A 60,979-nucleotide genomic window follows, 5' to 3' on the forward strand; every position below is an offset into this window, starting at 1 on the left:
GCAAATATTAGCAGTCGGCAGGAATCAGTATCTCAGAGTATGATGCCTTCTTGGTTATCTTATTTCAAGACAAAACATAGGTCTGCTTGTATTTTAAATATATTTCCAGTCCAGAGTGAGACACTGCTGTCTTCTGACGCACCTTCATGGTCTTAGAGGGAAACTCCGTGCTACGATGGTTTTAGCTAGCAGCAGCAAGGGAGGGCGAGAAGTAAGAAGGGAAGTACTGCATGAAAGCTCTTCTGTCGTGGCAGGTGCTGGAAATATTTAGCGTGGGCATTAATTAGGCATTACAGTAACGCTTTCAAGTCTGGGATCTGATGGTGTTAAATACACAGTGAAAACCTGAGGCTTTGTATGAGACAGTATTACTCTGACTCCACACAAGTCGCGGTTCACAATCAAACAATCGAGTTACACCTGAAATAACAGACCCCGCGGTGCCATCACTCTACCACTTCATTCTGCCTCTGCAGCTTTTTCAAAGACATGGTAAGACAGGATGCTGTGATGGGAACGTATGTCAGCTTTTATGACAAAGTTCCTCCGTCATCTGATCCATGAATTATCGATATCAGAAACAGTCTTTTTTCCCAACTTGAACATTATCTGAGAGCCACTGCCTTACAGCAGATGGTGGGGGAGCAGGCTCTGAGCATTAATACGATTGTCTCACCGCACTTCTCTACTGAATATAGAGATTAGATGGTCTTTTAAGGTATCAGTTTATTTCATCTCCTGACACTCATGCATTGTAGGGGCAAGGCAGTACACTTTGTCACAGCAGTACCCTGTTCCCAAAGTACAGACATATTTACTTAGCCTATGAATCAGCTACAGATTTTACAAAGCCTGGCATGACTACGCCTACAACCTCACTGCTAAAAGGTGTCTTTTTACACACGGAAATAGCTAGCTGCTGCACTTATCCCAGCATAACTTCTCAGACAAGACCAGGGACGTTCATATGTCTCAGATTACGGTGTTTGATCCATTTAGGAAAGGCTTTTATGATGCGTTTCTCCTGAGAGAAAGAACCAGGATTTCCATCCCAACAAACAACAGCCTTCTAGAGGCTGTCAAGTCAGAGAGCAAGCAAGAAGGACGGGGCCACTGGTAAAGTTATCTGAAAATCTGTGCCTGCAGAGACAAAGAGGAGAGGAGCTGCCCACCAGACTGAGTACTTGGACATAGAGATACCAGCTTGTAGTGCCTTTACAGTGCCTTTTCCTTTCAGAGAATTAGTTCAAGGGTAGAAAGAATGAAGGGCAAACATGTATGTAAAAGTTTTCTTCCTCCTACTGGCATCACTAGGAATGCCGGGAGGAAATTTGGAAAAGCAAATGTTTATTGCTGAAGTCATACCAGAAATGAACTTTTTGTGTGTTGCTCTGGCCACCGAGCACATGCCGTAGGCATCTTCTATAGTCTGTGATAGTCTGTGCGAGACCTACAAATAAAAGAAATGGCATACGCTATCGGGAAGCAAGAACTTTATATAAATCACTTTACAAGCCAGCAGATAGATCTGAATGCACAGGTGGTGAGTGAGAAATGAACAAGCAGAAGGCCTGGGAACAGTGCCTAGTGAATTTTGGGAAGGCACTTGGAGGCCTCTCAAGCACATCTGAGTTTTCACTTGCATCTTCCGTGTAAAATACGGCATGGGGCTACAGCATGCTCTTATGTGAAATCCAGCATCTAAACGCCAGCCTCATACACAAGACCAGGCAGAGAGCTTTTGCTTTTTTTTTTTTCTTTTTTTGAAGATGAAGATGGTTGAAAACAGGGACAAAAAGCTTAGAGAGAACCTTAAGGCTCATCCTCACGCTCCTAGCAGGAAGGTAGCTGGTCTCATTATCTGCATCTTTAGCAAGTTTGTAAAGACACCAAATTGCAAAAAATAGCATCTAGGCTGGAGAATAGCACTTATCTAAGGGCCTTAGCAGTTTGGAGAAATGTTCAGCAAGGGCAAATGCAAAGTGCTGCATCTTAGATGGAGCAGCACCATGCAATAAGGCATGGACTGACCAGCCAGAGAGCAACTCCATAGAAAAGGACCTGGGTGTCCCAGAGGACAAGTGGAACAAAACCCAGCAGTTTGCCCTTGCAGCAAAATGAGGGCCAACCAAAAAACAAGATGCACAGCCAGCACATCAAGGAAAGTAACCCTGAAGATTCTCCTTTATTTCATACTCATTTGGAATCCTGTGTCCAGTTTTATGCCCAGTACAAAAGAAAGAAACTGGAGAGTTGAGGAGGGGGCAGCCATTTAGATAGTTAGGAGGCTGTACCATGAGTGGGCAATCTACTTGTTTTCCTCACCTATCCAAGGTTAGGGAAAAGATGGAGCCAGACTCTTCTCAGCAACAAACAGGCAAAAGGATGACATGCAACCCCTGCTAGGTCAAAAAAGGAAACTTCTGATTAGACAGAAGAAAATATTCCCCACCACAAGAATGGTTATGCACAGCAATGGGTACCCAGAGAAACTGAAATCTCTCTCCTCGGAGACTTTCAAAATGCAATTAGACAAGGACCTGATGCCTGCCCTGCTGTGAGCAAGGAGCTGGAACAGAGACTTCTATGACCCTCCTCCAAAATACATTCCTTTATGACCTATACCCACAACTCCAATTTTACTTTACATTGTCATAGCTATCTACCGTTAAGTGCTGGCTCCCATTTGAAACTCCAGTTCATGGAAAATGTTGGTATTTGGCAATTACTTTTCATTTTGGCCAAAAGCAAAATATTTTAAATTTACTTTTAATTGTTTTGAGATTACAGAAAGTTAAACATTGATTTTTAAATTTACTTCTAATGTTCAATTTAATGATTTTTGTTCACGGATTACTTTCTGAAAAGACCATGAATATAATAGCATCAGAGCCTCCTGAATGCTAACTTCGTTATTTATGAGGAAGATTGCTTTATTTTTCTGTAGGTGTAAGGGGAAGATGTGGCTTATTTTATTTCAATCTATCATGTACTGTAAGTCGTGGCAAACTGCCTTCTATCTTTTCCTACCTATTTATTGAGAATGTAGTAGAGACATGAAAAGCTAAGGCTGCTGAACATGAAAACATCTTTCATCAAGATGTTCATTAGCTATTGATTTAAAAAGCTGTTTCTAAGGAAGAAAACATCTTCTAGACATCCTTTTGGGCATAACTGCTCAATTTTCCCTGAACAATGATTTCATGATTCCTCTACTTCCTCAGCGAACAGGCCTGGCTAAAGAGGCCTTAGTTCCTTATGTGGAAAAAAAAAAGTTAAAAAGGAATGAAGGTTAAAAATAAATATATACACACACCTTTTGGTCTTTCTTTGTACCATCTGAACACAGAAAGGGACATCTACCCCGCTTTTCATGTGTTTGGGCAGAAGTCCACCCCACAGGCAAGCTACAGATAAACCCAAACAATATGGTCTGGTGCTTGTTCTTACTCTTTTTCTTCACAGACCAGAAATCCATCACACGACGTGTGAATAAAGGCTGTGAGAGGTTTGTCAAGGTTTCATCTTCAGCTCCCAGCACAGTCAAACTTCTGAAAATGTTCTGAAGTGATCAGGTACAAGTATCATCTAACATCTGAAGCTAACTTTTCTATCAGTCACGTGTGGCATGTTTCAAAAGTGTAGAATCATAATTTTGTCTCGGAATAGTTTGGATTGTGTTATAACATGAATCCTGACAGTGTGTGCAACTTCAACCAAATGTGTTCTTCTTCATGATCTTTGTAATGATCTAAACATGAAAAAAAATATAAATATATATTATATATATAAAAGGCAACCTTTTGGAAGAAGCACACTGTTATTATTTCACTTTAACATCAAGGCCCACAAGTGTGATTTCACTTGGTTAACGTTAAGACAAACATCTCTGTGCACGAGAAGTTTTGCTTAGTGCTGTTCATGAAACTACAGTGTAATTTCAAATAATTCTACTTCTAGTTGGTCAATTACTTGAAGGCAGGTGTGTTAAAAATCATTCGAAGTAAGAAACAAACAATTTTTTGCAACCTGAAGCGCAAAACATGACTAAGGGTATCAAATTTCTCAGCATTCAAGTGTGATCCACATCTGAACTTGGATATTGTTATAAGAAAAATTAGTCTTCTTTTCGCAGTTGTTATTGCCTGCCATGCCCCTGCATCACAACATTAGCCTACTCTGCAGCATAATTTGGTGTAATTAGCAGTCTCCAGAGGAAAAAAGACAACTGGAATACAGCAGTAAGACACTGAGGTCATAGTATAGGTCAGGAAATTAAGTATATTCAGCAACTTCACAGCTGTTCTTGCTTTGCCTATCTTTGTTTTCACCAACTTCTGAAATCACAGCAGAAGTTACAAATACTACACAATTTTCCCTCAATACAAAAAGCAAAAGGCAGACAGTCTCTTCTCACATCCCAAGTTAAGAATTATTAATACTCTTAATATATCACTAACAATGGTAAGTCTACAAAACATAGCCTTCTATAAAACACGTTACATAAACTGCTAATATAAGGTTCTCAGCGCAGCCTCACTATCAAAGCTGGAAGTATATAACAACTTAGTCCTTGAAGAACAAGACACGTGTCTTTTTCTAGATGAAAATAATGATAAAATTTTCTACAAAGACCCTCATGGAATCCATTAATATATTTATAAAATCATTTAGCCCTCACCACATGATCTCGATATAGCATCCACTCATCTCTTGCCAACACAGCTGAGGAACAGAACACAAGCTGTTCTATTTTCTTCTTGCACCGCTGCCACAGTGCAGCCTAATAGGGGTATAGTGTTTTACATTTTCAGACTTCATCTTTTCGCATTTCTAAACAGATAAAGTGACTATATGCATGTGCATGCATGCATCTTTACAAACATATATATATGCCTGTGGTAAAGGCATTGTAACTCACTGTGAACAGTTCCGAAGACAGCTTACGCTATGTTATGTTTGACAGCCTCAGAGATCCTAAGAAACAGCTGGAGATAGATGAAACACTGAAAAGAGCCGACAGCTTCTTCTTGGAGGGTAAATTCAGAGTCTGGTGTGGTAAAATAAATTTAAAAAGTCCTTCTGCAGCAAAAGAGCATTACATGCACGGGACAGTCTTTGTAAGATGTCACACATACTTGAGCAACTGCCCTTCCCCTTGGTCCCTTCAGGAACCAGAAACGTTACGAGTGATAAGAGGGAAGGCTTACGTGGTTCAGACATACTCATGTACAACAGGGTCACAGAAGACCTATTTCCTTATAAAACCCCATTACTTGGGCAGTAACAAAGCCCGAGGTTGCAAATATTGTTGTTAAAAGAATATAAGGTTTTAGTACTTTATCATATCTCCTACGGAAATACAAGTCCTCCCAGATTTCCTAACCCCTATCACTAAGGAGACAAACTAAAGATCTCAGTTGACTTAACTCTTTTTGCATCACTGTAGACTATATTTACAATTTCAAAGTCAGCTCAGACATGTTTGTGTTTCAATCATATAGGGATAAAAATCTGAAGTCTTATTAATTCCTTGCTGTCTGATATGAAGCTTTGCAAATGATTACCATTTCTTCTTTTTCCACCTATTACTAAGGATGCCCTGGCTTTATGCATTACAGATTAGCTACTGTTTATCAGCACAGCCACAATTTATTTACCCAGGCCAAACAGAATTTCACAGAAGCCGAAATTCTGGTAGATCTTTGCAATCTGTATTTCTTCATCTGCACTTCTATGAAGCTGAATGCTTGACAACCACTGATTGTAATAATCCACTACAGCTCACATATGTGATGTGCTCAAAATATAAGCATGAAGAGCTAATGCTTTCATGATAACCATTAAAAAGATTGTAAGTTGAAAAGATACAACAGAGAAAGTTGTCTCTATGATGTACAAGGAACATCAAGCAATGCTATGGACGTTTCAGATAAATGCATCTAAAGTTATCAATTTTTCCATGAATTAAGGCAGCAATTTTTTTAAGCCATAATAAAACTCACGATGGCACATGTAAAAATCTATGATACAGGCCACTCTAGGAAATAACACACTTAAGGACAGCACTGTTGAAGCACTCAATGGTTTTATACTCAGCTGAATAAAATGCAGGGTTGTACAGCAATGCCCTCCCCCCACAACCCTGTTCTTTTCCCGAGTTCACAGCTGATTTTGGTCTTTTCAGCAAGACACCAGAAAGCAAAAATATTGACAGATTTAAATGGAATTATCTGATGTGGCAAAACAGCCTTTGAGGACCACAATTGTTTAAAAGACAATTATATTGTCAAGAGCAGAGTGAAGCAGAGGTTACCTACTTAGATACTACTATTACCCATTATTCCTTTCCTTTGTGGTATCTCAGAGCCCATTATTACTTTCCTTTAAAGTACCGCAAAATAAGTCAGCCTGTCCACATGGTCAGTTAACAGCTGTCCTGTGTTTTCTGTCTTGCCTTACAATAAAGTCAGTGGCTGTACACACTTTACTTTCTTGCTGGGCAAAACATTTAAAGGTGTTCCCTACCTCTGCCTTTCAAAACAAGCTAATCCCCCTACTTTATTTATCTTGCGTTTTCACTTCCCTTCCATATGCACAGCAGTAAGTGGTTTATAGATCCCTTTCCCTTTGACACACATTGTATTGGACTGTTTCCACCACATTATTGTATTCTGCTACCGCTGCTTTTTAGTCACCAGAATTCCCTGCTCAACTCCCACTCCTCCCAAAACGTAACCTTCCTATCATTACATTTAATAAAGAAATTTTAGTTTCTGCTCTATCTTTACCTGTACATTTCCAGTGGGTATTATGGCATAAGCACAGTTCAAAAGTTATCCTTACAGACCTGAGATTGCACTCCTTTTTTTTTCAACCCAATTCTCTTCGGAATTGCTCCTACTTTAAGAAGTGCTTTACAGGAGAGTGGGTAGGGGTAAGAGAGACTGTTTCCACAACTTGTCAGCAGTCAACACTTGTATCGTAAGCAAGAATACTGTTTTTTCTAGTACAAGCTGATATCCAATGAGTCATCATAACATGAAAAATAGGCTAAAATAATTCCATCCAACTGCATAGAAGGGCCTTGCTTGGTTATCTGAATCTCATGACCACATCAGCAATGAGAAAAAAAATGTACTCTAATGCACCAATATGTATGCATGTTTAAAAGGTGAAGGAAGAGCCGTCTTGACCATCCAAAAGGAAAATAAACACACAAGGAAAACTGAATGGGTATGAAGAGCCACTTAACTGTACCTCGGAGTCTGTTTGTACATCCTCTTATTTAAAAAGCACCTGTTACTTTTCCAGTCCTCCCATTCCTTTCTGACCTGAATCTCCTCGTAAGAGCCTAGGCCTACGGAAAAAAAAGTCTTTGACAGTCATGCAGTTATTCTTTTTTAATCGTTTGGGTATCTATTCATGTCTTTCCTCAAGTGCAGTTTGAAAACAAGCATAATTGTATACTTTTAGTATAATGAATATTGAGTAGTTTAACTTGCATTTAGGAAATAAACAAATCCATCTCTTTTTCTGGAGTTAACACAAGAACTTGACCAGCACAGCTAACACACCTGAGTTTTGTTTTTAACAACGCCCTTGTTACCATCACATGTTTGTGCACCCTATTTTGCTTCTCCCATTCACAAAAACATCTTCTGTCATAAAAGTATATAGCAATGTGCAGTATAAAAGAAGCTGGTTTGAACTGTCAAATGGCATTTACTCAGAAATATGGTTATATATGGAAACCACAAGAATGATGCTTTAATTGTGCTGTGTTGGAATAGGAGGGGAAAGAAAAAGTTAAGACTGTTTCCATTTCCATATACAAATTTTATTTTAATACCTGTATTCTACGCGTACAGATACAATGACCCATGACAGACCTTAAGATCTGACCACATAGAAAATTGAGTTCATTCTGTATTAGAGACAAAGTTGAAAGGACTTCAACAGATGACAGGAAGCTTCCCCATTTTCTCTCCAAGAACAACCAGGATCCACCATATTTTTGGTCCAAGATGTCTGCTTTAAGTTGGCAGCTGACTCTATGAACGAGTATATTTACCCCAGATGTGCAGCATAAATACAGAAGCAATAAAAAGAAGACTCATGACCAAAACTGGAACAGGCCCACTAAAAATAAAGAAAAAAATGAATTAACATAAAAAGCAAAAAAAAAGTCTGCTTTGTCCAAAAGCCAGTCATTACCAGCCAAACAAATCATCAATTCATATGCAACTGTAAGAGAGAACTTATTCCATTCCCACAGAAATACCATAAAATACACAGAAATGAGACAGCCACCTTGATCAAAAAATTGCTGCTGCCATTATGCTTTTAATGATAGTTATGTAACAGGGTACATAAAACAATAAATCACAACAACCACCCCCCACTTACTTAGAACTTAACAGTTTGTTACTAGTCACCATTGCAGAAAATTATCATCTGTATTTACTGAACAGAGATGTAGTAAGATACAAGAAACAACAGAGTCCTCTAGCGGCTAGTCAAATTTTGGCCTAAAATTCACATTAGCATTTTTTTCCCCCACAGAGGTTTTACTTCATTCAAGGACAATGGCAGCAGTAAAAGCGATTGCGCCTGCTGGTTGTTTTTTGTTTTTTTGTTTTGCTTTTTTGAAAGAGATAATACAGAATGTCAAAAGTCAGTCATAAAATCATTACCTAAAGCGTACAATTTAACAGATTTCTCAAACTTTTTTTCCTTCTCACTTTACCTATTGTTTAGAAACTGCCTAGCGATGTTTTTCAAGAACAGTTTAATCTCAGGGTGCATGTTGAGAGACTAAATTAGCTGTCTCACACTGTTGTGACACAACAATTAACACACACTATGACAGGCACTCAGCACTGCTTCGTACCACTTACTTCATACAACCTTGCATCAGATTTATAATGTTACACCGGGTGAAACGCTGTGAATTCTCTCAACCAGCCTTCAAGCCACACCTTACAAATTACCCTTCAGGTTACCATCTACAAGGAGGTAAATGTTACTTGAACACAAAGTGAAACTCAAAATTGATTGAAACAATTTACTAACAATTTTCTACCAGATCAGAATTGTCATCTTCCCTTGCATTCTAGAACTCGTTAACAATTGATCATAATTATTCTTCTTTGAGCATGGAGAACTGTGAACGCAGATGTAAACCACTTAGAAAGTAAACCAACAACACAACGTGCAAAACAGAAACTCTGCACGCACAGTAACTACAAAAGCAGCCCTTATTAAGGGGCTTTCACTAAGCAACAGAACTTACTCTGCAGTTTTACACATACCTGAAGTTTAGGTCCTACAGAAACAAGCATAATACCAGTTGCACAAAAAAAAATAATTTGAGCCTTTAATGGTAGCAAGCTTTTAAGCTACTCCTTGCCTAAGGCACACAGACAAAGAGAAATCCGTTTGCCTGAAAGGAGCACTACCAACCAGAACAGAGTAAATAGAAATAAGCTGGGGGGTGGGGGGTTGTTTGTGTGTTTGGTTGGTTGGTTGGAGTATGCAGGTTACATTGCTCCCACTACAGAAAACTCAGGCTTCCAACACTGGCGTGGAACTCACTTCCTCCAGACAGCCTGCTCAAACCCTGGAATCCTCCTTCAAACACCTGGATCTTCTCATCTCACCATGCCCACACAGTTAAATAAATAATAAACCTGACTTAGGCACCTCTAAAAATTTGGTGTTGTGCCCTTTGTAAGGCTACATACCACTCATCCAATTTTATGTTATTATGGCTCCACAACAAACACTGCCTTAGCTCTTCAAGCAGTAAGGTTTAAGATAGAGGAACCACAGGTATCAAGTACCACAAGAAGTGAACTGAATTTGGTATTAGTCTTCTTTTCAAAGCACAAAATACTTATGGTAAGTATTAAACAGAAAAATAATCATATCTCACTCTTAACCAGATTTCCCACAGCTCCTTTTGCTAGCATTGTTTTTAAAGATGCAAAATATGCGCAACATCTTGTTGTTAGAGAGAAATGTACTTTCCTGAGACAAAACACAGAACATTTCATCTGCAGCAGAGTAGTCCTGATCGTGACTAGCATGAAATAACCTATTCTCAGATGTCTTATGTATTTTTCCTAATAATTAAGTGCTCTTATTTTAAGCACAGGGAAAAGAGCAACTCCCTTCCCCCAGAAAAAGAAATCTCAGGCTAAGCTTCTATAGTGCTTTATGCAGTAGCAATCACAGCTTCTGCTCAATCACTTAACTGAGGCAACCACAACCTATCTATAACCCATTTTCATTTTTAAGCCTACTGAAATAGGACAGAGATCATAGCAATGGGATGGATGATACAGCACACAAAAAGCTGTAAGCTAGGAAGAAAGACGCTCCCAATGGGAACAGGTTGCCCAGAGAGGTTGTGGATGCCCCAGCCCTGGAAGTGTTCAAGGCCAGGTTAGATGAGGCCCTGAGCAACCTGATCTAGTGGGAGGCGTCCCTGCCCATGGCAGGGGGTTGGAACTGGGTGGGCTTTGTGGTCCCTTCCAACCCAAGCCATTCTATCATATGATTCTATGATCATGGTTTAGAAAATGTTACAGCTAGCATTCAAGAGATCTGTAAAAGTGAGGTGGTTTTACAGATGTTTCATCCATTAAAACCCTGGCCATAGAGCCACCCATGGCAGCTTGCAAAAAGCACTCTTCCAAAACCTTAAAACTCGGAACCACGGGTTTGCAATGTAAGTAAGAGGGGAAAAATCTGCCTACTGACCTGCTTGTATTGACAGTTAGCACAATGCACCATATAGGGCTGACCACTCATCAGCAGAAGGAAAACCAAAAGGTTCAGAAGGAAACTTACTGCAGTAAAGCTGCACTGACAGCTTGCACCACTGTTTTGCTGAAAGAGTTCTACTGAACAGTAGAATGTTTCCTTTTTTTTTTACCTTCATTTTATTCATTTTTTTTAAATTAAGCTTTAGTAGACCGAACAATACAGAAAATATCTGCCTTGATTACTACACAGACATGCCCTAAAACACTACTCTCGCTCGTTTGCTTTTTATTGTCTTTGCCTCGCCTCCTCTCTGGATTCAGAATGGACAAACTAAGACTGCAGCAGCAGAACACCAGTACTTTTTAGGTTGTTTGCAGTAGCCTGTTTGTTAAAACTATTAAGCACACATGAAAATGAGAACAGAAGATAACTACAGAGAAAGGATGTTCTTGGAACAATCACTACCTAGACTACCCATGAGTCCTTCTCCAAACATTGTTCCTACAGGCAACCGCAGCCATCTTAAGGAACCCCAAAATAAAATCCTAATGGATTCTAGAAAAAAAATAAATAACTGGTGTACCTTTGGGTACCCCCAAGTATATTGGGGGATAAAAAAACCTACAGGCTGTGAAGTAGAACCCTACAAGAAGCACGAGCTCACACTGAGGGTATGACTTAGCATGCACCCCTACCAGCTGACACGCTTCCTCCACGTTTGCCACCCCAGTATTAGGCTTTTAAGCTAAGTTGGGAAACTGACCTGAATGACTCAAACTGTCCCGAGACTAAGAATGTAGGCTCTCTTTACGGCATAATGGATTGGAAGGTTATTTGTTTAGCAAGCTTAGCTAAAATAAACTTTTTTTTTTTAATAAAAACACATGAAATTTTGCAAACCTTTTGACACACACAAGAAAAAGTTTGTGTGGCAAATCTTTTATACCATGTTCTCAAAAGGGGGTGAGGTGTCACAACATGCATGTTAGAAGAGGGAAAAAATATATATATATTAATTAAGACAAACTAGCATAGATTGTAATTGTTCAACTATTTATGATGCCTAAATTCACCACAACAAGTAACTTTTCCCGATTTCAAAGAGAGTGCTTGGAATCTCAAAAGATCAGCTGAGTCTAGGCACTGACAAAACAAAATTTATATCTACTTTTACAAATGAATTATGATTTTAACCACTCTGTCTCTAAATCTACAGGTTAAATACCGGATTTCCTGCCAAATCCACCCAAGCAGCCCCCAATTCCGCTTTCCTCCGCAGGCTGAAGCGGCGATCCCTCACTTCGACCACTGCAGGCCCAAGAGCTGACGTGTCCAACCCCCACGCCCCACTCACACTTTGAGGCCCGGCGAGTCCTCGGTGTAGAAGCGCCACATCCCGCCGGTCCCCGTGGACGTGGCACGGCCTGCGCTCCTGGTCCCGCAGCTGGCATTCTTCCTGCGGGGCACACCGGGGCGAGACAGAAAACCAAGCCCGTTACCAGCCACCCCCACGCACCCCAAAACCCCTCAGGGCCGGGGCAGCAGGGTCCTGGCCGTTCCCCGAGCCCTCACCCCCCGTCAGCCGCCCCCTACCTCTGCCTGACGGTGGAGCCGGCGGCGCGGGGGGCCACGGCTTTGCTGGGCGAGCGGCCGGAGGTGCCCACGTTGGTGGCGCTGGGGCTGGGCCCGGGCTGCGGAGAGAAGACAGGGGAAGGGGTGAGAGGAGAAGGGAACGGGTGAAAGGAGAAAGGGGCGGCGGGGAGCGCGCCCCGGGCAGGGGCTGCCCGTGATGGCAGCGGGGCGGCCGCGACCCCTCACCATGATGGCGGCGGCGCTGCTCGGGCGCTGTGCGCGGCCCCGCCGCTGTGCGCGCCGCCGCCCTCCGGCCCCGCCCGCCGACGGGCGCGAGAGGCTGACGTGGCGCTGGGGAGGCGGCCGCCGGCAAAATGGCGGAGCGGGAGGGTGAGGAGGAAGAGGGGGGGGCTCCGTCCGTGCTCTTCCTGCACCCGGACCTGGGGCTGGGCGGCGCGGAGCGGCTGGTGGTGGACGCGGCGCTGGCGCTGCAGGCGCGGGGCTGCCGGGTGCAGGTGTGGACGGCTCGCTACGAGCCCGAGCGCTGCTTCGCCGAGACGCGGGGGCTGGCGGTGCGCCGCGCCGGGGGGTGGCTGCCGCGCAGCCTGTGGGGCCGCGGGCACGCCGTGTGCGCCGCGCTCCGCATGGCCTTCGTGGCGCTCTACGTGCTGCTGCTCAGCGGGGAGCGCGTCGACGTCTTCGTCTGCGACCAGGTGCGGGGACGGCTCGTGGGGTCCCCTTCCCAGGGCCTAGCTGGGGGTGGGGAGGCTGCTGGAGAAACCCCGGTGTTTGTGGGGTGGGGGGTGAGGGAGTGGGCGCTTTGGTGCCCTTCTCTTGAGAAGTGTTGGTTCTTGGGTGACGGCTTTCAACCCGCCTCTTTCCCCTAACACAAATAATAAATATTCTATTCTATTTCTCGTGGTTGCACTAGGTGTCCGCCTGCATTCCTATTCTTAGGCTGGCCAGAACCCGAAAGAAGGTTTTGTTTTATTGCCACTTCCCCGATCAGCTTCTGACCAAGAGAGAGTCGTTCCTGAAGCGAATCTACAGGATACCGCTTGACTGGCTGGAGGAGTACACGACTGGCATGGCAGACTGTATTGTTGTGAACAGCAACTTCACTGCTAACGTGTTCAAGGAAACGTTCAAGTCCTTATCTCACATAAACCCAGATGTCCTCTATCCATCACTCAACATCGATAGCTTTGAAACGATAGTTCCTGTAGACATAGCTGAGCTGATTCCTAAAAAGAAAAAGTTCTTGTTTCTTTCCATTAATAGGTATGAGAGAAAAAAGAATTTAGCATTGGCTCTTGAAGCTTTGCATGAGCTTCAAGGAAGACTTGACTCTCATGACTGGAATGAAGTTCATTTGGTTATGGCAGGTGGCTATGATAAAGCAGTTCTGGAAAATGTGGAACACTATGAAGAGCTAAGGAGCATTGCAACTAAGCTTAACATTAATGACCATGTCACTTTTCTGAGATCGTTCTCAGATGAACAGAAAATCTCTCTTCTTAGTAACTCTGTGTGCGTGCTTTATACACCTAGTAATGAACACTTTGGCATTGTTCCTTTGGAGGCAATGTACATGAGATGTCCAGTTATAGCAGTTAATTCAGGTGGTCCTTTAGAATCCATCTTAAATAATGTTACTGGATTTTTGTGTGATCCTCTGCCGACACAATTTGCTGAGGCCATGGAAAAGATTGTGAGAGATCCTCTCTTAAAGGACGCAATGGGAGCAGCTGGGAGAGTCAGAGTTATGGAAAAATTTTCCTCAGGAGCATTCTCAGAACAGCTGTACCAATACATATGCAGATTAACACAATAAAATTATATTCCCATATTGGATTTTATACTTTTGTATCTGTGACTTGTATAGGGGGCTAGTATTCAATGTGACTATGATGACAAACCAGTACTTGTGAATTTTCTTGTTATATTTTGTATGCTGCCTTATGTCACTTGATTTAAAAAAAAAAAGGGGGGGTGGAGAAGAAAATGTCTCTTCCTGAAAGGATCAGATTTTCATGTTTTTGCCAATGTATGAACTCTTGCGTGCAGTACCTTGGATAAATGCGTTGTTCAAATGGCAGTGAGTTACTGGGACATTATTGCACATATTACTTCAAGACTGGATGGTTAACTGAGTTTACAAAATACACATTTGTGCAGATAAGCACACCTTTATTTTTCTGTAAGACTTTCAAATTTGGATCATCAATAATTTGTAAGTGAAAGACCTCGGCTATGGTATGGACAGGGATTGCACAGTCCAACTGTGCATTTAAAAAAAAATAAACACCATCGTTAGGGATATGAATGGTGTGTCTTTTTTTAAATAGCCTTTTACTGTGCCTTCTAAAATTGCATCATCTAGTCACACTGGGAATCATAAATGAGCAAATAGGTGTATGGGCAAGAGAAAGGTGGGATAAGAAAACCAAGGCCATTAAACTACTTGAAGCAAAAATGTTTGTCCTGAAATTCTACATCAATGCAGATGCTTGGTATGCTTAAGGGTGTAATTTGAAGAGTTTCTGGTTTGTAGAAGCTTAAACGATATTTATTGAACGTTTCATTATACTCTAAATTATAGAAAACACATTTATAAAAGATGATTATCTGAAATGTGTAATAAAGATGGATTTTGTTTTGCCTGTTTCAGTTGTAAGTTTTTGGTAAAATATTTCTGAATAGTTTAGCTGGGGGACAGTAACCACAGACTTTTCTCTCAAAGCAGGGATTTGATCTGACAATTTGACTTTCTTGTTGGTTGGTTGTGTTTGATTGTTTCTAAGTGTAAGACTGTTTTAAGCAAGGGATATCTTTTTCTATCTACCTCTTTTTTAGCACGTCTATATTGGTTGGTTGTTGGATTTCCAATAATACACTGTTATGCAATTCATACAGTTGAATTGTAAATCTGAAAATGGACTGAGTAACAATAGTTTCCCTGTTTTTTTGAAGTCCAGTATTTTTTGAAATACTATTTTGTGGTCTGCATTCTGTGATTTGCTTTTAAGAAAAAGTTTTGTGAATTTTCACATTTTGTACTCCCCAGCAGAGACAGACTCTTTCTGTTACTAAGGAATGTAACCAAGGTCTCACTATAAAGTTTTTATTTAAAGTGGAAAAAAAAAATCCATGAAGAAATTCTGTCCTTGTCTTCAAAAAGTTGTGATGCTATAATGGTTATACATCATGGCTTGGGAGCAGGTGATCTGATAGGCCTGATTTCCAACATTTCTGATCTAATGAGAAACGCTGGCAAGCCCTAATCTAGTACGTTTGCTAGCTATTCCTGTATTTGTGTGCCTTCCTTGCCCCTTAATCCTTGTAAAGCAAAAGTTTTCTTAAACCTTTACGTTAACTTTTTCAGGGTGGATGTTGCAGTGACTGAAGGGCCTGGAAAGAAGCATGAAAATTATCTGGTTATTGAAGTTAACACCTTCATGACATACTTGGCCTGGGTTTTAACCTTCAGTGAGAAGGGTTGAGATGGTTGGAACTGATTTGCATGGCTAGCTTAATTTATGTTACATTCTCCTTTCCAAATTGCACAGGTGTTAACTTAGAACCTAAGGTACATCAGTGCACACCTGCCTGTCTACCTGCAGGGGTAGCTCTGGTCACAGATCCTGTCCTGGTTCCAGCATTCAGAAATGAGGCCCTATCTTTCAACACAATTCAGTCCTGGAAAAAAAAAAATTATAATGCTGTAAGGAAAGTGGTGTTAGTATTCTGAGTGCATCCTGTAGGTCAAGGAGAAAGCAGCACATCCAACATCCAGCAGGAAAATGTGGTTACCAATACAGAAGATTTGCTCTGCCTTTTCAGGCACAGAAACAGGCATTTTCTGTGAAGTGCCAGTGGTGTAAACTCTGTTTCAGGGCTCTGGCTTCACCAACAGTCACCTCTACCTCTGCCCACTAATGCAGGAGCTCCATTTAATCATAGAATCATAGAATATCCCAAGTTGGAAGGGACACACAAGGATAATAGGGTCCAACTCCTGGCTCTACATAGGACCACCCAAAAATCAGACCCTATATCTGGGAGCGTTGTCCAAACAGTTCTTGAACTCCGTCAGGCTTGATGTTGTGACTGCTTACCTGGGGAGCCTGTCCCAGTGCCCGACCACCCTCTGGGAGCAGAACCTTTCCCTAACACCCACCCTGACCCTCCCCTGTCCCAGCTCCATGCCGTTCCCTCGGGTCCTGTCGCTGTCCCCAGAGAGCAGAGCTCAGCACCTGCCCCTCCGCTCCCCTCGTGAGGGAGCTGCAGGCCGCCATGAGGCCTCCCCTCAGCCTGCTCTGCTCTGGGCTGAGCAAACCAAGGGACCTCAGCTGTTCCTCATATGTCTTCCCCTCTAGACCCTTCACCATCTTTGTAGCCCTCCTTTGGACACTCCCTAATGGTTTTATGCCCTTATTATACTTTGGCACCCAAAACTGCACACAGTACTGGAGGTGAGGCTGCACCAGTGCAGAGCAGAGCAGGACAGTCCCTTCCCTCAACCAGCTAGCAATGCCATGCCTGATGCACCCCAGGGTACAGTTGGCTGCCAGGGCACACTGCTGACTCATACTCAACTTGCCGTTGACCAGAACCCCAGATCCTTTTCCCTTTAAGCTCAAACCTTGGCCTTCAGACTCTTCCCTGCCTTTTCCCAGCCCTTTCCTTCAGGCCTAGCCATGTGCCCTGCAGCTCCTGTTAACTGGAAGTTATGGATTGCATTTGGATTTGACCTGTCAATTCACATTTACCTGATGGTCACTGACTGGCCTGTGAACAGAACCTCTTACCATCACCAGGCAGATAGGTTACCATCCCCTGGCCTGTGAGATCACTTTCCCTGCGTGATGTGGCATCCCTCAGCTTTCAACTGTTGTTCCTTGTGGAGCAGCCCCTGTCCTGCTGCTTCTTGACAAGTAGCTTGGGTCTTCTCAAGCCTTGATCCATCACAGAGCCTGGCCCTCAGGTTATAAGCATCTGGCCCTCAAGGCTTCCCCTCAGCTGCACGTTAATCTCAAAATCCTGGAAGAAGCTATAATGCATGTAGAGATGTGGCACAGCCATTCAGGTTTCTTGAAAGTCTCTTGCTCCCCAACTTCCAGAATCATTCACTGAGGACTGTGCATGGAGTGCAAGTGCTCAGCCAGTGCCTTACTTTATACCAGTGTAGCTTCGTTTCCTTTCTACTTCCTCTCCTCCTTTTTGGAAATCCCACCAGTTTGGTAGAAGGGATGATGCAACATGTAGGAAATGGTTTTAAGGAGGAATTCATCTCCTGTCCTCTGTTTCCCATATTTGCATATCCTTCCGCCTTTGTTTAGAACCCAAATACACAGAAAGAAGCCAAATAAAGAAAGAGCATAGTCAGAAAAATACAGACAAAGTACATTCAGGGGTACTATGTGTGAACAAAGAAAGGCAAGAGAGATGGTTAGGATTTAGAGTTTCTTCACTTACAAATACTGTGGGTTGTAAAGTGGAAACCTAGCTTTCCTTGTTTGGTTTATTTTTAATACCTATTATAAACAAAATAAGCCACAAACAAATCATTTCATATGCAAATTTTTTACACACTCTTTTTCAGATTATAAAAAGAAATAGGAATAACAAGGGTTTCAGGATTAAACCAGCCTGCTATTATTGCTTTTTCCCCCTCTCCACACTCTTTTCCTGTTTTTTACTATTTTACACAACATAAAAAATTTATAGATTTTAACATTTACATGGAGTCTATAAAAAACTCATGCTACATTACTATATTGCTAAACTTTATTCCTTTTTATTATGGCTTTATTATTCTCTCTCATGGATGAAATGACTGATATTTTATTTTGAATTGTAATTTATTATACAGTTAATATCACAGGGGTATTTTTAAGGAAACAATAACTGTAGAATACTGACAAAATATAGTATTATGAAAGGAGTATATTCAACAGCATGAATGTTAATACAAATAGCAGAGAAGGAAATAGACATTTTAATTATAGTTACCTTTATCTGCATTTATGGTGAATGTAGAACATGTGACCCAAAAAGATATAAATCGGAGGTTAGTCTCTATTGATTTATGGATGTGCGTTTCTCCAGTGCCAGTTATTTTATGCACAAGATTAACTGAGTTGATTCCAGATTTTTTCACTATTAGTCATATGGGAAGACCAACAAGTTTCACCTTATGAACTCTGAGACAAATCTATTAATATTGTGGTATCTTTATGACTCCAATTTCTGTGCACTGAAAGAGAAGAAAGATATAATGACTGAGAAAAGGAAAGTAGAAATCATTTGAGTAAATGAAAGTAGAAATCATTTGGAGTTGTTTTACATGGAGAAAGGGAGCACAAGTTGCTAAATTTTAAAACTTTTACATAAGATAATCAGTCACTGGGAAATTAGCCTTCAAACAGCCTACACTACAACTACAGGCACATATCATTTTTTAAATTTGTGAACTTTTCCCCCTCACAGTTGTACACACAATCTCTGCACCATATAGCAAGATTTGCAAGACACGAAACAAATGAAAAGCTATCTTCAGTTACTCCTAGGCTAAAGAAAAAAAGTCTTGGTTGTGCTTCTAAGTATTTACAGGTATGTAAAAATCACAGGTGCATCACACCTCTGAATTACTGTGGTCTCTCTTGGTATTTTACCTTCAACCAAGGAGAGTGGAGCCCAAACAGAACTCTTGTGGTTATGGTACAGGTAACGTGGCAGTAGAGTGAAGATGCCTGATGTTCTAATGGGATCTCATCAGTGGTGAGGGAGAATGAAGCCATCTTTGGTCCTGATGTAGGAAACAGCACTCAGGCTAGGAGGAAATCCAGGACCACCTCAAACCCATGCTATCTCAGTTTCCCTCCAGTTAATCCTTTTTCTTACATCGCATCACCTCTCCAGATCCAGTTAGGATAGAGTTAGACTGTCAGGGAGCAGCAAGAGCTGGTTGATCACCAAGGGGCCAGGGAGCCAAGAGCAGTGCACAGTAATGAGGTGGGCATCCCACAGGGCAGGCCTGGGGATGGCAGGATGTGGGAATTACTGAGCACAGCTGATGCACAGCTGTGAACTTACCTCAACAGAAAGGGAACCAAAAGGTTCTAAACATCAGGAAGCACTTTTTTTTTTTTTTTTTTTTACTGTACAGGTGACTGAGTAACAGAACAAGTCTCCCAGAAATGTTCTGGAGTCTACCCTGGAGATCTTCAAAAGCTGCCTGGACATGTTCCTGGGCAACCTGCTCTGGGTGGTCCTGTCTGAGTTGGGGAGTTGGACCAGATGACCTCCAGAGGTCCCTGCCAGCCTCAGCCATACTGTGAAGGTAGCCTGTGCTCGAGATAAATGGCTTTAACAGACCAGTAGATCAATGGGGTGTGTAGCTCTACTTCTCTGAGTTAATCAAAAGACTGTAAATACACCAGCAAACATGGTACAACCCAATGGAGTGTACAAAATACAGATAACAAACGGGAAGAACTCTGACGGGAGCTATGGGCTTGAACTGGTTTCAGTTCTCCTTCCCAGAGGCTGGGAACACCCAGCATTGTTGTGGTGATGTATTATAGAGATCAGTAATAGGAATCACATTTATGTTGTGACTCAACTGTATATTACAGATGCAACATTCTGCTGAGGATGATTTGTACCTGTACTGTCATTTAAGTGCATTGCTGTATCACTCTGATAGATCAAAATCTCACATAACTTCAAAAAAGCAGGTTTGGTATTCAACATGAAACCCTCTATAGATGGAATATCTAAAAGAAGCTGGCCACTGAGTGTGAGACCCTGGCACAGGCTGAACTGAAAGACCACATAGCTGGATGTGCACGTAGTGATGAACCAGGTCTGAGGTCATGCTAGGGTGCCAACCTGCAGGTCAGGGTCAGGGTCAAGATCAGGTCCAGCGGTTGTATCAAGGGTCAGATGCCATCTGGAGATTACTAGGCAGGTCCACACTGATGGTTAGAGCAACTGAGGCATCTCGGTGTGCTCAGGACAGTGGCAGACTCACAGTGGCTATGTCTTCATTGTCAGCCAAGCAGGTGGCAAGGTTTGTTTCTTCACAGTGGCAGAGAAAGAAGACAAGATGATGTTTTGCTCCATGATGCTGCACAAGCAACAGCAGGTGACTGCACAAGGGCGGGCAGTGGAAGGAGATGCGTTTCCAACCTCATCAGCACGGTGTTCTCCTTAGTAGTGGCTCCCAAGGAGTGTGATGTGCTGGTGGTTTCTTCCTCCCCAGTTCAGGAGAAGGAAAATTCATTCAGGGTAATTTTTTTTTATATGTTTGCTAACAAGTATTTATGCTTTTTTCTTTCTTCATGGCCTTCCAGGTTACTTCCAAATTTACTGTATGTGGTGAACATATGCTAGACAGTATCCTGCTGGATGTCACTGTATGAATGGAAATTATTTGCTGCTGCTTCCCAGGCTTCATTCTGTTCCTTGGCTTTAGACCTAGATAACCCAGTGCCAGCACTTCTGTTTTAAACTGGTATTTGTGCAGATATCTAGCATCAAAAAATGAAACACTAAATAGAAAAATACAAAAACATTTTTCCTGATCTGTTGATTATGCTGTTTCCTCCTCTGCGTGGTAACTCTGTGTTAACATTAGCATTAGACTCCAGGGCCTATAGGTGTACTGCAAGCTAAAAACAAAAGCATAATGTCTTTTTCCTCGCAGCATATTTACATTGTGGAAAGTCTTTGTAGAGTGCTAAAATAACACTAAAAGCCAAAAGCAGATTCAAAAAAGGGTTAATCAGACAGGTTGATTAAAAAAGTTATGGTCCAAATACAGTAACTGCTCAGAAAGCCCATCAATAACTGGCTATTAGGAGCTGGAAACTATATTAGGCAACACATAAGTAATACTAGACATAAGCATTTTCTTTTGCCCACTCCTGAAAACGGAATATAAAATGAAGCAAACCTTTGATAAGTATTCATACCTCTTCTCTTCTAAGGCAGAACCGCTCTATCCCTAAGTATCCCAAACTATGGAAAAAGGGACCAAGAAGACATCCCAAGAACATATAAAGTGTTTAAAAAACATGAAAGTAGATAACTCCCTTACTGAAACAGCTCCTCTCCCAGGAAAATTTGTGCTAGTACCTGTTCTAATAATACAGGAAAGGATACTTTCTCACCTATTCCACCAACATCTCATTTTCTGGATAGATGTATTCTTTCGACACTTTAGTGTGACTTCAAGATAAGAAACTTGCACTTTTAAGTTAATAAAGCAATCTCTGACTTACTGTGAACAAAGTGAATTGTATTGCAAAACATCATCAATGAATTTTTGATCACTAAAGCTGTATGAAAGTTCATGACAGATGACAAGGTAACATTCCCCAGCTGAAATTCTCATGTTCCTGTTGTATTTCATATTTAAACTGCGGTGCTCCAGTCTCAAAATATTTTGTATATATGCAAGCACACACAGTGGAAATATGACTCTAAGTCATAGCGAGTGAAAGATGCCCAGTCCAGGCTGTCCCCCAAAGTAATAAAAATGCTCACATAAGTTTATTTTCTGCCTATATATTCTTATAGGAAATTAATTTCCTACAACTTTGAGATTATCTGGTTCTTTATAAACCTGCATTTCTAGAGGCTGAAATTAATTAATATTACAGTTAATTTATTATTCTATTTCGTTATTTAGATTAATTCAAATTAAATCTAAAATGTTCCCTGCAGTGAGTAATGGCATCCGCCATTAATCTAACATGGAAATTTAACCTGTCTGCTTAAAAAAACTTTCATACTTCACAGAGGAAAGAGCTTTTGATTATGTACCTGCTTAAATAAAATTAGGCAAAACTAATTCTAACTCTTGCAGGTGAACGAGCTCCTTAAAGTATAATTTCAAAAATATCAGTTGTGGTCATCTCAAACAAAGCACCTCAGCAAGGGTTGAAGATTTTTAAAAGATGAATGGACAGCAATCCAGAAGGACTGGATATCATGCATCCATCTGATAGGAATAAGCGTTAACATTCCTGCCTTTAGAGTACACAAGAAGCCAGTAACTACAGTTGTGGAAGATTCCTTGATCCAGTATTTGGTTCCTAGAATAAATATTGTTCCCAAAAGCAACTTAAAGCAAAATTATGTACTTGGGCAAAGTAGACTGTTTCATATACTTAGGACTTCTTGCAATTACCAAGAAGTCATTCACTGTCCTGCTAATCCTTATAAAAGGACAAGAGGAAGTGAATCCTCAGACTGCTGTACACAGAAGAGCTGCAAATTTCACAGAAAGATCCATTTTGAAGAAGCAGATCCACTGCACACAAAGCAAGCACAAAAAGTATTGAAATAAATTGCTAATAAAAATGATTGGGAAGATATGGAACAACCTGAAATAAAACACTGTGTGAGGATCTTCTTCAAACTGAGACTCAGGAGAAACCAAAACTTCCACAGGAGATCATAACAAAGGCAGGATTTTCAGCAAGAAATGTGCTTTTCTCCAAGCTAGGTAACTTCTTCATTGTACCAGTTTTCTAAAAGGCATTTTTCTCATTCATATAGAAAATACACCCCAATTACATTCATTTCTTAAGGAACAGACTTGAAGTAACAGCAGTGAATAGAATGATTTACATGAAATTTTCTTCATAGTAATAAGAATCAGAATATGAATTCAGAATATATAATGTTTGCACATACATTCAATTTGTTTTAATGAACTGAAGGAAGGCAAAGCCTCTTCAGCTGAATTCCAAGTGGATAAATATATTCTGATTTAAGAAAGTAAGATCTTATGAACTCAGCTGGATACAGTAATATGTTTCATATCTTAATATAGGACCTGATATATAACTTCACTTTGAGCTGCCAACCATGAAATATTTTTTATGTGCCGGCAACATGATAAGAAATGCTTTGCACCTGCTGAGGAGTGGTCCAGAAAAGAGGAAAAAGCACTTTAAAAACAAGCTGTATCGTGTTGCCAGATACCAGTACACATTTCACTGCAATATTGCAGTTGCTTGAATGGAAACTCCCCTGGATAAAATGATAAACAGGCAGGAAGATCAACTTCTTTTACAACTTAATTCAAATCTCCTTTCTCTTGCCTGCAGGACCTCTTCTAGTTTTCAGCTTCCTTGTTCAGAATCCTCGTATATCAGATTCTCTCACTCAGGCAAAGAGCAAGGTCATTTACAATGGCAGTAGAAAGTTGATTAGAACAAATAACAAAGGCTGTAGTTGCAGTGAGTTAAAAAACTTTAAGACCATTAAATAGACGAGCAAAATTCAGACAGAATCTACTTTTGTCAATAGACTCCCACAGCGTATTTCAAGACAAGCATTTCCTTTTGATAAGTGACTCTACGTGTTTCCTCCACCATAGTGTGTCTAGGCTCAAAGTTTACCATAGAACTGTGCTGTTAATGAGTAATGCACAAAAGGCCAAGCGATTAATTCCTGAGGTGCTAGCAAAATGACAGGCTATGCTACACATACTCCAGAGCTTTACAAGCTGAGTAAAGTATCTAAGTTCAGATATGAAACTCTCACCTCCCCCAACAATTCAAATTACCATTACACTGTGGGCAGGGACAGGAAGGATAAAAATAGGTTTTTGTTTTTTTTTTTCCCTTTGCGGTGCTGTTTGCATTCTCCCAGTACCAGACTCCCTTTGCTAATTTCAGAGAATATTCCAACCCTTACAGAGGGAAAGAGAGGGAGAAATGGAGGAGGGTGGGCTCACAGCCAGAAAGTTATCCATACACTTTCAGATGATACCTCATTTAAGCTCATGAAACTCACTTTCACATGAGTTGTGACATAACCGTGGCAGGAACTGACAAGTGTCAAAATCTCGCTGAGGAAATAAGATTTAAAGTCCTATCCTGCTGTACCCACGAGCAGCCAGCAAATATTGCACATCTATCCTGTTTTTTCCCACAGCACTAACTCTCCTCAGCAGCGTCTTCGGCACTCTAAAGGCATGTCCAATTCACACTTTCACTTTGAATAGCTGCCGATATATAAACCAAATTCTTCATGGCTTTCCTATAGAGGTGGAACACTTCTAAATATCACTCTGCTGTGGAGAATAAAGAGTTACTGGATCCTCTGCTGTCAGGACTGGGGTCCACATCATGAATTTTCCTCCGTCTGTGCCACAAATAGAATGAGATGGGTTGAGGCTGTCCATTTGCTCTGTTAGACCAGGCTCAGGAGATGTGCACAAATGTCGAACTGGATGTGAAGTTTGGGATTTTTTCTTCTAATAAACCTCTTTTCGTTCCTGCCTGGGTTTCCTCGTGAAAACTGCCCCACTCACTTCCTTCCAATATGAGTACTTGGAAATGCGCATGTGGGTAAGCCGCACCCATAGCACCACCACCTGCTGCTAGTTCCAGGTTTCGGGACAGGGGGGATAACCCACACTCACCATGGTAGAATCATCTGCTCAGCAGAGTGGACACTTGACCGCTAGTCTCAAAATCCACACCCATCTCCAGAGGGGCTGCTGGTTTCTTGCTTTTGCTCAAAGTAGGCTTTAAAGGAAGACCAAGGGGCCATTAGCAGCACATTCCTTACACAGGAACAGAAAGACTGTCCCCTTTTACATAGTTTGTGCTACAGTCCTCTTTCCTGGTAATTCCTCTTCACCCTTTGGCTGTGTGACAGAGTAAACACTCTCCTAAGGAGTCAAGCCAAGGTCCACAGCACAGAAAGACAGGCAATATGCACTGAGTCGGGGCAGTACAAGGCAGGCCTTCTTGGCAAGGAGGGCTCTGTAACACACAACAAATACCTTCCTGTGGAGAAAAATTTGCTTGTAGGATTGATGAGGGGTTCTACAGAGCGGGCCTGACATAGGAAATAAAAAAGTTCTGCAGCCTGTGCCTGCCTCACAGGGGACTTTCAGAGAGGAAGAGAAATGGTGAAGGAAAGAGGGAAGAACATAAGGCAGGAGTGGATGAGTTCTGGATCAGTAACAGGTGGTAGTAAAGGAGGGAAGGCTGTTGTGAGTCCTGATAAAGGAATTCACAGCTTTATAAACACTAGATTAATGCTTTTCCACACGCTGGTGCCATCTGCAAAGGAAGACATGGGCACTGTGAATGGATCTCGTTGCTGTCTTGAAGTCATCTCATATTCCCTCTCTGCTTGCTAATGCCCTGCTGAATCAGTGATAAGCATTCCTTCCTACAGCTATAGGCATCCTGCAGAGGGCACATCCATCTGCAGGGCATGCTGCTACCACAGTTTGCACACAATGCAAGACAGGTAGGGCAGGCAAGTACATTAGGAGGGTCTATGTTGCAGCATTTGAAGAGAGGAAGAGGGTGGTTCTTGAAGCTCTGATTCATTCCCAGCTACTTTGCACTACAGACAGCACCTGGGACCACAAAGACCCCAGGATGTGGGCAGCACAGGCTACCACCAGGCTGCTCTCTCATCCAAGTGAGAAAACATAGATGTGGTCAGAATGATCCATCCATGACTGCACAACCTGCCCACAGTAAATAGTTTGTCCAGTGGCTTATCTACAGCCACCAAAGGCAGCAGAAATCTCTCATTATTTACTGTTAGTACCTCATGATCTGACATTTAATTTAAGTCTTCCACTGTGTCTTGCCCAGCAGCTTTAGCATTATAAATAGCGAAGCACTTTCTTTCCCATTTAAGAACTAGCCACAAGGATTCAGATCTAGTTTGATGAACTTTTTTGTTTGGCTTGCATTCTGTTGTCATAAGTAGGTGATACTCAGAAGTTTACATGCACGTCTGTTATGAGGAAAGTTATCTAACTGCCAAAGCCACTACTGCTTCAAGGCATCTATCGTGTCCAGCCTTGACGGGAGATATGTTTCCCTAAATAGAGGGGTGAAGTAGTTTGTTTTGTTTACATTTTCAAACTTCTTTACAAACAGCTTTTTTTGAATTTTTTTTTTCTCTGTTATGAAAGCTTCTTCAGTGCTTGGTGTTGTGTCGTAGAGAGCAAAGTGTGCCCTCAGCAAATCCATGTCAAATATCCCTGGTTGCTTTCTTGTTCTTCACATGCTCAGATGCAGATCCCAAGAGGACACACTCCATGATCTTCCCAGGGACGCTTTCACTCTCGGCTTTTCTCATTTATCTCGTAGGCACAACCATACCACACCCTAACTCATGCTGCTCTAATTGTCTACTCTTCACATTATCCGAGATGCCATATTACAGTTATTTGTAACAATGACAGTAAGCTGACTCGTCAGGTTCAATCAGACTGTACTCAATCTCCAGCATAAATGTAAGTCATATAAACATGTAGCCTGGACTCTCAAATCAGAAAAAGCTAATGTCAAACTTCATCATCTTTCAGATGTAAAAACTTACTTAGAAACAGAAAAGAAGAGGTTTCTCCTCATTGAAAAAGGCTTTCATGGCCTAGAAGTGTCTAAATGACCCAGCCACTCTTATTGTTCCAAGGAAATCTCTCAGCCTTTTTTAAGCATGGCCTGAAACCTACCCATACATCGTGCAGCTGGAGCTGAGAAGTAAATCAGGCCATCTGGTCTTCAGATCCCTTACCCATGTAACAGATTGGCCACTTTGTCATTAACAGCTTTTCCAAATGACCATAAAAGCACTTACAGCACTTACACTTTCATAGATACTTACTTGTATTAGCATTTGAAACCTCTTTATATAAACATATATAAACATTTAATGTTTATTCTGTGCTTGTTATCAAAAATCCCCAGTCGCATAATATATGTGGCCTCAAACTTGCTGGGAGATAGGAAAATAATAATACTTTCAACTTACAGACAAGGAGAGGCCCACATATTTCAAACTGTCTGTGGTTAGCTTTCATCTTCAGACAAGACTTCCCTTTTCGTTGCTGAAAACTGGACTTCGTTTTGGACCCCTGGACCCTGCAGCAATGACCACAGACATGCATGATTGGAGTGCACTCCTGGGACACAGAAGCTGCAGGATGGGACAGGAGGAAGAGAGCTGACAACCCACATGGCAGAGACTAGCAATACAAGTCCTTTGTCTTAAGCTATAGATGGAAGGCATCACAGCCTCCTTCTCTGCTCCTTGTGGAGCTGGAACCACCAGGGCTGCTGTAGGAGCATCAGTTGGACCAGGTCCTGTGACTGAGGGAGCAGCTACCCTGAGGGTGCTAAGCCATTCTCAACTGCTTGGCACTTACCCTACAGCACACACTGTACCATGGGCTTATCTGTGTGGCATCTGGGAACTAAAAGAGTTTCTTCAGCTTATATGTGCTTACTTTGTATGTGCTTAGACACAGACACAGACACAGACACAGACACAGATTTCTAGGTTGGAAGAGACCTCAAGATCATCGAGTCCAACCTCCGACCTAACACTAAGTACTCCACTAAACCATATCGCTAAGCTCTACATCTAAACGTCTTTTAAAGACCTCCAGGGATGGTGACTCCACCACCTCCCTGGGCAGCCCGTTCCAATGCTTAATAACCCTTTCGGTAAAGAAGTACTTCCTAACATCCAACCTAAAACTCCCCTGTCGCAACTTTCGCCCATTCGCCCTCGTCCTGTCACCAGGCACGTGGGAGAACAGACCAACCCCCACCTCTCTACAGCCTCCTTTAAGGTAACTGTAGAGAGCGATAAGGTTGCCCCTGAGCCTCCTCTTCTCCAGGCTGAACAACCCCAGCTCCCTCAGCCGCTCCTCGTAAGACTTGTTCTCCAGACCCCTCACCAGCTTGGTCGCCCTTCTCTGGACTCGCTCGAGCACGTCCATGTCCTTCCTGTAGCGAGGGGTCCAAAACTGAACACATTACTCAAGGTGCGGCCTCACCAGAGCCGAGTACAGGGGCACAATCACTTCCCTAGACCTGCTGGCCACACTGCTTCTTATACAGGCCAGGATGCTGTTGGCCTTCTTGGCCACCTGAGCACACTGCTGGCTCATATTCAGCCGACTATCAACCAATACTCCCAGGTCCTTCTCGGCCAGGCAGCTTTCCAACCACTCATCTCCCAGCCTGTAGCTCTGCTTGGGGTTGTTGCGCCCCAGGTGCAGGACCCGGCACTTGGCCTTGTTGAACTTCATACAGTTGACCTCAGCCCATTGGTCCAGCCTATCCAGATCCTCCTGCAGAGCCTTCCTGCCCTCGAGCAGATCGACACACGCACTTAGCTTGGTGTCATCTGCAAACTTACTGAGGGTGCACTGGACGCCCTCATCCAGATCATCGATAAAGATATTAAAGAGGACCGGCCCCAGTACCGAGCCCTGGGGGACACCACTTGTGACTAGCCTCCAACCAGATTTGACTCCATTCACCACAACTCTCTGGGCCCGGCTATCCAGCCAGTTTCTAACCCAGCAAAGCGCACGCCAGTCCAAGCCCCGAGCAGCCAGTTTCTTGAGGAGAATGTTGTGGGGAACGGTGTCAAAAGCCTTACTGAGGTCAAGGTAAACTACATCCACAGCCTTTCCCTCATCCACCAAGCGCGTCACTTTGTCATAGAAGGAGATCAGGTTCGTCAAGCAGGACCTACCTTTCATAAACCCATGCTGACTGGGCCTGATCGCCTGCTTGCCCTGCAAGTGCCGCGTGATGACCCTCAAGATAATCTGCTCCATGAGCTTTCCTGGCACTGAGGTCAAACTGACAGGCCTATAGTTCCCTGGGTCTGCCCTCCGGCCCTTCTTATAGATGGGCGTCACATTGGCTAGCCGCCAGTCAACTGGGACCTCCCCCGATAGCCAGGACTGCCGATAAATGATGGAAAGCGGCTCGGCCAGCTCCTCCGCCAGTTCTTTCAGTACCCTCGGGTGCATCCCATCCGGCCCCATCGACTTGCGCACATCCAAGCTCCGTAGCAGGTCGCCAACCATTTCCTCATGAATAGCGAAGGCCACATCCTGCTCCCCATCCCCTTCCACCAGCTCAGGGCACTGGGTATCCAGAGAACAACCAGTATTGCCACTAAAGACTGAGGCAAAGGCGGCATTAAGCACCTCATCCTTTTCCTCATCCTTAGTAACTAGGTTTCCCCTCGCATCCAGTAAAGGATGGAGATTCTCCTTAGTCCTCCGTTTTGCGTTGATATATTTGTAAAAGGATTTTTTGTTGTCTTTAACGGCAGTAGCCAGGTTGAGCTCCAGATGAGCTTTGGCCTTTCTAATTTTCTCCCTGCACAGCCTCGCTACATCCTTATAGTCCTCCTCAGTGGCCTGCCCTTTTTTCCAAAGATTATAAACCCTCTTTTTTCTGCTAAGCACAAGCCGCAACTCTCTGTTGAGCCAGGCTGGTCTTCTTCCACGCTGGCTCGTCTTTGGGCACGTGGGGACGGACCACTCCTGTGCCGTTAAGATTTCCTTCTTGAGGAGCGCCCAGCAATCCTGGACTCCTCTGCCCTTCAGAACCGCCTCCCAAGGGACTCGGCCAACCAGCGTCCTGAGCAGCTCAAAGTCAGCCCTCCGGAAGTCCAATACAGCAGTTTTACTGGTCCCAAGCTTACTTATATGCTTACTTAGAATCATAGAATCATTAAAGTCTTGTGGCCAAGAGGGCCAACGGTATCCTGGGGTGCATTTGGAAGTGTTGCCAGCAGGACAAGGGAGGTGATCCTCGCCCTCTACTAAGCCCTGCTGAGGCCACACCTGGAGTATTGTGTCCAGTTCTGGGCTTCCGAGTACAAGAGGGATGTGGAGGTACTGGAGCGAGTCCAGAGGAGGGCTATGAAGATGATTAGGGGAGTGGAGCACCTGTCGTACAAGGCTGAAAGAGCTGGGCCTGTTTAGCTTGGAAAAGAGAAAACTGGAGATCTCACCAATGTGTATTAGTATCTGAAGGGAGGTGATCAAGAGGATGGAACCAGACTATTTTCAGTTGTGCCCAGTGACAGGACGAGAAGCAACAGGCACATACTGAAGCACAGGAAGATCCATCTAAATATGAGAGGGCTCTTCTTCACTGTGTGGTTGACAGAGCACTGGAACAGGTGCCCAGTGAGGTTGTTTCCTTCTCTGGAAATATTCAAAACCCATCGGGATGCAATCCTCCATGTGTTGTAGGTGATCCTGCTCGGCAGGGGGGTTGGACTAGATGATCTTCAGAGATCCCTTCCAACATCAACCATTCTGTGATTCTGCAATTCTCTAACACCGACCCCTGGGGAACACCACTGGTGACCGGTCGCCAGCTGGATTTCACTCTGTTCACCACCACTTTCTGTGCCCGGCCGTCCAGCCAGTTTTTAACCCAGCAAAGAGTGTACCTGTCCAAGACATCCTGCCTAGGTCCTATGCCTCTGTCCGGTTTATTTCCATGCGTGGGTCTGACGCTGCCGTCTGGTTTACAGCCATACCTGGGTCTCACGCTGCATTCTGGACAACAGGAAGGCCTCTGCTCCACGTGGCTGTCTGGCTGATGCTCCTGCCTTCACCCCACGCCACTGTTGTGCCAATGGGAAGGCCCATGCCCCCAGGCGCTGTATGGTTGAGGGGACGGCCCATGTCCTGTGACATTGCAGTGCCAATGGTAACACCAGGGCCTCTTGTCTTTGCCATGCACATACGTGTCTGTGGGCTGCATGCCAGAGGTCCCTGGAGCACTGTTGTCTGCTCTCGTGCCACAGGCGCTATCCCTCTGCCCATGCCACTTCCCCTTCCCGTCAGGCGCCTTCCCTCTCGCTGTTTTCTGGGACTGCATCTCTGTCCCCCCACACCGAGGAGGGCTGCCACTCGCCTTCATGCTTCTGGGCTTCTTGCTGCCACACAAGTGGCTGTCAGAGGGCCTAGAAGCTCAGCGAGTGGTGGGCCAGCTGCAGGGGGTCCTGTTTTATAGGACCCTGAGCAAATGTGGGGCAGTGGTGGGCACTGTGACCTCAGCAAGCTTCTGTGATGCCCAATGTGAGTGGCCCACGTGTGGCCAAAGGCGGCTGTGTTAGGAGTGGCCTGGAAGATGCCCTCATGTGGAAGAAGGAGGAGTACTTCCCCCCAACTTGGTGTCATCTGCAAACTTACAGTGCATGCACTCAATTCCTTCATCCAAGTCATCAATAAAGATTTTAAGGAGGATGGGCCCCAACAGCAACCCCTGGGGAACTCCACCGGTGACCGGTCACCAGCTGGATTTCACTCTGTTCACCACCACTCCCTGGGCCTGGCTGTCCAGCCAGTTTTTAGCCCAGGAAAGAGTGTACCTGTCCAAGCCATGGGCTGCCAGCTTCTCCAGGAGAATGCTATGGGAGACCATGTCAAAGGCCTTGCTGAAGTCTAGGTAGACTACATCAGCAGCCTTTCCCTCATCCACCAGGCAGGTCACCCAGTCATAGAAGGAGAGGAGGTTGGTCAGGCAGGACTTGCCTTTCATGAAGCCATGCTGACTGGGCCTGGTCCCCCGGTGGTCCCACATACATTGTGTGATTGCATTCAAGATGACCTGTTCCATCACCTTTCCTGGCACCGAGGTCAGGCTGACAGGCCTGTAGTTCCCTGGGTCCTCCTTACGACCCTTCTTATAGATGTGCGTCACATTAGTAAGTTCCCAGTCATCCCGGACCTCTCCAGATGACCATGACCGCTGATAGATGATGGAAAGCGGCTTGGCAATCACCTCCGCCAGCTCCCTCAGCACTCTAGAATGGATCCCATCTGGCCCTATGGACTTGTGACAGTCCAGGTGGAGAAGCAGGTCTCTAACTGTTTCCACCTGAACTGTGGGGGGATTCTTCTGCTCCTCGTCCCAGACTTCCAGGTCAGGAGGATGAGTACCCTGAGGATAAGTGGTCTGGCTAGTAAAGACAGATGCAAAGAAGGCGTTAAGAACCTCAGCCTATTTTTTTTATCCTCTGTAGTCATGTTCGCTCCTGTGTCCAGTAAAGAATGAAGATTTTCTTTGGCCCTCCTCTTTCCATTAATATATTTATAAAAACATTTTTTGTTATCCTTGACCATAGTGGCCAGGTTGAGCTCGTGCTGGGCTTCTTGATTTTTTTCTCTTCATATCCTGGCAACTTCCTTGAACTCTCCCCAAGTTGCCTGCCCCTTCTCCCACTGGTCATAAACTCTCTTTTTCTCCTGAATGCACAGCAAAAGTTCCCTGTTCAGCCACGCCGGTCTTCTTCCCTGCCAGCTCATCTTATGGCACACGGGGACAGCCTGCTCCTGCACCTTTAAGAATTCCTTCTTGAGGAGCACCCAGCCTTCCTGGACCCCTCTGCCCTTCAGGACTGACTCCCAAGGGACCCTCCCTACCAGTGTCCTGAACAGTTCAAAGTCTGCCCTCTGGAAGTCCAAGGTAGCAGTTTTACTGACAACCCTCCTGACTCCACCAAGAATGGAGAACTCTACTGTGTCATGGTCACTCTGCCCAAGACAGCTCCCTACCACCACATCTCCCACCAGTCCTTCTCTGTTTGTGAACAGCAGGTCTAGCAGGGCACCCCCTCTGGTAGGCTCACTGACCAGCTGAGTCAGGAAGCTGTCTTCCACACACTCCAGGAACCTTCTAGACTACTTCCTCAGGGCTGTATTGTATTTCCAGCATATGTCTGGGAAGTTGAAGTCCTCCATGAGAACAAACGCTGGCAATTGCACCACTTCTGCCAGCTGCTTCTGCCAGCTTCTTGCCAGCTACTTGTCTATGTCTACTTGCTTATAGATGGCATATTTTGGAATGGCATTGTTAAACCACCAATTGTGATAACATTTGAATAGCAGTGGGAAATCAATGTTATTAAAAGTAGCACTTTGGCCATTAATTCAGTTTCTTAAACTTTTATTTCTGTTTTTAACTCATTTCTTCTAGACAATAAATAAATACATAAGCCTCATGTTATCTTAAGGAATAGGTACAACCAATTATTGGATTATACAACTGGTCTATCACCTTCATGATTTTGCCCCCTAGGTTTCAGAAAGACTTATAATTTTCCCTCATGTCTATACAACTGTTCTTGAAGACTGCATGAACTCATTAATTCTTTTCCTTCCTACCTTCTAGAACAGTATATATCCCCGTATTTTCAAATTTTGTTAATATAACTGTTCATGAGAAGACTTCAACCTCAAGATCAAATGGAACATTTACTCAGCAGATGATGTAGTTTTACCAGTTATCTATGTTTTTCTTTAACAGAAGAATATACAAGGGAACTTTCTATTCAGATTCTTACCAGTTTGTGAGAATTCTTTATCCCTACCTCTGTTTTCAGTCTTAAAAAAAAAAAAAAAAAAAAAAAAGACCACGCTGCTGTGACATTTATTTGTCAACTGAAGTAACTTCCCATGCTTTGGAAAATAAGACTTTTAACCTTAAGGAAAGGATCCTTCAGTGCAGGAATAATGGCTTGTGTTAAATGTCTTTGGGATAAAAAATCACTTCACTAAGAAGACTAAGTACTGGCTATTCCATGCCAACTTTCAAGCACTGCTCTTCTTGCAGCAGAAACTAACAGCCTTGAGAATGATGCTCAGGCTTTCATTTCAGTGCCTCAGAAGCATATGATAGCTCAACAGGGGAAGTGAAAGGATGGGCAGAAATAATGGAATAATGAAGACTTCCTTGGAGACAGAGAGCAAATGGGAGCATGACTCCACAGCTGAGTGTTGTCTCTCATCCCATTTCTTATGGTGACTGAGAGTGCCACTCTTAAAGGGCTGAATCCTGATCTGGCTGAATCCTCTGAGCTTGGGCTACTGCATTTAAGGCAGGACTGCCTACTCTTTTGCAGACTGTGTCTTGAGCAGAGCTTCATATGATATGTATGGATTACATATGAAACAAAGTCCTGGCTGTACCCTACAACATCAAGACTGCCTATGTTCACAAACATAATACCAAGGTCAAGATTGGAAGTGCCAGTGTGGTGTAGGATCTGGCTGGAGGAGCTCTGAGGAGTACAGCTTAGAACTCAGATGTGTGAAGTGAACAAGCAGTAAGATCCAACTCCATTTGAGGTCTAAATTTAAAGTTGTTGTGGTTTAGCCCGGCTGGCAGCCAAACACCACACAGCCGTTCGCTCACTCTCCCCCCTCCCTTTCCGGGATGGGGGAGAGAAACGGGAAAGTGAAGCCTGTGAGTTGAGATAAGGACAGTTTATTAAGACAGGAAAAATAATAATAATAATAATAATAATAATAATAATAATAGTAATAATGTGTACAAAGTGATGCACAATGCAATTGCTCACCACCCGTTGACCGATGCCCAGCCTATCCCCGAGCAGCCGGCCCCCCCACCCCGGCTAGCCACCCCTATATATTGTTCAGCATGACGTCAGATGGTATGGAATACCCCTTTGGCCAGTTTGGGTCAGCTGTCCTGGGTCTGTCCCCTCCCAGCTCCTGCTGCACCCCCAGCCTGCTCGCTAGCAGGACAGAGCGAGAAGCTGAAAAGTCCTTGGCTTGGTGTAAGCATTGCTCTACAACAATTAAAACATCAGCATGTTATCAGCGCTCTTCTCATCCTAATCCAAAACATAACACCCTGCCAGCTACTAGGAGGAAAATTAACTCTGTCCTACCTGAAACCAGGACAAAAGTCTTCTCAGGCTATTTATTCAAAGGCTTTGTTTCTGGAATTCCAGATGGAAAATCCACTGGATTTCAGATGATATCAAGAGTATGCAATGCAAGCAGGTGTTATATGTGGCTATAGGTGTGTTTTAATAGGTCACAAAATCAAAACATCCAAAATTAGAATTTGCTTCCCCCCAAAAGTCACCGGTGCAACTTTACGGTTTGTTTTACCTGTAACACAGGTATAATTATGTTTTGCTTCTGATAGATGAAAATGGTAATAAAAATCCCAATGAAAGCCACTTAACCTAACCCTGAACAAGACTGACATATGGAAAAATCAGCCTTACCAGTAAAGCTCCATTCTGGCCTTGACTGTAATGCTTCTTGTTCAATCACTTCCCAGTCTCTTCCTAGCTATACTGACTTTCACTAGTATGAAGACCACTAAGATAAAGGAAGTGATTGTTCCCTCTATCATGTGCAGATGAGTACACATCTTTACCTCAGAAAGGCAGAAAGCAAATTGTCATTAGAGTGCTCTAGAAATTGCTGAGAAGCATTTTTATTTTATTTTTTTTGAGGAAAAGTGTGTCACTATATGGTTAGAGATGAACTAGCCAAATACCCAAGTAAAGTCGGAAGGTAACATTTTTAAGGTAGCAGAAATATCCCCAGGAGTCCCAGATTTTCTAAACTATCAGGAGCTCTTTAGCTACTTATGTCCTAAAGGTAGGTTTTTAACTGTGCTCTTTAGATCTGAAATAATGTGGGTATAAAGAAGATGGAACCAGAATCTCCTCAGAATTGCACAAAGATAGGACAACATATAACAAACGTAAGTTGCAACGTGGAAAATTCTGATGTGATACACAGGAAAAAAAAAATCAACCTGAAGGTGGTCAAATACTGGAGCAAGTTGCCCAGAGAGGATGTGGAATCTCCATCCTTGGAGATATTCAGAATTCAGCTAAATCAGTCTCTGAGCAAGTAACAGGGTAAGCCCCTGGCTAGACCAAATGACCTCCAGAGGTTCCTTCCAAACTAAATTATTATATGGTTCTATGATTGTGACTATACAAAAAACTCCTTCACATTCATGTGAATCATGTGATGCCACTGTGTGAGCTCACATCAGTCATAATATCAGCCTTGTGGGATTTATTTCTATTCCTAATTTATACTAAGTCAATCCTGATAGAGATTGAAAAATTTTAAATCAGAACATTGCGTTGGACAGCCTTCTGTCAGTATGACCATAGTCATACGTTAAATATTTATTACCTAAATTATTTTTTTTGAGAGCTAGTCTATTAGAGCTGGATAACACTGTTCCTAATTTTTCACTGCAAGCATAGCTTTATAAGTAATAAAACTACTGCCACCTGTATTATGGAGTGTTTCAATGTGTTTTACCTATCTAGATGGCCTCTTTCTCATGCGGAGTTACTTTGGAAGTGTCTTGGAATATGTTTATCAGTTATATATGGCTTGTATGCATTTCTTCTTGGGTGAAATGAAAAATTTAATTATATGAAAAAAATGCAAATTGCTGCCAACTGTGTTAACTGTGAGAGAGTTGCATTATCTTCTAACATAAATTGTCAGTGAATTGAAGAAAAGACGTTTTGGAAGCTGATCTGATTACTGTCAGGGAAAGTGCTCAAACTCAATTGTTGGCAAATGTCCAGTACCCATCACTGAATGATCATCACCTCATCATTCAGCCTTCTCAACTGACATGCAAAACAACATCCAAATATTCATTGCACATCTGTGCTGGACAGATTATGCATTAGCAATTCAAATCAATTCAATGTACAGGCAGTTTCTGTAAAGGCGTCTGTTTGGGTGAGATGCCTTGTTGTCTGGGATGGATAATAAGGCAACTCTGTCTAATCTTGGAGAACAATCAACCCATCTTGAGAAGGTGACTGACTACGTATGCTCTTGCCCTGACAGCACTAGAACAATGGCCCCATAATGCACTTGACTCAGCTGGTAATAAAATCTACTTTTGATTAGCAGCCATGGCTTGTGTCAATCACTGTATGATGTACCATTGTCCTCTGGTCCTGAACACAGTTTATTTACAGGGAAACAAAAGCTTTTTGGATATGGCTGCTGCCCAGAGATTGCAAAATAGATTGAGCTGTCAGCCTCACACACTAGATGAAGATTAATGAGTTGTGCAGACAATAAATATGAAGCAATGACCATAAATATGCTAATAGGTATTATCCATATACACTGTAATTGCTACAAAAATTAAAAAGTAGTGTGAAGGAAATAGGTCACAGGGTGACAGATAGATAATCTTGGATGCTGAAGATCTTTGGTTCAGTCAGATTCTCTACAGGTTTATTTCCTTCAATTAGACCCTTCAAAAGAGTAATTGTTTAAAAGCTGTTTGAATAATCTCTTTTGAAACAGAGGTTTATGGGAAAATGTTTATGAAAAAGTGACTTCAATGAACATGTTATTAGAATGAAAAATGTGACTACCAAAAGCAGGCTACACAGAGATTAATGTCTGTGATCAGCTGCCCGGCTTCACTATGAGGAAAATATATCTAAGTGGCACACGAGTGAGAACTTCAAGGAAAACAGACCACTGAGGCACAGCAGTTTACACCTACAGACTCGAATGAGTGAGTTAATTCCTGAGTGAAATATGGAAGAATTGCATGTACATCTGTTTGTCTGTTTGTGTTGGTTTGTTTGGTATTTTCATCTTAGCACACTTTTTTTTTTTTATTTTTTCCCCCCGAAGAAGGTAAGGATGCTCATGGCTCAGATTTTTAGAATACTTCCAAACAGGCTTCTGGTTTTCCAGTTCCTTTCAAAGAGCACACAGTCTAGACAGTAAATGATTTTTGATACTTAAAGATTTCATTTGAACCTGAAATTCAGAGAGTTAAACATCAAACTTTGTTAGCTGCACGTATAAATGTTTTAGCACCTAAGGCTACTGGAATTGTAGTGAGATTGAAAATGAGGCAATCCTGCTGTTGGTATTCATGGCTTTGACTCTCTGGTTTCTGAGTCTCAAAAGTGCTGCTGAATGCTTTTCAGATCAGTTCATACCACCTATCTCCTCAGATTTGGGGGTGCGAAATTATTCAGATACTCTCCCAGACTCAGCTATGTGCTATAAATTTGTCAGTTTCAGTGATGTAAATGAGTGTGTTTTTTTTTTCTCTTTCCTTTCATGCTTTACCTAGAAGTTGCATCATTTTGGCTTTTAAATTATCACTGCTTGGATTTTGGGCTGACAGTCCACTGTCTGCACTTCTATGCCAGTCTCCCTGCAAACTCAGCTGGACATCAACTACATTGGCTTAACATCTTGAAAGTTACACTTTCTAACTAGAAATACTGGTAAAACAACACAAAACAGGTAGGGGACCATTAAGGAAAATGACTCACACAAAGTTAGCAGGTGAGAGAAGTATGTCTTTCTGGGTGGATCGGTGGAGGGAGAGGACCTCTGGAAGCTGTGGGCTCAGGAACTGAGTTCTTGTTCCCAGTCCCACATCAGCAGTGACACCGGATCTCTTCAGACTGGTGGCTATGATGTTAGCCATGTTGTCATGGCACAGCAAGGGTTGCCTGTTCCCTAAGGGACGGGGAACCGAACAAGACAAAAAGACCAGCAGGGCAAGAGCATCACCAGCCATGGCCCTGTCCCACCACCCCAAGCAAGGCAAATTGAGCAGACCAAGAGACGACAATGAGGTTGAAGCAAGAGTCCAAATCATCAGACAAGATGGTGGTGATGAGGCAGATCCAAGGTCAAGCCAGAAACATGAATCAACAGATCAGGTTCAGGTATGGAGACGGTAACCAGGGCCAGTCCAGTGACCACTGGGCAAGTCTATCCATTATAACCAGGCAGGTCCGAGGTCAAGCTAGGAAGACAGGCTGCAAGTCAGCATATGGGTTAAGTAGGTATGGCCATGATGGAGCTGCAGGCAGGAGCACCTACAGCATCCCTCAGGCCATGGGCAGAGGACTTGGGTGGAAGCTCCAGGGAAGGCTGCTCAGGGCCTTTAAGACCTAAAGGTGGACTCAGCCCTGGCACGTGTCCAAGAGATTGACCACATTATGCTAAGTTGAACTATTTACAAAGTGAGGTGTTAGTGAGGTCAGCTTACTTGGACTCAGGAAATATTGTGTTTTTTTTTTATTATTATTATTATTTTTTCTATATGTATAAGCAGAATATCCCAAGTTTTCATAATAAGCTGAGAACAAGTAAAATTGAGTCCCTTCCAGGTCAGAGCTTTATAAATTAATTTGCCTCACCAGTATTAGTAACTAACACCATGTCATCTATACCTACTGACATATTAATCACCCAACTCACTGCAACCATATACCAGATTTTATAGCCATTTCCCTGTGGATTAGTTCTGTGGCATACTTGTAAGCAGAGGCTTTTCTTGAATCTTTTCAGTGGCTTCTCTCTCATTATCGCTTTGAATTTATTCACCTTGTCTTTAGGAGACTACTAGTAACTCCTCCTTTCCTTGCTTATTCACTGATATCTCTGTCAATCATGACTTGCCTTGGGGCACTTTGCTTGCAATGGAACTTTTGTCTAATTTTTATTGGCTTTATTTAAACAATTTTGTGTGTATTCATTAGGAATCATTGTGGTTTAGAATTGGGTAAAAGCTCATCACATATGGAGTCTCTGCAACTTCATGAAGCTCTAATTCCCCATTGCTTTGCCATCATTTCTTGATGGGGTGTCTGGAATATTAAATAAATGATATCAACAAAACACCAAAAGATTTTAGCAGTTCTGAAGGAAGGATAGCGATGCTTACAAAGAAAGTGATATTTTTGTTTTATTGACACTTCGAAGAGGGCTTATAGCATTAATTGCCCTATTCTTACATGGAATCTTACTTGTATTTAAGTTGTAACCTTCGATATTTCATAACATTAAATAATGCAAAATGACAAGCAAGTCTTGAGATAAAGGGAGATTTTTGTGCATAAAAATACATCATAACAGAAGCCCTAATGCAAGCAGACTAGAAAATAAAAATAACCCCATTTGAATTAAATAAAGCAAACATGTCTGAATTAAAGAAAAAAATGAATAAAAGAGAAGTGTTCAAATTGAAAAGAGCAGTGCTGCTCAGGGGTGCGTGGGCCAGATAACCCACTGCTCAGATAAATATGGCATACGGAAGCACAGGAATGGACCTTATGTCCTTTGTTCTATAACCCACCATGTACAAGATACGGGCATTATATAACAGCGAAAAAGCTCTGTCTTCTTTCTGTATATTTCCACTCCGAGAGCCCTCCCTCTGGTACTCTGACCTAACCAGATAGTCCTCTTTACCTAAAGAAGGAGGCCCATGGATTTTTAAACAGACTTATCTAAAGTACTGGCTAAGAAAAACTGCGATAAAAGGAGCATATGCCATTTGCAAAGGCCTGTTTATTGAAGGTGGAAGCTTTAACAGGATTACACGTGGAAGAATAAAACAGCTGTGTCAATCTGCTCTTATGACATGAAGTCCCCTAACGGTTACTTCCATAAGAAAATTAATTTCAACCATCCAATGTTAATTGACTTCTGATTTACAAGTCTTTGTAAACAATTTTTTTTTGGGGGGTAGCTGTATCTCAGCTGGGCACTGGGTACTGTAACAAACAGCTTGCGGTTTCTGTATGACCACCACTTTGCTGTCTTTTATCATCTTTATTCAGAGTTGTGTTAATACTTAAAGTGAAGAAATACCCCATTTTCAGGCTTTTGGTAAGAACATTTATTTGTAAAGAACCTTCTTTCAGATTGCTAACTGGTACTGAAAGCACATTTTTTGTCCAACTGGAACACTGAGACTCCCTCAAAAGCCATACTTTTAAACTGGCAGATAAAACAGATAAAACTGCCTGATGAATCGGGTCCCACAGGTGGGAGACAAATAATAAACAGTTTGGGAAGCTTCCAGAAATGGTGAAATGGTGAAGAAAGGTGTTAAACTGCTCTTAATGACCTTTTCTGCTCTCTTGATGCCCTTCAGAAGGCCATGTATGACTACCTATATTTGTAAAGGAACTTCCTAATAAAAATGTTTGTGGCAGTGCAATAGCAGGTCATGTACAGCATTTTTTTAGGTTTTTTATCTCTATCACTGTTGCCTCCCACCACACATACCTTCAGAGAAGGAGGGCAAGAGATTGGCTTTTAACCTAGATGTGCAATGTAGACTAGCGTAAGGTACCTGGTCTTGTTTTGGGCTTAAACCAGCATAAAGCCTGACGGAGACAGGTTGTCTGAACTTCTCAGATCCCTTTCCATTCCTTCCCCTGACAAAGACAGCTTTGCATGTGCTGTATGTCCTTGAAGTTTGAGGAAATGACCAACAGAACAGAAGAGAGATCTTCCACGGATGGAGTTCATTACAACAAAGTGCAGTGCAAAATGATGAAGAAGCAAATTTCTCAGCCACATCACCTGCAGATCAATGATGCATACACAACTAATCTGTTTTGTTATCAGGAGAATAAATCAATTGGTTTGTCTAATAAACTTTGCCCTCCCGACAGCAATGAAAAAGCATGTTCATAAGGTTCAGTTTCGTTTCCTGAGTGATCCCAGGTTTTGTGTGCTTTCCTCATGTTCATTGGTTTCAGTTCTGTTTCTTTGCTGTTAGCTAAACAGAGTATAAAAAGACTGGCTGTGCAGTGCTTCATACACCACCCAAAGGAAAAATGGCTGACCAAAACGTCCGCAATGCTGGTTTTGGCTCCTCCGGTATCAAAGGAGGTTCACTTGCTTCACACTTGATGTCTGAGGAAGCAAAATCTAGTGGGGGAGGCGTGCGTTCTGGAGGGCCTACTGCTACTCTCCAAGAGATGGGTATGAGCAACTTCTTTTTTTCTTTTGTGGTTTTGTGGTTTAGTGAGTGGGGCCAAACAGAATTTTGGCCTTGAATATAAGCTTGTCATGTGATCACTTCCCTCCTACATTCCTGTATCGCACTGCAAGACAAAAGATGTGGATATTTAACTGCATGTTATGTCTGGGATGCTAGTAAGGATGTTTTCTGTGTATGTACATATGCATGAGTGTATATACACATAGGTGGCATTCATGAGATTTGGGACAGTGTTTATTTGAAGTTTGCGCTCTCTCTAGGAACCATCAATAATACAGAAAGCCACGCTAGCAGTAAGCAACCATACGCTTACGCAAGAACATGATCTGTGTACCTACATTTCATATAAATAATCAGATTTCTTTTGCTCTTTACTCATACACACCCCTACGTATCACACACATAGAGAATGCATAAGAACTTATCCAGACCCTATAACAGAGGGAAATTAGCTGCAGTTCAAGAGCTGAATTCACAAAGGGAATATATACATGTCCTTGCAGCATGTTTCCAAGTACTAAAAATAGTCATGGCTGGCTTTCACATGAGCTAACCCCACAGGTGCTTGCTTGTCTGTTGCATATGCAGAGCAATCCCTGATCTGACAACTCAAAGCAGCTTGGCACTTGTTTAACCCCAGGTCCGGTGGGATTCACGCACAAGGTATTCTGCCTACTAGTCCCACCTGTGGGACCCGATTCATCAGGCACTCTAAGTACGCACAACCCCACAGAAATGAGAGCCCCATGTAATCCTGATTTACCCTGCAGCATGGTAGTTAGCAGGGTGACCTTGGGTAAAGGCTTCAAACCCTTTAGTACCTTAGGGGTCTGGTAGCCACGTCTCCCACACTTCAGGAGTGTGCTCACCAGCAGGCTGTGGACTGTCATGTTGGTCAAGTACTGGCCAACTGCTTTCACGGTAAGTAGCTACAAGTCTACAGAATGATGGAGCTGAGCCTGACTTTTCCAGCCATAAAATGAGAGGTTGGCCAGGTAAGCTGGCCAGGGCCCAGATCTCTGCAATCTTTTAATTAGTAAAAAAAAACAAAAATAGAACTGACTGAAAGGAGGTAAGTTATTTTTTTAGATGTGGCTTATGTTGCTGCCAGTATTCTTCATAGCATGAGGCTCTTTAGACACTGAAGAAGTAAGTGACATAAGGGTCATTTAGAGAGATGCTGCATGGGACTCCAGTGAGGCATTGTTTGAATTTTACTCCGTATGATTTGATCAGTGACTTTAGGTTACTGATACAGTGCTTATTGAATACTCGGTAGCAAAGAAGTTAAGGGATGGTAGCAGCAGAGGGACAGAATATGAGAGAAAGTCAGGAGAGGGGGAGAACCATGGGAGTAAATAGCAGGAGGAGCTACTTTCAGGCACCCCACTGGATTAGCAGTACACATCCCAGTCCACAGGCACCACCAGAGAGTTGATCTAATATTATAGCAGAGCAGAGACAATTGCACAATCCTGCCTTCTGCTACAGATAATGGTGGTACAGCATGGCCATAGCCAGTGGTGAACCTTGGTGGTGATGCCCTATACAGATCATGAAGTTGCAATTTTTAAAATAAAAGACTGAACATTTGTGTCCCCTCGTGTTGGGAATATTTAGAAGAGAGAGAGGCAAAGTAAACATTTGATGGTGCCTGATTTTATTCTTGCAATGAAACAGTATCAACTACACCCTTTTATAAAATGCACTGTTTTTGGTAAATATAAATCTGCATGACTTTAGGAAACCTTAGCTGTGCCTGCAGAAGATACTCCAAAAGAGCTTTTATCCATGTGAAAAATACTCTGTCTGTAACATTGCCAAGACAGGTGTGAGCTTTGGCTCCCTGCAGCAGGAGAGCTTGCCACACGTTCTTTGCCTGATTGAGAGCTAAAAGGGTCTGATTTCATTTCCGCAGGTGCTCACTGAAATCTCTCGCTCTTCAAACACATCTTCTTAACCTTTTTATTAAGACTGTAAACCCTCCCCCATGAACAAACGTGCATGGGGGAGCGGCTGATTCTGCAGCAGGGCACGAGTATTGTTCAGCATCACTTTACAGAAGATGTTATAACAAGCTCATCACCAAAATATTTGAGCATCCTCCAGGAATGTTTTAAGGGCTGTCACTAACATTTGTCATTGTTAATGTCTTAGTCCTCTCCCACAAAAAGAAGGGTTTGCAATGTAATACTTTGTTTGGGGCTTATTTATAATGAGATGGAGATATACATATGTGTTGGTCACTAGCTACCACAGCTTGCTGTGTTCAAAATCTCGAGGTATGTTTTATGCATAGGTTTATGCTATGGAAAGTGAAGTGAAAGGTATCCACCACCTGTAACAGTAAGTGGTAAAGTCTGCAACAACCCTGAGTTCCTGTAAGAGTTTGTTCCACAGCCCTCAGGCAGCCCCCGGTAAAACTGCGATTTCAGCAGAGGCAAACTGCATCCAAAGTGGTTTGGAGAAGCAAATTAATCAAAAGTAGTCTTTGTGCAAGAATTGAAGGTTTTCTTTAAGTTCTGGGAATGTTCACCAAACAGTATAAATGCCCTTTCCCCAAGGTGGCACCTAAAAAGCAGCATAGTGATGGAACAAGTCAAGTAATCAGCAGTCTCTTTGCCTTCTAATACATTTTCTAGCCTTGTTTTATTATTATTATTATTATTGTTGTTGTTTTGTTGTCGTTGTTTTCCCCATTTATTTATTTATTTATTTTTAAAGAACAGTAGATTATAATTATCCTGTGAGATTCCTTCCGGTCAGGAAAGTGCAGTAACACTTCCTTTGTAACTGTTGTAGGTGCCAGAGGCTCGACACATTCCTCAGGTTTTACCAGCAGCGGGATCTTCAGTGGATCCAGGGCCTCTGACATGATGTCCCAGGAGGCCAAATCTCATGGAGGTGGAGTCCCCAGGGGCGGCACAACTTCCACTGTCCAGTCCATCTGTAAGTGAGATTCTTCCCAATAAAGATGAAATAACAAATGATTTCTCAGCTCTATTTTACATTTACTAGAGGAAGGGGTGTAAAGAGAAGTTGCTGCATTGCATTTTAAGCAACATTTCTTCTGTTTGTTGCTTTATACTGGGTGGGAAGCAGAAGCTAAGGAATTAGGGGAAATAACTATGCAATAAAGTTGCAAGGATGGAGGTGGATAGCAGAGACAGAAAGCTGAACCACCTAGTCACGGAAAAAAGGTCACTGGAAGTTTAGGTTATTAATTGAGTGTAACACAAACCTTTGGTCTATGTTCTGGGAGTGCTTGTAACTCATGCTTAGATATTCTGTATGTTTCCCTGTACAGCAGCTTTGCTTTACATTGTTCTCATGTGTTTCTTTGTGTTTGTCCTTAGCAATGGGTGGCAAAGGAGGAAGGCACTGAACGGAAAGAAGCATCAGCCTAGAAGTAAGCTCTGCAAGCAGTTCATCCTATGCTGACAGAATCATTTGACATCTTCTTCCCTTCTTTGCTCTCCCTGGTGCTAACATAAAAGGCAAAGCCTTTTTCACATGCACAAATAAAGGTTTTGTTAAAATCATGGATGCTTCTGCAAAATTAATAGGGGTGGGGATGAGGATGGGGATGGGGGCAGGTTCTTCCTTGGTTAAACGGTCTCTGAAGCACAGGCATATGCAAACACAAGCCAGTAAAAGGAAGCTACAGTACTCTGGATTGGAATAAGTCTCACCATCTGTGCCTCTTGCTGTTCCCCACTCGCCTTTCATTCAGATGTGCTCCCACCGCACCATTTCCCCAGATACACACAACATTGTCCACTTCCTAGACATGTTCCCACATACATTCCCCTTTCCTTCCATCTTCCTTCTGTCTTTCCGGCTTCTCATGCTCCCTCCCCCATCTCCTCCTTCCCCCCATATTTCTAATAAGACCACATGACGCAGCCTCTCCTTTTACTTTCTGTAAAATTACAGATTTAGAGATTTCTTCACACAATACTAATCGTTTACATGTTAGCTCTCATATTTAAGAATTTTGAACTGTTTCGTTCGCTGCAAATGAAATGCAGAAACATAATCACACACAGGTTGTGGTGTTGTTTTTCTGTTTGTTTGTTTGGTTTTTAAGGTCAGATGCCTTGACTTAAATGGTATTTTAGATGTTCACACTCACATGAAATCTTCCTTGCTCATTGCCTGCATGCTGGTTATTTACTGCTAAATTGTTACCCCTGTCATAAAGAACTAACTGCAATATTGGTGTTGAATTATGTAGTAAACAAAGACAAGAAATGAAGAACATGAGGTCCAGATGAAATGAAAAGAAATTTAAGGTATTATGGAGTAAAAAATTAAGTATTCAGGAGTCACAGGTGGCATTTAGACTCAGAGGTCTGTGAGTCTGACTGAGAACCAGGAGGCAGGCTCTCTGGTGTTTCTGTGCAAAGGTGGAACCATCAATTTGCTGGGATGCATCATCTTCAAGTCTGGGCTGTTACGTGGCTCTACTTGAGCCACCCTACTCTTTCCTCCCAAGGTCTAATGCAGCAACCTGTAACTACTAAAATACATCTCTGCTCTACCAGCAGATCTTTATTCCTTTCTGCACGAGGTAGAGCAAGGTCCATGATTCCCATCCATACACTCCCCCATGTGCAAATGCTGTCAGAGAGCAGCAAGGATCCAGGTGCCCACAAGCAAACTGGCAAGCACCTGTATTAACACTGATGATGCTGAAGTGAGTTGTAACAACGAAACTAATGTAAGGATGAGTAAAAATCAGAAAAAGTCAGGCACATACTTAACTTGTCAGACAAACAATTAATGCTATAGTATCTGGAAAACAACATGCAATCATTTGATGGCAATTAAAGTCTTTGCTTCTTATTTGCCTGTATAACAGCAAGATTTAAAACCAGGATTCAACTTCAGCGTTGGTATTTCTTGACCTCAAGTGCTTTTGGCTTGCTTAAAAAATGCTTATCATTAGTGAAAGCTAACAAAAGATATTCATGCCTAAAAGAAGGAAAAACAACCCAAACCAAGGCAACAATTGTTAATTACATTTCATTTCACTTTTCAGCACTTATGTGATTTTGGCATTACTAATATGCATAATTTTTTCCATCTTTGGACCCTGCCATGTTGAGAGCTCTCCTAGATAGTTCTCCTAAAGCAGGGAGCATCCTCTGTTGCATTTGAATTCCCTCAGCTGCACCAGCTCCAACAGGCCTACAGGAGAACAAAGGTAAATGCTTCCTCCTGAATGCCTCACTCGCAGACCACTTAAGCAAATTCATATGTGCATTATTAGAAAGGAAGTATTTACATTTTTAACAGAATATAATTGAAACAGTCAAATAACAGCAGATATGACAACCTAACTCCCTCACATCTCTCAATCAATCTTCTGCAAAAAACAGACAGAAGGGGAGAGAAAGGAAAAGAGGCAGCAGTGTGTGATTACCAGAGCAATAGCAGTGAAGCAATGCACTGCAGAAAGAACATAGCTCTCTGCACAGAAATCAATTCCTCCCATGGGATGGGGTCGATAGTTGCCTGACAGGACAGTATACAGGCAATTTAATAGCATTTTATCTAAATTAATCTATTCATCCCCCCCACTGGCCTCACAGTTCATGAGCGGGATCTCTTAGTAAAATAGATTTATTTATTTTTATCATATCACAGGAAAGCATTTATCATGCTGAAGACACTACCACTGTCTATTAAAAATCATTTATCCCTGTTAGTTTCTCATTACCAGCAACTCTTTCCCAACATTGTTATTCTGATTAGTTAACTTATGCATGCGGTCCATAAAAATCACTTTCAGTTAACTCTGGAAATATTTTTCTTACTCAAATACTTTCTAAATTACAGGTCACACTTTCAGGAAAAATAAACTCACAAACCAGGCAGAGTCAGTTGATTCAAAAGAGTGGTGGTATCTGAAATGACATTTTTATGCAAAAAAAATGCATTTTTTTTTTTTGAGCAATACATTATACACAGAGATTGGTTGTCCAGTGTATCTATTTTAATAGCACTTTAATAAATAAAGCCAGGCTGATCTTATCAGTGTGCATCTGTGTGAAGTAAATGGTAATGAATAAGAACCCCTAATAAGCATCATTCCAGGGATGGATCTTTGGCTCTCTGGGAGTTTGGTATTGTGCCCCAAAGGCTCTTGTAAATCCAGCTGCAGTTCTTGCTCATCATTTAGAAGATTAGGGGCTGATAAGCGACAGTCAAGCCTTATTAGGACAGGCTAAGGCAACAGAAAACATTAATTGGGTAATTTAATGCACAAGGAGACAATAAATGCCTGCATTGTGGTTCAGATGCTGTTCCTCTATTGATTTGTTCATGTCTTATTTTGTGGAATTCTCACAAATTCTTAGTGGGCAGAGTGAAAGACAAAGTCTCTAAGTTTAAAAACATGAGACTACTTTTGTTATTTCCTGCAGCTTCTCTTTGCCTCCTGCATTACTAAGGCACCCTTCAGTATCCCTGTCCTTGGCAAGCCGAAGAATGAAAACTGATTCCTTGCCCAAGGACTCCTCAAAGAAAGGAGGGGAGAGAGCCAAGTTATGGCAACTACCTGCACTGAAATTATATCTTACTATCTCACTTGTGTCATGGTTTCATCTCATAATGGTAAATTAAAATATCCCCATTCCCGTGGGTCAGACAGGCAAGAGACAGTGCGTGCACACAGCAGGAGCACTGTGACTTTGGGAAGAAGACCAAACTCTCTTTTCCTCCTGGAAATCACTTGACAAATTTCTCTTCTCTTTCACTGTTCTGAGGAGATGAAGAAATAGTTGCTGGGCTTGTCTTCCTCTGGAAGTAAGGAAGATGAGAGGAAGCTCCTAACTTGGGTATTTCTTCCCTGTCTAGTGCCAGAATTAATCCACTCACTTGTGGAGTCACACAATTCACTCAGTGGTGGATTTTAGTGTCTCAAAATACAGTCATTTACATATATTTCTCAGCCATATACCAGCTTCTTATTTGGATCCCATTTTAAAATTTCCTTCCCTGCTATCTCTTTCCCACAACTGAACAGGAGGGAAGAGTTTCTCAGAGTGGAAGAAGTTCAAGATGAGAAGGGGAGATTTCCCTTTACTTAGCTGACTGAGGCACTCATATCCTCTCAACTTCTAACACTGTAACTTGGAAGATTGGCAGTGATAATTCATGAACACTTTATTTTAATATTTTACATTTGAGTCAATTTGAATATTGAAATGCAGTTTTAAGGCAGGCATGCAGCATTATTTTCAAACTGCACATTCCGTTCTGTTTGACAGCATTTGGTCTCACTTATTGTAGCTCAATTCCAGGTTCAGGTGCAGCTTTCGTCTCTTTGCTTTCCAAGGCCCCCAGCCACAGCCTCTCCCTTCCACCCGTCAGCTTGGTGATGTTTCTACTGAGAGTGATGTTCCTGGCAGTCGTGGCACTGGCTGGAAGTGTCTCTCCTTGGCAGAGCACCCCTCCACTTCAAACTTCTTCAGAACTGACCCATTTCAAGTTGGTGTTGTCTTCACACCTCCCCATATTTAAGGAAGGAGGTAGCCCTTCTCACATTTACCGTATGATGTGGTGCTGCACAGTGCAGGTCCCTAAACTCATGGATGCCGTGGTAGAAGAGGCAGGGTCCACCTACAACCCAACATGACATCCCGTCCACCACCATGTTAACCAGTGCTCCAATGCACTCCTTGCATCTTTGCAAGGACTTGACCCAATCACAACAGCCTGAGACTATCCACCATAGCAAAAATACTTATTTCTTCTTGCACTCAACTTGGCAGGACAGCCAGTGGCAGACCTATTCTGCTGGACATAGTGCAAGGATAAGTCAAGGCAGACCTCCGCATCTCAGAAGATCTGAAAATCTACCTGGAGTCAGACCAACAAATTCCTTTCAATCAGCAACTGGGTACTCAGTAGCTGGGTCAAGCAGATTAACCCATTTTCTACCCTGGAGCAGACACCCCCATGTTCTTTCTGTGAGCTTTCATTCTGCTGAATTTCTGAGCATTGTAACCTTAACAAAAAACAACAAAATTGTGCAGGCTGCCCACAACAGTCCATTTCCTTAGGGCCTCATATATTAAAGAGACACGATTAATAATTTTATTTAAACACACAGTAATTCAAAAGATTGCAAGTACAGTCCCTTATGAAAATATTCATCATTCATGATTATACTAATTAACTTAAAAGAGTTCCCCATCTTTCACTCTATCACTTTTGGGGAATAAAATGAACACTTAAATATAATCCAGTTTAGTGCTCACATAATACAAGGAATATTTTATCTAAGCTATCTTATTTTCACCTGGGGATTCTTTTTTTAAATGCCTGGTTGTGAATGTGAAAATAAATAAATAAATAGATTTCCCTTGATGTCATAAAATTTCATAGAAAATATTGTCTCTAAGGAAAAAATAGTGCATTTTACAAAAGCAGTTCTTAAAATTCAGATGTTGCTCTCCGCAGTCTTTTACAATTGGAATTTCCACCCAGCCAAGATTTTTACTGGCCAGTTTTAAGCTAGCTCTGCAATTTATGTTTATACATAAACAGCCCTGATTTTAATTGCTATCAACTTCTTATACTTGATAGATGGTCTTAAACATTTTTTGTCTCTGGAGACTATTTACTTTGCCAAGTATTGACACACTTTCAAGATTTATACTTCTCTAAGGAACGAAGTTTACAATAAAATGTAATGTATTCCGTGGCTGTGAATGGTAATGTTACTGAACAATCCGAAGATATTTCACAACTGATAGTTATTTCCTTTTTGCACCCAGCCCTGTGCTGTTTTAGTTCTGCTATAGACTTAGGGTTTTAAGGAAAACTAAAATGCCTAATTTGCCAAATATAATGTTTCAGAGATCCAATATTACTTAATTTACGTTTCCTTCCACAAGAGACATTATGAGACTCATGACTGCACTTCAGTTTTTCCCAATAATTACTATTAAAGGGTAAGTCTGGTGGAAGGGGTTTGCTCAGTTATGGGACAGGAGTAACCCGTTGCTTTACAAAGGTCAAACCAAATTTCACACCACAGTCAGGAATAAGCAAAGGCGTGAAGTACAATGTCAAGCTTACAAGTGGTTGCTAATTATTAGACAAACATAACTCAGTAGATTGAAGAAAGTCATACCTGCATCAAAACATTGGGATCCAGTGTGCTGGTAACATCATGGGCCACAGTGCTTAGAGAAACCCAGAGGTCAAGGAAGGGTTTTATATAAAAATACATAAAATCGTACCATCCCCATGCAATGGCTGTTGCACTGCTGCAGAAGTAGCATTGTCAATAGCTCTGCCAAATCAGCTGAAAAGACCTCCATCACCAAAAATATTCATAGATGTGACTTTAGTGACAGAGAACAGCTCCCAGCCTTCTAGGAATATGCTTTTAAGGGAGAAACTTTCATTTTTCTTTCTTTCTTTTCTTTTCTTTTTTTCTTTTTCTTTTTTTCTTTTTTTTTAAGTCATTTCAGCTTTTCAGTGTAGCTTTCCATATTTATCTGTTTTGCAAATAGGTAATTAACTGTCACACAGGTGTTTTGCAGAGAAAAGGAAAGACAGCTCTGGGTTGCTCTCTTTTTATCTTACTGTTACCATATCTCAAAGATTAGAAGGCACCGAAGCAATAAAAGGAGAGACATGCCCCACATGTTCCGTGGCCTGCTCTTCCTCACTGACTGGGAAATGGAAAGGATGTGATGCAAGAGGGTCTGTAATTTCCCTGGGGTAGCTGATGGACAAGAGTAATGGCTGTCAAGCTTTAAACTTAAATACCCCAGCGTCTGCTCGTTGTGAGACTACAATTCCAGATTACTTGGCATTTGCCATTGAGATGGAGGAGATATTCCCTGCAATTTCTGTAAGAAACACTAAAAAATCCTAGTAATAAACTATTTTGTCAAAGTAATAATTTATATAATTACCCGTTGGGAATCCTTGTCCTGGCCATCCTCCCTCTCCAACATGTTTCATAAGGATTTTACTAGATAAAATAATGCAGTTTCAACTGCAGACAGATTAAAAACTGAACAAAGCAACAGAACAGCAGTATAAAGAGAAAAGAAATGAGCAGTTGCTTAAATCTGTAAATAACCAGAAACAGACTCAACCAATGAGAATAATCAGAAAGAAAAAAAAAAAAAAGAGAGAGACCAAAACCAAAAATATTTTTGCAGATTTCATCCCTGTAGGAGCAAGCAATAGAAGTGGACAACTAACTAAGGTGACATGCTAAAAAACATGTAAACACTTAAGCATTTATATACAAATATTTGAGAAGTTCTTCATATTCTGTCAGCATGAAGTTTTTTACTTGTGTCTGGTAGTTTGTGTTGCAAAGATCTTTTGCATTAAGCTTAGTGAATTTCTAACAAAAATTTTATTAGGACGTAAATTACCTCTGGAAAACTATTTCAAGATATAGAAATAATAATTCTTCTGTAGTGCAATTTATTTATTTCTTCTGACCCAAGGGTATAAATTGGACAGTAATTTGCACCAGTCCAATGGAGGACTTATAAAAGACAGTGAATGAGATCATTCATTTCTGATTATTTGTGTTTATTTTATCTCTAGCATAAATAGCTTATGAAAACAGTCTGTTAGATGGCTGGTGCTTTTCTGATGAATTTTAAATTACGTATGGTATATTCTTAAGATGTGAGACACTGAAAATATAAATATGTTATTAATTTGGTTCTTCTTCCCTCCTATGCTTAAAAAATGGTATACACACAAAGAGGTAAATAGCATTATGATTTTCAGATAATCTATTTTTAAACTGTTGATTTGGAAAATGTGAGATTAATAGCACTCAAAACAACTAAACATAATAGGATTACAATTTAATATTAACTAAGTGTTTCTTGGGGGGTCTGCTGTAGCAGTGCCTCATTGCTGGGATGCACCAGAGTAATTAGTCTGCAGTGGCATACAGTGGTGATACATGATAACTGCAGTTTTTTCTTGCTACAGTGAGGGTTTTCCATCCACAGGTAACTGGTTTTTATTTGTGATACCAGTCATAAACTGGCACAGAGTGAGTTTGCTTTTGCTGTAAGGTGGTTAGGGAGACACCAGTTCTCAAAGGACACCATGCTGGTCCAAATGTGCTAGCAAAGGTTTGCTTGCTTTTCTTCCACATAGCAGAATTATGAAAAATATCTGGTTTCATGTCTGCTATACTGCAGGACTGGCTATATTGCAGTCTCTTTAGGAGAGCTGTTGTAGCCAAGGGTGGTCAGGGTGAATGGGTACTGTGCTGGCCAGAGTGAGGTTTAGATTAGATACAAGGAAGAGATTCTTCACTCAGAAGGTGGTGAGGCACTGGCACAGGCTGCCCAGAGCAGCTGTTAACGCTCCATCCCAGGAGGTGTTCAAGGCCAGGCTGGATGGGGCTTTGGGCAACCTGGTCTGGTGGGAGGTGTCCCTGCCCATGGCCGGGGGTTGGAACTGGGTGGTCTTTAAGGTCCTGTCCAGCCCAAACCATTCTGTGATTCTGTGATTCTATTATTCCATGTTTTTGCTTTAAGTTTGCAGGCAGTTGTTGGTGTATGTTAGCGTTCCCTGCAGCCTGACCAAACCGTGCCACACCTGAAATACCAGTCACAGGTAATCAGGGCAGTAAAGTGAAGGTTGTGGATATTTCACTCCTACTTTGAGGAATTTGTAACAGAAATATTAAGGCTAGAATGACTGGAGTGCAAGTGGAAATCTTTATGCATAAAGGAAAACCAGAACAAGAGGGCAAAGACCACAAGACCAGCTTTTATTTATAAACAGGGCACAGACATCAGCGGGCAAGCTCATAATTGTTGAAGAAGGTGGTGATGGCATCCAGAGCAAAAGGCCATGCTTCAATATGGCCAACATAGAGTCGGCTTGTCAGCAGGAGGTCCTGACGCAATCTGGGGAGGATGGCGAAAAGGAACTTGGTACCTGGCAGTGCGCTTCCTGCTCGCCCAACATACAAATATATATCTTCAGAACTGTTCGAGAGGAGATATCTCAATAATCTCGGTTTTCAGGATGTCCCTACAAAGCACAAAGGTTAAGAATCTGATGTACAGAAGTGGCAGTCAAGGACTGACTCCCACAGAAAGTCAGTAAGATTAAAATGCCTAATGTTTGTGCATTTTAAAATCTGCCTTTCAGGTAACGTGGAGTTTTGAACCATCATCTGCATTTTGATTAGAAAGTTCTGTTCACCTAAAAAATTCAGGTCCACAGAGGATCTCATGTAGTGCATCCTCCTAAAAGTTGTGTTATGATCACTAATAATCCCTCCCATGCCTCTGTTATGTTCAGCTGTTCAGATTTCTAGCTATTTTTACATGCTAATTTTGACTCCTCTGCTTGCTAGGGTCTTTATACTAGATAAAGTATACTAGTATACTTTAAAAGTATACTAGTATAAAAGTATATAAAGTATACTAGTATATAAAAATATATAAAGTATACTAGTATACTTTATACTAGTATAAAGATGGTCTTTATACTAGTAGGAAAAGGGTTAATGAAGGAAAAAAGGTAATGACTCAAAGAGGGAAGGTCTATAACAAATATATTGATATAATATATAGAAGATAAAAAATAAGCATTGGGGTCTAGTCAGCAATTTCTCAATTTCAATATCTTTCTAGTTCAAAGAACCCCATTAGATCAGTATGTGGGAGACTACTTTACACTCGCAGTACCCCTCTGTTTTTGTTTTCATTATTATTATTATTTTTATTTATTTATTTATTTATTTATTTATTGTTATCCCTAGGGAGTTACAGAAGCTCAAAGTATAACTTTTAAGTCAGTCACATGACAAAGCTCACTGTTTATCCCCACTTCTCTCCCCTCTTCTAACCCACTGAAGTCCATAGATCATTCCTGTCAAGATCAAACACCAACAATATGAAGTGGAGAAGAGTTGAAAGGGAAGGTAGGATTCATGTTTATGAAGGAAAAAGCAATGGCAATGAATCTCTGGACTGAAAAAAAAATCACAAGGAGCAGCTGTAAGCTTCTCTATCTGAGAGGGTAAAGAGGACACAGTTCTCCACCTCCAACCTCTGGATATCATCTCCCACTCAAAGTGGGACTCATGCTCACACATATAGAGCATGTCAACTTTGTACAGGTGGGTCTTGAAACCCTTGAAGGATGGGGGTATCCTGAGACGCTTTCATGCATTGCCACTGATTTCAACAGAATTTGGAAGTCTAAACACATACAAAAATCTGTGTGTCAAACATAAGGTTAAACAATTCTTCCACTAGTGGTAAAAAAGGTCACTGCTCTTTGAACCCCTGATAATTAAACTTAATCTGTATTACAAGGGTATCTTGTGTTGCTTATTTTGTGCAGGCTAGCTTATACCTTCTTCCCAGTGTGAGCAGTATAAGCTTCTGTAGGTGCTCCTGTGCATCTGTCTTGTCCCTCATAAGCAACTGAAGAATAGTGAGAGGAGAACATCCACTGCAGGCTTATTGTGTGTAACGGTGTATCTGCAGTGCATAAATGTGTTTAAATGGATCTCTTCTTACGATATTTGCAAAAGCTAGCAAGCAAGCAGTCATTCACTTCCTATGGAGACAAGTTTAGCCCACCCAGGAGTTGCTTTTGAACACTGCTACTGATCGTTACCTGTAGTGAGCCAGCTAGCAAAAGTATTAAACATTAATGTATTTCAGTTGTGCCTATCGACGGTGCATTTTAAATAGACTCTGCTATACTCTCCCAGTGGAAAGATTTATTTTACTTTAAGAATATATAGGACTGTGCTTTCAGTACTTTTTCTTTGTTTAACAAGAAGCTCTCTTACTGAAAACCCAGCAGACCATAAAACCAGTCAGGGGTTTTTATCCAGGATGTCTGACCCATCGCCTGACAATAATTAGTTCAGGTTAATTACAGCAAATCTGTAGATTTGCAGCCTGAAATCATCTCATCCCCTAAGCTGAACCCTCCAGAGGTTTCTTTTATGAGCTCTGCATCCTAAGGGTGGACTTAAAGTAATGAATTTGTCTCTAATAAGATTCATAGGTTTGTTCCCTAAGCAATGGTGTCAATTATAGAATCTAACACTGATGGCTTATTTTGCTGAAAATAGAGAAATTGAGAGTTTTTAATGAAGCATACAGGATTTTTAACATTTTTGTATAACTCTTTGCTTTGTCGAAAAGAATAAAAATGCAATTATGTGAAATATCGTACCACTTTCTATGGGTTTCTGTGTGCGCTGGTAGCTAATTTCCTTCTGCTCTGTAATGGAAAAGGTTAATGTAATGACTCTGAGATTTCATTTGGAAATGTTCCAGAAGAGTGTCTGAGTATTTGCTGCACTTAATGGCAGGAAGTAATAAGTGAGGTTATGTATTGGTGAAAAATGTTTCATGTACTGAGAAGATTAATACTGGAGAGAGGCACAGGGGACACAAGCCTGAGGCTTCCTCCTCAATTCTGACACAATATAATATGTCCATACTTGGTACGTGCCCTTCTGTAGTTAGCTCTTCATCATTAACAAAGCAGACAGGAAGTCTCTGGGGGATATGTTATCAGCAGAAGAGAAGGAACCAGAGAGGAGAAGGATGCCCCTCCGTTCTACAGATGAGTGGCAGGCACCTCCAACTGGGAACACTGGACCAGACGGTACTGGTACCAGCACGGTATCTACACAGCAAGAGGACGCTGTAACACCTTTCAAGGGTTTGGCTTTATTTCAATGTTTATACTTTTTTTTTTTTTTTTTTTTTTTGTGCATAGCTATTGTACTTACGGTTTCTGGATTTGGCTCCATCACAAATATTTCAATGTTTATACTAATTTTTGTGCATAGATATTGTACTTACGGTTTCTGAAAGATGAGTCACTATGTCACAATTTAGCAAAGTGAGAATAACCACCACCAAAACAGAATTTATTGAAAGAAGAACTAACCCTCCGCTCTTGATAGGCTGCCGCAAGCCCTACCTAGAGCAGGACTTGCTCTGCCCCTCAGCACTGCCAGGCTGCTGCTTTTAACTTGGAGACCCAATGAGGATAAACAGGACAGACACCAGGCAGGACAGACTGCCACTTTCACTGGTGGTCCAGCTCACATAGGGAGTGCAGACTGAGGGCTGTTTATCTCTCTGCCTATCCCAAGTCAGTTAGTTCACCAAATTCTCACTTTTTATTGTGTGTCACGCATAATTTTACACTGAGCTCTTCTCTGATTATCTAATGCTTATCTAATGAAGTCTATTTCAATGCACACTTGAAACAATAAGGGCACCTATTAGGCAGAATAAAGTTTAGAAAAGGGGAAAAATGCACTGGAGATGCAGGTTTGGTGATGCTTAAGCACTGCTCAGATGCTTATAAGTGACATCCCTTTTTAAGCTGGAAAACACCGATGTACCAAGACCTAACATTTTAATGGAAAAAAATACTGTATTTAATATTTTCCCAACAGGACTGAGAAGTGGTATTAGTTGCTCAGATAACTATTTTGACCACCTCTCTGAGAACCTTTCTGTTATGAAGTCATCAAGCAGGGGTTTGTCCAGGAGAGGCACCTACTGGACGTAGCGCTATTAACCTCGTTAACCCAGCGTCGCAGCATATTTTGCCATGCAGCAAGAAGGACCACGGAAAGGCTCAGGTGCCCAGAATATCCGTCCTGCAATCCTGTATTGCAGTCTGAACTCCCCTCACTTGGAACCTGTAACCTGCTAATTGCCTTATCCTCATTTATATGATAAGTGGTTCATTTCCTTTATTGTGATTGAATCCCCTCCCTATATTACAAGAAAACTGGAGCTGCAGAGAGTGCTTGATTGGATTTCATTGCTGTAGGCCATTTCTTAAACAGGTTACGGGTTGACAAACATAGAAGGGGGATCAATATCCATCTTTTGCCTCATTGACAAGCTAATCTTTTCAGTAAACATTTCATCAGTACCTGCCATTTGTATACACACCTGCCTCATGAGGACGGAGAAAGCTCTGCTTTATAAGGTTTAGGTAACTAATAAATGAAAAGACAAGAATATAAATGGGGCAAATCACTGAGAGAGCATTTTTTAGGAAAAATAGCCTTTCATTGCCTGCAGAATCCAGCCAAGCACGTTTTCAACCGTTCTTAATTTTAATTAGGTTGCATTACGTTCAGGCCCGGTGTCAGCTTCGGTTTCTGTAGCTCAGCTCATCCTGCGCCGAGAGGCCTGCCCCTCAGCCTGCAATCACCAGCCCTGCTACAAACGCCTTCAAAGATCCCACTTGCCCAAACTGGGGATGCTGAATGAGCTCAGAAGTTGTGAACAGGGGAACGAAACTGCCCCCCTCTGACACCCTGGGCCTGCTCACTTTTCTCCTGCTTTTTCACAGCAGCGTGGATGAGGAGGGGCCACCGCCGGCAATGAAGTCGCCTCCTCCTCTCTCATCAGAGGTAGAAGGATGGTTTTGATCGGGGTTTTAGTGAAGCTGTGGCTCTGCTAATCACTTAGAAACCGTGAGTCATACTCCAAAAGAAAGCAAAAGAGTTTTGTTAAGTGTTTTTGGAGACATCTTTCCTGTTTGCTTTTGTGCCACACGTTGAAGGCTCCTTCCCCCACGGCTGTGTGGGCTAGAAACTGGCATTGTCTCTTACAGAAGTGAGGGCCAAGATTATCACTATATTTAGGCTTCTCTTACGGTCCTGCATATTAGAATTACATAGTTGAATGACGAACGCTGCAAAAATTAGCAATGCTGAATTTCAGTCCAACCTGAGAGAGAGCATGAAGGCATTCACTGCAGAGTCTGGGGTGAAGGAAAGTGGACGGCAAACACAAAACTTTGGGGTCACAAACAAAGAAAGCAACATTGCTGCTGATAATTCAGCAATAGGCTTATTATAATCTTCCTGTCTTCGATGCCAAAGAAAAATGGAAACTTTCTTATTTCATTTCTTCTGCAAAGTAAAGAAGCTCTCACAGAGCACACAGCAATGCTGACCAGTCAAACCAACTTTGCAGACAGTAGAAAACATCAGAGTTGAAAACTACCCAAGATGAAACTTTGCTGACACCACTGAAGTAACATGAGAAATATTTCAGTCCTGCATTTTGCTAGGAAAAAATGAGGTGATATGATTAAGTCAGTGTCTGAGGAATGAGAATAGAGAAAAAGTGGTGTAGTGTGAAGATCAGGGAACACATACACATTTCCTTTTCTTCCCAGGTGAGTCTTTGAATAAGTTTTTTTAAAAAATAAACATTAACCAACTGCACCTAAAATGTCTGTTCTGTCATCTACATGACCTCAGGAAGAGCAAATGAAAAGGAAGAGCTCAGTTAATATTCAGCAGCCTGGGAAAGGATTCGGTGTAAGACATTTTCAGTGTGTCGGATGCCTTCTTTTTTCTGGTCCATGTAGGTCTCAGAACTTTTCTTTCAGAGCCTTTTCAATTAGCAAAAGCAGTGTTAGGATACATCTTTTATTTAATGTGCAGACTAGAATAGAAACATAATAGGGAAAAATATTCCCACAACCGTAGGTTAATTGCTAGTAAATGTTGCTCAAGCATCTTGGTTACGTTGATTAATGGCCCCGGTGAGCAGCTGAAAAAATAGCTGGGCTGTTGGAAAGATCATTAGCAATTTTAACTCTTCGGCTTTTGTGATGGGCATGGAGAAACAATCACTAACATTTATAATGGTTTCACTCAGTATAGTGGCATACTGCAATGCTAGTTACAGTTAGATAGAAACAGTCACTGTGTTTTCCTTGCATTCAATAGTATGGACATTTACAAGACAGAGAGAGGCAAAATTATTTATTTTATTTTATTTTATTTGTGTTCTCTTTGTAAAGCTTTTGGACACATCCTTGCTAAATATGTGGTAGATTTTATACATAAATACAGTTACTCAGTTCTGCTCATTAATCCTATTATTTGAAAGAGAGGAACAGAGATGATGTGTGAAAGGTAGCATACCAGCCAACAGAACATATTTTAGCTCAGAAAGGCACAGCAATATTAAGCAGTGCCTTGTGACAGCACAAAGTTAGTAGTCCAAGGGCTGAAGGAAAGAAGGACGAGGTTTCAAGCTGCCTTTGATCTCTCAAAGCTGTAAATGCCACAGCTGCCCTAAGAGCATCCAGGAGACCACAGTGCTTGTGATAATTCATGACAATTCTTCTTCTTACCTGGACTGCCTGCACCAGGAAGGATCTCATCATTACCCTTTGGATAGCCACCCAGCTCCACAAATAGTATCATAATTTCTTTTTTTCTAGCCTAATCCTCTCAAAAGAAGGAAAGCATCACCCTCTTAGTGAGACCTTTTACAGGCTGGAGCAGAGCCCCACAGGTGCTTAAAGCACCACACCTGGGAGGATGGGAGAATAAGCAGCCGACCCTGCTAAGACAAAAGCTCCTGGAAACGCACCTTCAGACACTGTTTCACGCAGAGTCAGCCCAGGTGTAAGGCAGATGCCAGAAATTATACTGGTGTTCCCCAAAACAATGAGCCTTGCAGCTGTCTGAGCAGTGGTGGGCAAATCAACTCCATGTTATTGAATGCTGCTTCTGACCGTAAGTTAGAGTCTTTCCCCCGGTTTGGGTACAGCTTGGGAATTGCCTCAGCCATGGCCTAGCATATAAGCACCACATAAGTCTTTACGAAGCACCCGCAGTGCCCAGAGCCCTCTCTTCTGTGCTGGCCCAGAAGATCTTGTGCCAGCTTACCTTCGGAGGCTTCGTGACCCATATAAATATTTAAGTCCCAGGAAGGGGAAATAAAACAATCCTGGACTGCAAGGGGAAAAGAGTGGCAAGAAGCTGAAGGGTATATCTGGCTGGCAATGAGACAGGTTCACTTGTAGCAGGCTCCTGGAAAGCTCATCAGGAACAATCCCTCACGTTGCTTCAGAAAATATGCAACAGGAAATTACAGCCCGAAGGCACTTTGTTCACTGGCAATTTGCAACCAAGAAAGGGAGAAAGAGGACAAACCAAAATAATTGAATAAAATTCTTTGAGCTTTATATGCAAGCTCTGCACTTGCCAAGGGAAACGGGCAAGCAGCCAAAAGGGACACGATATATCACTAATTATCAAATAGAGGAGAGAAACTGCTTGCTTGTTGGAGAAACATTTCATGCAAAGCTTTGTCTGTACTTCCTAGCAAAGGTGCTATTAGCCTTGGCAGGGTTCGGCAAAACCATGT

At 42.0% G+C, this 60,979-nt stretch overlaps 3 protein-coding genes across 4 annotated transcripts; 2 read left to right on the forward strand and 1 right to left on the reverse strand.

Annotated features, from left to right (window-relative positions):
- Window positions 1–7,818: 7,818 nt before the first annotated feature.
- SEC61B (SEC61 translocon subunit beta) lies at window positions 7,819–12,692 on the reverse strand. Its single transcript, XM_035550570.2, has 4 exons — window positions 12,592–12,692; window positions 12,367–12,464; window positions 12,128–12,229; window positions 7,819–8,142 (listed from the first exon to the last, which is right to left on the reverse strand). Exons 1-4 carry the CDS (start codon window positions 12,592–12,594, stop codon window positions 8,055–8,057), a joined length of 291 nt encoding a protein of 96 aa, XP_035406463.1. The 5' UTR covers window positions 12,595–12,692; the 3' UTR covers window positions 7,819–8,054.
- ALG2 (ALG2 alpha-1,3/1,6-mannosyltransferase) lies at window positions 12,656–15,010 on the forward strand. Of its 2 annotated transcripts, none has more exons than XM_035550569.2 (2): window positions 12,656–13,058; window positions 13,277–15,010. In XM_035550569.2, exons 1-2 carry the CDS (start codon window positions 12,720–12,722, stop codon window positions 14,177–14,179), a joined length of 1,242 nt encoding a protein of 413 aa, XP_035406462.1. In that variant the 5' UTR covers window positions 12,656–12,719; the 3' UTR covers window positions 14,180–15,010. The 2 variants fall into 2 exon arrangements, with proteins under 2 accessions (XP_035406462.1, XP_050565233.1); XM_050709276.1 differs by having other exon boundaries at window positions 12,659–12,860.
- Window positions 15,011–41,559: 26,549 nt separating this feature from the next.
- On the forward strand, window positions 41,560–45,316 carry LOC118250031 (interferon alpha-inducible protein 27-like protein 2B). The gene is made up of 3 exons (XM_035550628.2): window positions 41,560–41,755; window positions 44,577–44,723; window positions 45,131–45,316. Exons 1-3 carry the CDS (start codon window positions 41,608–41,610, stop codon window positions 45,157–45,159), a joined length of 324 nt encoding a protein of 107 aa, XP_035406521.1. The 5' UTR covers window positions 41,560–41,607; the 3' UTR covers window positions 45,160–45,316.
- The last annotated feature ends 15,663 nt before the right edge of the window (window positions 45,317–60,979 follow it).

This window comes from Cygnus atratus, chromosome 2 (genome assembly GCF_013377495.2).
Source record: "Cygnus atratus isolate AKBS03 ecotype Queensland, Australia chromosome 2, CAtr_DNAZoo_HiC_assembly, whole genome shotgun sequence".
NCBI lineage: Eukaryota > Metazoa > Chordata > Aves > Anseriformes > Anatidae > Cygnus > Cygnus atratus.

Excerpts from the sequence above, each read along its gene's own strand:
- ALG2 (XM_035550569.2), top strand. The coding sequence starts at position 12,720 with ATGGCGGAGCGGGAGGGTGAGGAGGAAGAGGGGGGGGCTCCGTCCGTG. Across the intron at positions 13,059-13,276 it reads ACGTCTTCGTCTGCGACCAG|GTGTCCGCCTGCATTCCTAT; the intron begins GTGCGGGGACGG and ends TGGTTGCACTAG.
- SEC61B (XM_035550570.2), bottom strand. Across the intron at positions 12,230-12,366 it reads GGCTCCACCGTCAGGCAGAG|GAAGAATGCCAGCTGCGGGA; the intron begins GTAGGGGGCGGC and ends TGTGCCCCGCAG. Across the intron at positions 8,143-12,127 it reads GACTCGCCGGGCCTCAAAGT|TGGGCCTGTTCCAGTTTTGG; the intron begins GTGAGTGGGGCG and ends CTTTATTTTTAG.
- LOC118250031 (XM_035550628.2), top strand. The coding sequence starts at position 41,608 with ATGGCTGACCAAAACGTCCGCAATGCTGGTTTTGGCTCCTCCGGTATC. Across the intron at positions 41,756-44,576 it reads TGCTACTCTCCAAGAGATGG|GTGCCAGAGGCTCGACACAT; the intron begins GTATGAGCAACT and ends TAACTGTTGTAG. Across the intron at positions 44,724-45,130 it reads TTCCACTGTCCAGTCCATCT|CAATGGGTGGCAAAGGAGGA; the intron begins GTAAGTGAGATT and ends GTTTGTCCTTAG.